At 52.0% G+C, this 61,863-nt stretch overlaps 3 protein-coding genes across 4 annotated transcripts; all 3 read right to left on the minus strand.

Moving 5' to 3' along the window:
• Window positions 1-3,173: 3,173 nt before the first annotated feature.
• IRF2BP1 (interferon regulatory factor 2 binding protein 1) lies at window positions 3,174-5,731 on the minus strand. Its single transcript, XM_034946787.3, has one exon. It carries the CDS (start codon window positions 5,339-5,341, stop codon window positions 3,587-3,589), a length of 1,755 nt encoding a protein of 584 aa, XP_034802678.1. The 5' UTR covers window positions 5,342-5,731; the 3' UTR covers window positions 3,174-3,586.
• Window positions 5,732-9,598: 3,867 nt separating this feature from the next.
• Window positions 9,599-23,319, minus strand: MYPOP (Myb related transcription factor, partner of profilin). Of its 2 annotated transcripts, none has more exons than XM_034946788.3 (3): window positions 21,993-23,319; window positions 20,518-21,068; window positions 9,599-10,900 (listed from the first exon to the last, which is right to left on the minus strand). In XM_034946788.3, exons 2-3 carry the CDS (start codon window positions 21,014-21,016, stop codon window positions 10,200-10,202), a joined length of 1,200 nt encoding a protein of 399 aa, XP_034802679.1. In that variant the 5' UTR covers window positions 21,017-21,068; window positions 21,993-23,319; the 3' UTR covers window positions 9,599-10,199. The 2 variants fall into 2 exon arrangements, with proteins under 2 accessions (XP_034802679.1, XP_008968956.1); XM_008970708.3 differs by lacking the exon at window positions 21,993-23,319 and adding an exon at window positions 21,813-21,917.
• Window positions 23,320-30,865: 7,546 nt separating this feature from the next.
• NANOS2 (nanos C2HC-type zinc finger 2) lies at window positions 30,866-40,087 on the minus strand. Its single transcript, XM_055103567.2, has one exon. It carries the CDS (start codon window positions 33,938-33,940, stop codon window positions 33,524-33,526), a length of 417 nt encoding a protein of 138 aa, XP_054959542.1. The 5' UTR covers window positions 33,941-40,087; the 3' UTR covers window positions 30,866-33,523.
• Window positions 40,088-61,863: the final 21,776 nt, after the last annotated feature.

The raw sequence follows: 61,863 nt of genomic DNA on the forward strand, positions 1-61,863 counted from the left end.
CTCTAGTCCCAGCTACCCGGGAGGCTGAGGCAGGAGAATTGCTTGAACCCGGGAGGTGGAGGCTGCAGTGAGCTGGGATCGCACCACTGCACTCCAGCCTGGGCGACAGAGCGAGACTCTGTCTCAAAATAAATAAATAATAAAATAAAATAGCAACCCCGGCTGGGTGCGGTGGCTCACACCTGTAATCCCAGCACTTTGGGAGGCTGAGGCAGGCAGATGGTTTGAGCTCAGGAGTTTGAGACCAGCCTGGCCAATATGGTGAAACCCCATCTCTATTAAGATTAAAAAAAAAGAAAGTAAAATAGAAACCCCCATCACTCTTTATCCCCTTTCCCTGGTTTATTTTTTCTTCTTAGGACTGACCATTCTAAGTGTCTTTTTTTTTTTTTTTTTGAGACAGAGTCTTGCTCTGTCACCAGGCTGGAGTGCAGTGGCATGATCTCCGCTTACTGCAACCTCTGCCTCCCAGGTTCAAGTGATTCCCCTGCCTCAGCCTCCCAAGTAGCTGGAACTACAGGCGTGTGCCACCACGCTTGGCTAATTGTTTGTATTTTGGTAGAGACGAGATTTCACCGTGTTGGCCAGGATGGTCTTGATCTCCTGACCTCGTGATCTGCCTGCCTTGGCCTCCCAAAATGCTGGGATTACAGGCGTGAGCCACTGCGCCCGGCTGGCTGTCACATTTTATGGTCCTGTTTCCATCTCTTACCTGAATGCCAGCTCCATGAGAGCAGGGGCTGGATTCTGTTTCCTGCTCCATCCACATTATCTCCCCCAGTGCTTGTCACATGGTGGATGCTGAATAAACACTTGTTGAGGAAGAGAAGCAGCCCATTAATCTATCCATCCCTTAAGCTGATCCTGTGCTGGGTGATGCTGGGGACGCAGTGGTGATCAAGACAGCCCTGGCCTTGCCCTTTTGGGGCTCACAGTCTGCTTGCCAGACAGCAACACTCCAGAATGGACAGGGCTGGGATTGGGGGAGCACAGAGGGATATGTGGGGTGCAGAAATGGCAGCTGATGCAGCCTGGGGGTCAGGCTTCTTGGAGGAGGTGCCTTGACTGGGGACTAAATGACCCAAACAGATCCAACCTTGCACTTCCTCCAGTTCCCTGCCTGTCTCACAGAACTTTCGAGTTTGATGATGTCATCACTCTAGTTCACACCTGTGCCTTTTCCTGATTTCAGTCTTTCTCATCTCTCCTTTTTTTTTCATCTCTTTATTGCCTTCTCTCTGCATCTCAGTCTCCCCTCTTTTGCATCTCTGTTGTTGGCATCTCATCCGTACATCTCAGTCTCGCTCAACCCATCAGAATATTGTCCATTTCCTTTTCTTTTCTGTCTCTCCTTCTCTGTGTCTGCCTCATCTCTGAGGCTCTCTGGAGTCTCTCCCTGTCTCACTGGGTCTCCGGCTTCTGCGTCTCCTTGTCTCTTTCAGTGAGCTGGTCTCTGCATCTCTCCCTCCCCACCTCTGTTGTCTCCCATCATTCCCTGAGTGTCTCTCTGCGTTTCCCCTATCTCCAAGTCTCTCCACCTGCTTCCTGATTCCCAAATAAATCCAGAACCCCTCCACCCTGGCCCCACCCTGGCACTGCGGGAAGGGGGGCTGATCCAGCCCCCACACCCACACAGGTCAGGCCTTCTGCTCTGTTAATGGTTAACTCAACCTCTATCTAGAATACACACCAGCCAGGCTGGGGGTGACTCCCCTGCCCCCCACCCACCTACCAGCTGTTCTTAAAGGACCAGGTGTCCTCCACAGCAATTTAGCGCCCACTGGGACATAGGAGCCAGGTGTCTGGAGGCCTCCAGCTGTAAAGATTTGGGGGTGGGGGAGATACCCAGCACTTGGGTCTGCAGAGCTGGGTCAGGGGAAGCCACAGGCTTGCCTGGGAGGGGAGCCCAGGCACAGGAGCTCCATCCAGGTCTCTCTTGCCCCAGGCTTATCACCTGGTGTATTTAATCAGGGGTGGTTTTCCCAGCCCTGCCCTGAGCCCAGGCTGGCAGTGCCAGGGGTGGCAGAACACCTGAGAGCTGACGGCTGGGGGGTGGGGAAGGATGGGACCCCTCAGTCCAAGAACAGAGGGTCCTCCAGATGCGAAGGTTGAAGCCCTAGGATCCCTAATATCTGGGAGTTAGGACATGTAGGTATGCAAGTATGGGTGGGACCCCTGGGTAACCGAGCTGATGGGTCAGGACTTTAGGGGCCTCCAGATTCAGGTGATGGGAACCCTGGGTTCCCGAGGACATCTGGGGGCAAACTTGGATCCCAGAGCTGTCTGACAGTGCTGGGTGGTGGTAGGACAATCATTCCCTATCTCTCTGTCCATCCGCGGGCCTTTGAGCCCCGCATTCCCCCTTCCCGGAATCTCCACCTTAGCTTGGCCGGGGAGGCCGCAGGGGTGGGGGCTGGGCTCTTGGGGCCGCCCCCTCCCCTTAACCCCTGCTTTGCCGCAGCCCGCTCAGGCCCCGCCCCGTGACGCCAGCGAGCAGGAAGTCCTGGTTAATGATCAGCCACCCGGACAGGTGCGGGACAAGGCCGCGCACATCAGAAGCAGCCGCGGGGCGAGTGCCTTTCACTCTGCTCTCTAGGGTGGCCGCCAAAGGGGCTTGTCTCCCAAGACGAGGGTGAGGAATCCAGCTGGGGCTTCCCAAACGTCCGCCTCTGGGGCACCGCCAGAGGCAAGAAGTAGCCAAGTTGTTTCTAGGCATCCTGTTAGTTTACCCCGTGGAGGTAAATTTCCTCTTTCCTCGGGCAGTCCCTCTAGCAGTCTCCCCTAAATTCTCCCTTCTACCCGGCAAGAACCCACTGCCCATGTCTTCTAGGAAGCCTCCCGCTGCCTCTTTCCCCTCCCCACGTAGGCGCTGAGTCCTCCACCTTCCAGGTAGAGATAGGGGATGGGTCAGCTACAGAAGGGTAATCTACTCCTAAGCCTGTCTGTGGCTCCCCTGCAGGAGCCATCCCCTCTCTGAGCCTCAGTTCTTTTATCTGGAAAACGGGCCGATGGCTGAAACGTGACCAGTGGGTCGCACTTGTTGAAGGTCGGCTGGCGGGACCGCCTGGGTGCAGGGCGCCACCTGGAGGCTACCGCGCAACGTCCTCGCCCTCGCAGGACCAGTTCAGTTCCAAAGGGGGCGCAGCATCTCACACAACTAAGGGACCAAGAAGGAAAAAAAAAAAACCCATCTTTCGGTTTATTGAAGGAGCAGAAGGGAGCGGGGGGTGGGGGGTGGGAATTAAATGCTTTTGCCTCGTTTATAAAGAGCGAGTTTTCAGGAGGTCCCTTCTCAAGGAGGAGGGGGGCACCTCTCCCCCAACTACAAGCAGCAGCAAAGCCAAGCCAAGGAGGACAGAGGGAAACTGGAGGGGCCAAGGGACCCCAAACACCCCCTCGGACAGGAGCCACAAGCTTTCTCCCCCCACCCACAATGCATCTACCCCAGGGGACCCATCTGGGTGGAAGAAGGGAGTATGTACACAGATAGAGGTGGCACTGGGCTGGGTCGGGGAGGGAATAATTTATCCGCGGCAGCGGTGGGTGGCAAAGGGGCAGAGGGCAGTAGCCTGGAGGCAGTGGTAGCCTAGGGGTCCCGTTCTTTCTTAACTTTGATGTCTCCAGCAAGGATGGTGGCGATCTCGCCCTGCATGAAGGCCCAGGGCACGGAGGAGCCGACCAGCGGGCACTTGTCTCCGCTCGGGCAGTACACCTCCCCGGCCGGGCCCTGCGCCTTGATGAACTCCCGGGAGCAGGGAAAGCAGAACTTGTGTCCGGGCACCGAGGGGCACTGGACGAAGTGGGTGTCTTCCAGCCGCTCCCTGCACAGGGTACAGCACAGGGGGGCCCCAGGGGTCGCCCCAGTGCCGCTGCCACCCCCGCTGACAGCTTCGGCCCCCGCTGTGGGACTGACTTCTGCTTCGCCGTTGCGGGCCACAAGGCGATGCTGGGTTGGCGGCTGGGCAGTGGAGGAGGCTGCAGGGCTGGCGCCCCCTGCACGCACAGGCCCCCCGCCTCCGCCAGGGTCCTTGGGTGAGTGGCCCAGGGCTTCGGCCACATTCTTCAGGGCGGCAATGGGCGAGGGCACACCAGGGGTCTCAGCGGAGTACGGGCCGCCGGGTGCCACCCAGTGCCGTTGCTGCTGCTCCTCGGTGGTCATCTTCCCAGCCGCCTCGCCCTCCGGCTCGGGGGATGCCTTGCGACGGCGCGGCGTGGGCGCCAGGTTCCGGGATGGGGCTCGCGGGGGTGGGCCACAGAGAGCCGCAGGGGCCGGCTCTGGGTACTGCTGGGGCAGGGCCTCCGCGGGAGCTGGCTCGCGGAAGCTGCGGACGCCGTCGGTAAGCAGCTCGCCCAGCTGCCGCCATTCTCCTGATCCATGCCGGCGTTCATATTCGAGGTACTTGAAGCCCGAAGAAGCCAGTGCCTTGCCCGGCTCCCGCAGAGCATCGTGGAACATCTGGCGAGCCACTGCCAGGACGCCGGCGTACACATTGCCGGAACCACAGGGGTATTCGGTGAAGAGCTTCAGCTCGAACTCGTATCCTGGAGGACGGGCAGTAGCATCGAAGGCGAACACTCGCCCCACCAGCCCGTGATCCTTCTTGAAGCGCACATTGAACGGGGCGCAGGCGGACAGCGCCAGTAGCTGTTCCCGCACTGCTTTGGGGCGCCCGTGCCATTCCTCTGCCCGGCCTCGCATGGCCTCGTTCAGTTCTGCCAGACAGTCCGCATTCCTCTGCTGCTTCTCTTTCTCGAAATCGGAGCCGAAGAGGGGACGGGCAGGACTCAAGCCGGGTGCCAGCGTCAGGCCTCGGCTTCCCAGGCCAGACACTGCAGCTGCCAGCAGCCCAGGGGGCATCAAGCCAGGCATGGAGCCAAGCAAGGCCCTTCGCGCCCCCTCAGCCACGGCCTCCTCACGGCCCAGCCCATTGGCCAGGCGGGACCCCAGAGTGTACTCCAGGGCGGGCGAGGGCAGGGGGAGGCGGCCTGATGATGTGGCCCTGTCATAGCGGTCCTGGCCCGACACGCCGCCGCCGGTCCCTGACGGCTGGGGCTGGGCCTGCGGGGGCGGCAGCTGGGGCCCCTGTGCGGCTGCCGCCGCCAGGTCCTTGGTGGCCGGGTGCTTAAGGGCCGGGGGCCCGGGCGAGCGGCCCTCGGGGAGCACGTGGCTGCGCTTGAGCTGGCGGGCGGCATCGATGAGCAGTTCGATGCGGTCCGCGCCCTCGAAGTTCACGCAGCCGCGACACACGGCCTCGCTGAAGTCCCACACCATGGCCCACGGCATCTTGGGCAGGTCGCACAGGTAGCACCACTGGCGGCGGGACGCCTGCACAGACGCCATGGCCCCAGTCCGCGCGCCGCCCAGCTCCCGCGTTCCACCGGCCGCCGACGTGCGATCCGCGCCGCCAACGTTCGATCCGCGTCCCGGGGACAGCGCGAGCCACGGTCCGGCCTCCGGCTCGGCCTCCCCGCCGGATCCAGGCCCGGCCCCCCTTCCCCGCCCCCTGGGCCCTAAGTCTTTCTGCTCACTCCCGCCTCCCTCGCGAAGGCAGGCTGAGGCACGTCGGCGCCCCCGCCCGGTCCGGGCTCCGAGCCGAGGCGCACAGCTCGGGCCCCACGATGGGCCGCGAGCGCCGCCGCCTCGGGCTCCCGCCGCTTTCGCCGCCGCCGCTGCAACGGCCGCCGCCGCCTCCACCTCCTTCTTCTGCCCCAGAGGCCGCTTCGCAGGGAAAGTTACATAACACGCCTGCAAAGCCTTCTGGGAAACGTAGTCCCGCCGGGGCCAGCTCTTAAAGGGAACGGCGGGCAGACGCGGGCTGGGGGGTTGTCGCCTCTCCCCGCGCAAACCTTACAACCCTCTCCGTGGGGCCGGAGTTCAGCGCGCCGCAAGATGCTGGGACACAAAGGTGGGAGGCGAGGATGCAATACGAATGATCAGAGCTACTCCGGATTCAGAAATTGTGGGGGTGGGTGGACAGGCTTCCGGGCTTCCAACTTCTGCTCGGATTTGCTGTGCAGCTTTAGGCAAAATGTCTTGCCCTCTCTGAACCTCAGTTTCCCCGCCCAGCAAAGGTGGGCCAATGACGGATTAGGAAAGTAGCAGCTTCTGGGGCGGGGCGGAGAAGCCCTGATTGGCTTCAGAGCAGGGACGGGAAGCTGGCAACTAGGTGGGGGTGGGGGTGGCCACTTGGCACTTCGTCCTCCCCCCGGAATCCTAGATATATGCTTCTGGGGCCCGCCACAGCCAGAGAAGGGAGAGGACTAAGGGCTTCCGAGCCAGAGCCTTGTCTCAGTTGTTTCTCTGCTAAAAGAGTGGGGCGACTGGCCGCCCTCTAACCCTGTCCCAGCTCTGCCCGCGCGCTCTGGTCTCTAAAGGGTTACACCATCGGGGGCTCGGCGTCCCCCACCCGCTTCACTACAATTCCCAAAATGCACCGCGGGTCGGACATAGTGACGCACTTCCGCCCTCTGGGAGGTTTGGGGAGGCCTTCCAGATTCACGCTACTTTCCCGGCTACCCCCCGCCCCCCCACTTTTCTGGGGGCTCTTTACGTGCATTCGGAGCGTGGCGTTTTGGGGACCCTTATCCTCTGTTGCTCCCCAGTTTGAGGGAAGAGTAAGGGGTTAAGAAGTGACGGGCAAGAGGAGGGAGTTGCTGGGGAAGGACAAACACCAGACCAACCTTTCCCCAACCTTGAGCGCTCACTACCTGGAAGGCCCAGTCAGGCTGTGAGGACCCTTCTTCTTTCCCAGGCATTGGGAACTGGACTAGGCTGTCTTTGGGGAAGGGCGGAGGCGGGTCTCCAGGTTCCAACCCACAACAGCCCCTTTCTCTAGGCCTGGGTCCGGGTTAGGTGCTCAAAAATATTTGAATGACGTACCAGTTGGCCCTGGTTTTGTCTAGTGAGGGGCTGCTTGTCCCTTCTCCTCCCGTCCCACTGGAACCGCAGCAGCTCTGATTCTGTTACCCAGACCTCACAATTTTAAAATGGTTTCACAATTTTGTCTACTACCTGTATTTGAACACTTTTCTCCCTTAAAAAAAAGATTTATCAGGCTGAAGTGGGAGGATTGCTTGAGCCTGGAGATAACAGGCTACAGTGAACCATGATTGCGTCACTGCACTCCAGCCTGGGCAACAGAGCAAGATCCTGTCTCAAAAAAATAAATAAAAATAAAAAGATTTATCTATTTTTGCCTCATCCTAGGTAATACGTTCACAATCATGGGTTTCATGTACTCTGGTTACCTTAAAAAAAATTAGTGAAAACTATCGACTCATTCAAGAGGACATTAATATGTCACTTAAAGTTGCCTTTGGGCTATTATTTACGAAACACTAATGGGAGTTAAGGCTTCTGGCCAGATTCAGCCTTCAGGTGGACTGGATTGGCCCCTGACCAGCTGTGGCCTTGGGCCAGTTTCTAAACTTCTTGGAAAAAATGGAGACCACCTCCAGTCTCCTTTTATTTGGGTACCTTCAGATTGAATGCAAACATGCATATAAATGCTTAGCTTGGTGCCTGGCACAGAAAATAAGTGCCACAAATGGAAGTTGTTTTTAAGCTGGACAGTTATTCAAATATTCAACCCCTCTTCCATGCGGGGCAATGCTGGGGACATAGCAGTGACTGAGATAGGCTTTAAGCCTTGCCCCTGAGAAGCCCCAGCCTGGTGATGGAGGCAGATAGTAAATTTACTCAAATGATGAACTAAAATTTGTGATGACAGTGGTGGGGAATGCGTCAGGAAAAGCTTTCCTGGCCATAGTGGTTCATGCCTGTAATTCCAGCACTTTGGGAGGCCGAGGAGGGCGGATCACTTGAGGTCAGAAGTTTGAGACCAGACTGGCCAACACGGTGAAACCTTGTCTCTACTAAAAATTAAAAAATTAGGGGGCCGGGCACGGTGGCTCACGCCTGTAATCCCAGCACTTTGGGAGGCCGAGGCAGGCAGATCACGAAGTCAGGAGATTGAGACCATCCTGGCTAACACGGTGAAACCCCGTCTCTACTAAAAATACAAAAAATTAGCCAGGTGTGGTGGTGGGCGCCTGTAGTCCCAGCTACTCGGGAGGCTGAGGCAGGAGAATGGCGTGAACCCGGAAGGTGGAGCTTGCAGTGAGCCAAGATCGAGCCACTGCACTCCAGCCTTGGCGACAGAGTGAGACTCCATCTCAAAAATAAATAAATAAATAAATAAATAAATAAATAAATAAATAAATAAAAAAACATTAGGCCGGGCAGTGGCAGTGGCTCACATCTATAATCCCAGTACTTTGGGAGCCCTATCACTTGAGGTCAGGGGTTCGAGATCAGCCTGGCCAACACGGTGAAACCCCCATCTCTACTAAAAAATACAAAAATTAGCCAGGTGTGGTGGCGCACACCTGTAATCCCAGCTACTCAGGAGGCTGAGGCAGGAGAATTCCATGAACCCAGGAGACGAGTTCACACCACTGCACCTCCAGCCTGGGGGACAGATGCAAGACTCCGTCTCAAAAAAAACCAAAAAACAACAACAAAAAAACAAAAAACTAAATAAGTAAAAATACAAAAATTGGCCAGGTGTAGTGGCACATGCCTGTAGTCCCGGCTACTTGGGAGGCTGAGGCAGAAGAATCACTTGAACCCGGGAGGCAGAAGTTGCAGTGAGCCAAGACCGCGCCACTGCACTCCAGCCTGGGCGACAGAGGGAGACTCTACCTCAAAAAAAGAAAAAAAAAGAAAAGTATAATCTAATTATAGGAAGAAAGACTCTGACATCTTTATGTCCATTCTACAGATGAGGACACTGGAAGCCAATGGTTACACAGTTGGCCAGGGCAGCACCAGTACTTGAGCCACGTCTGAGTCCAGAGTGGTGGTGATTAGCTACTTTGTTACCTGGCCCTGCAGCAGAGTAAAAGAACCAGTTCCTGCCTTCATGACATTATGGGCAAATGTGCCTTAAATAGATAAAGGCCTGTGTTCATTTAGAGTCACTATGAAAAAGAACCCAGCTGTGTGTGGTGGCTCATGCTTGTAATCCTAGCACTTTGGGAGGCCGAGGTGGGAGGACTGCCTGAGCCCATGAGTTCCAGATCAGCCTGGACATCATAGAAAACCCCATCTCTAGAAAAATAAAACAATTAGCTGAGCATGGTGGCACATGCCTGTGGTCCCAGCTACTTGGGAGGCTGAGGCAGAAGGATTGCTTCAGCCTGGGAGGTCGAGGCTACAGTGAGTTGTGATCATGCCACTGCACTCCAGCTGGGGCAACAGAACGAGATCCTATCTCAAAAAAACAGAAAGAAAAGAAAAGAAAGGAAAAGAAAAAGAAAAAGAACCACAGGACACTGAAAGAGACTCTAAGAGGCAAACCCATGTTAGCCTTGGGGAAGGAATCTAGGACTTTCTCCTGGAGGTGACATTTAGACTGGTATCTAAAGGATGAGTAGGAATAAGATTTCATGTAAACACAAGACTTGATGGCTTTAAGAATTAAAAAAAAAAAAAAAGCTGGAAAACCACCAGCCTCCCAATTGCCTGCCTGTGGAGGGGGCGGGGCAGGTGTAGGTGCTGGTCCCCCAGGCCTGTCTCAGACAGAGCCTCAAGTAATTGTATTAAAAATAAGTTTATTGATATCTTGTCACCACTGGGAGAAAGGAGGGGGTTGAGCTCTGGAAGTCAGAGACAGCAATGGTAGGCAGAGAACCCAACCTGTACCTCTCCCATCAGAACTCGGCGCCTCCTCTCCCTGGGGTATACACGGCTATATCCTCTTTGTCATCCGTATTTTGATTTGTCTTACAACTCCCACCCGCTCCAAAGTCTGGGTTGGGGAGGTGGTGAGTCCCCCACGGGTCAATTCTCTTCAAGTCAAGAACAGGAACTGTTAGGGAAGGGGAGATGTGCAGACCCGAGAGGTTCCCTCCCCACCCCACATAGGGCAATAATAAATAACATGAAATTGATGGCTTAGAAGTCAGGGTTAAGGGAGGCAGCCAGGCAGACAGCACTGTACCAGAGAAAGGGGTTGGGGGGGCCCATTACTGAGGTCCCCCCCCAGAGAATCAGGCACTAACTAGCACAGGGAGTGGGTGCTCACATCCCTGGAGCAGGGAGCTAGGGTGCAGCTGGGATGGGCAGAGAGCATCGCCCCCCTCGACTGCGCCAAGCTGGGGAGAGGGGTTGCAGGCAGGATCATAGATAGTAGATTTCACGGAGATTTCCATCGGCCGCGCCTTTTCCGTGTAGGGAAACCTTTTCTCCGCTTGTGTGGGGGGGAGTCGTGCGGAGGGAGCGGGGCTGGGGGGGGCCGGGGTGCCCCCTCCTCGCTCCTTGGGGCAATGATCACTCCCCTGGCTGCCACCACTGCCCCGTCCACCACAGCAGCCACCACAGACACGGGCTCTGGGGTGATCTCCACCTTGGGGGCTGGTGGGGGCAGGACAGGCCTGGGAGGTGGCGGTGGGGGTGGGGGTGGGGGCAGAGGTGGAGGCAGGGAGTCAACTGGGGTTCCTGGCAGAAGGGGCAGCAGAGCGCTGAGGGCCTCGCTCAGTTTGGCCAGTCCCTGTCGAAGGGTGCCGGCCAGCTCCCGGATGGCGTTGGCAGTCTCCTGCTGGGCCCGCAGGAAGTCCAGGGAGGGGTCTGAGGCCGAGAGCGTGGGTGGAGGCCGAGGAGGGGGTGGGGGGCTAGGGGGTGAGGGTGCCACTTGGGCCAGTGGCGGTGGGGGTGGCAGTGGAGGGGCTGGGGGTGGTGGAGACAAGGCCAGGCGAGGCAGCTGGACCGGCTGCAGGGCCGAAGGGGGTGGTGACTCACGCTCCTTGGGCCGTGGGCAGCCCCCTTCCTGGGGAGTGCAGGAGGGCCGGGCCCATGGCTCCGGGCTGCTGGAGCCCCCCTTGCTGTGGGCTGATGTATCTGTAGAGAGAGAAATACAGGTAAGGGGTGAGCGACCCTCGATGCTGCCTTGATTTCCCCTTTCCCACTCCTTCCCTCACCTCCCCCCTACCGGAACCCAGAACTATCCTTCTCACCCCCACCCCCCAGCCCCAAGACAGTCTTGGTCTGTCACCCAGGCTGTAGTGCAGTGGTGCAATCTTGGCTCACTGCACCTTCCACCTCCTGGGTTCAAGCGATTATCCTGCCTCAGCCTCCCGAGTAGCTGGGATTTCAGGTGACCGCCACCACACCTGGCTACTTTTTGTATTTTTAATAAGAGACAGGGTTTCACCATGTTGGCCAGGCTGGTCTCGGACTCCTGACCTCAGGCGATCCGCCCGCCTTGGCCTCCCAAAGTGCTGGGATTACAGGTGTGAGCCACCGCGCCTGGCCCCAGAATGATCCTTTTAAAACCTAAGTCAGATCATGCCTTGGAAGAGAAGCTCCATGGCAGGCCAGTCTTTGTACCCAGAGGAGAAAAAGTCCTGCCAGCTTTAGTGGAAACAGGTCCTGGAAGTCCCTTGCTAGGCCAGGCAGCTCCCATCTCACTCACAGTAAGAGCCAACAGTTTTTTTATTTTTTTAATTTTTTTTGAGACAAAGTCTCACTTTGTAGCCTAGGCTGGAGTGCAGTGGCGCGATCTCGGCTCACTGCAACCTCTGTCTTCCGGCTTCAAACGATTATCCTGCCTCAGCCTCCTGAGTAGCTGGGATTACAGGCAGGCGCCACCCCGCCTGGCTAAATTTTTGTATTTTTAGTAGAGATGGGTTTTTGCCATGTTGGCCAGGTTGGTCTCAAACTCCTGACCTCAAGCAATCCACCCACCTCGGCCTCCCAAAGTTCTGGGATTACAGGTGTGAGCCACTGCGCCCGGACAAGGGCCAACATTTGACGAGGTTCTGAACTATATGGATACTGCACCACACTGCTGGATCCTGAGGAAGTGAGAGAGAGGTCTGGGAGAGAGCTGGGGTGTCTGGGCACTGGTGGACACTTCCCTGAGACTCTCTCCAACCAGGACAGCAGGATTTTCCAGTTCAGCCCCCAGCCTGGTAGGTCTGTATTCACCTGGGGTCTCATTCATGCTCATGGGCTTGAACAGTTTGCATACAGGGGCTCCCAGCTTCCTGGGCTCAGCCTGAACCTCTCGCCTGGGCTCCAGACTCCTGTCTCCAGCTGTGTACTCTCAATTGTCAAAAAACGCCCCAAACTCACTTGCTCGGAGCTGGGCTTCTGATCCTCCCCCAACCTGCTCCTTCCTCAGCCACCCCCATCTCAGCTGATGCAGCTCCATCCTCCCAGCTGCTCAGGTTAAACACCTTCACTGTTTTGTTTACTAAGACACCATCGCATACAGAAGCTATCGTCTCTGCCTTCAAATTAAATACATACAACTTCTTTCTCCCTGGTCCCCCACCCTGGTCCAACCACCAGCATCTCCCACCAGGACCACTGCAGTCATCGCCTCCCTGAGGGCTCTCTGCTTCCACCCCTGTCCCTGACAGTATCTTTTTCCACCAGCAGCCTGAGGGGTCCAACCAAAATACAAGTCAGGCTACGGGAAACAAGCTAGTCACAAAGAACCACAGATCACAGGGGCCATTTATATGAAATGTCCAAAATAGGCAAATTTGGCCATGTGTGGTGGCTCATGCCTGTAATCCCAGCACTTTGGGAGGCCGAGGCGGGTGGATCACCTGAGGTCAGGACTTCAAGACCAGCCTGGTCAACATGGTGAAACCCCATCTCTACTAAACATACAAAAAATTAGCCGGGCATGGTGGCATATGCCTGTAATCCCAGCTACTGGGGAGGCTGAGGCAGGAGAATCGCTTGAACCCGGGAGGCGGAGGTTGCAGTGAGCCATGATCGTGCCATTGCACTCCAGCCTGGGCAACAGAGCGAGACTCTGTCTCAAAAATAAAAATAGGCCGGGTGTGGTGGCTCACGCCTGTAATCCCAGCACTTTGGGATCTGAGGTGGGCAAATCACCTGATGTTGGGAGTTTGAGACCAGCCTGACCAACATGGAGAAATCCTGTCTCTACGAAAAATACAAAGTTAGCTGGGCATGGTGGTGCATGCCTGTAATCCCAGCTACTCAGGAGGCTGAGGCAGGAGAATCGCTTGAACCCGGGAGGCAGAAGTTGCGGTGAGCTGAGATTGCATCATTGCACTCCAGCCTGGGCAACAAGAGCGAAACTCCGTCTCAAAAAAAAAAAAAAAAGGCAAATCTATAGAAACAGAAAGTAGATGAGTGGCTGCCGGGGGCTGGGGGAAGACGGGGAAGATGGGAGATTGGGGATGGCTAAGAGGTGCAGGGTTTCTTTCTGGAGTGATGAAAATGTTCTAAAATTGATCGTGGTGATAGTTGCATAACTCTGAATATACTAAAAGCCATTGAATTGTACGCTGTATTTTATTTTACTTTTTTTTTTTTTGAGATGGGAGTCTCACTCTGTCGCCCAGGCTGGAGTGCAGTGGCGCGATCTCGGCTCACTGCAAGCTCCGCCTCCTGGGTTCACGCCATTCTCCTGCCTCAGCCTCCTGAGTAGCTGGGACTACAGGCGCCCGCCACCACGCCCGGCTAATTTTTTGTATTTTTAGTAGAGACGGGGTTTCACTGTTAGCCAGGATGGTCTCGATCTCCTGACCTCGTGATCTGCCCACCTCAGCCTCCCAAAGTGCTGGGATTACAGGCATGAGCCACTGCGCCTAATCCTGTACACTTTATTTTTAATTTTTATTTATTTTTTATTTTTTGAGACGGAGTCTCGCTCTGTCGCCCAGGCTGGAGTGCAGTGGTGTGATCTCGGCTCACTGCAAGCTCTGTCTCCCGGGTTCACACCATTCTCCTGCCTCAGCCTCCCGAGCAGCTGGGACTACAGGTGCCCTCCACCACGCCCGGCTAATTTTTTTGTATTTTTAGTAGAGACGGGGTTTCACCGTGTTAGCCAGGATGGTCTCAATCTCCTGACCTTGTGATCCACCTGCCTTGGCCTCCCAAAGTGCTGGGATTATAGGCGTGAGCCACCGTGCCTGGCCTTAATTTTCATTTTTTTTTTTGAGACACAGTCTCGCTCTGTCGTTCAGGCTGGAGTGCAAAGGTGAGATCTCGGCTCACTGCATCCTTAATCTCCCCAGCTTAAGCGATCCTCCCATCTCAGCCTCCTGAGCTTCTGGGACCACAGAGGTGCGACCCCACACCAGGCTAATTTTATTTTTTCGTAGAGATGAGGTCTCACTATGTTCCTCAGGCTGGTCTCAAACTCCTGGTCTCAAGCAAATTGTACACTTTGAGGTGATTGTATAGTGTGGAAATTATATCGCCATATATATATATATATTTTTCTTTTTTCTTTTTTTTTTTTGAGATGGAGTCTCATTCAGCTGCCCAGGCTGGAGTGCAGTGGTGCGATCTCGGCTCACTGCAACCTCTGCCTCCAGGGTTCAAGAAATTCTCCACCCTCAGCCTCCTCAGTAGCTGGGACTATAGGTGCACACCACCATGCCCAGCTAATTTTTGTATTTTTAGTAGAGACGGGGTTTCACCATGTTGGCCAGATGGTCTCGATCTCTTGACCTCGTGATCCACCCACCTCAGCCTCCCAAAGTGCTGGGATTACAGGTGTAAGCACCGCGCCCGGCCTTATATTGCAATATAATTGTTTAAAAAAACACAAGTCAGATATTGTTTCTATGCTCAAACCGTCCTGTGGCTCCCACCTCACTCAGGGTAAAAGCAAAGTCCTTGAGGCCTCTAGGGCCCTGCACGATCTGCCCCCATTGCCTTCCTGACCTCAGCTCCCATCCCTCCCTCTTGGGTTACCTGGCTGTAGCCACGCTGGCCTCCTTGCTGATCCTCAAACACATCAGGCCTACTTCTTTTCTTTTTTTTGAGACGGACTCTCATTCTGTCGCCCAGGCTGGAGTGCAGCGGTGCAGTCTCGGCTCACTACAACCTCTGCCTCCTGGGCTCAAACGATTCTCTCACCTCAGCCTCCTGAGTAGCTATAGCTGGGACTACAGGTGTGCACCACCACGCTTGGCTAATTTTTATTTTGTTTTTGTAGAGACAGGGTTTTGCCATGTTGCTCAGGCTGGCCCCATCTCCTTCTTTTTTTCTCCCCTAACCCTACCTGATTCCTCTCCCAGCACTTATCTCCACCTGGCACGGTATGGCTCTGTGTCTGCTGTCTTGTCTCCTCCTCCTGATGTCAGCTCCATCAGGCAGGGCTTTGTATTGCTCCCTTCTGTTTACCCGGCGCCTAGAACAATGTCCAGCACAACATTTTTTCTTTAATGAGAAAAGAACTGGGGCTTCCAGAGACTCAGCGCTGATTGGGTCCCAGGCCCCAGAGTGCCCAGCACCCACAGGAGAAAGTCCAGCCTCTTCCCACGGCTATGGGGCCTCAGCGCTTGCCCCCAACTCCGCCTGTCTTCCCACATGTCGTTCCCTGGGCCAGGCTCACACTGCCTCTTGCATCAGCTTGGATGTTTTTTCGGATGTTCTTCCTCGGGGAAGCTGGCCTCCTGCTCCTTGGCCAAATCAGATCACCCTGCTCTTCTCTCAAAAACAGCCAGCCAAAGAAAGAGAGAAGATAAAGAAAAAAAAAAATAACAAAAACAAAAAACCAACCATCCAGGCCGGGTGCGGTGGCTCAGCCGGTAATCCCAGCACTTTGAGAGGCCCAGGCAGGCGGATCACCTGAGGTCAGGAGTTTGAGACCAGCCTGGCCAACATGGTGAAATCCTGTCTCTACTCAAAATACAAAAATTAGCCGGGTGTGGTGGTGCATGCCTGTGATCCCAGCTACTTGGGAGGCTGAGGCACAAGAATCGCTTGAACCCTGGAGGCCGAGGTTGCAGTGAGCCAAGATCACACCACTGTACTCCAGCTTGGGTGACAGCAAGAACCTGTCTCAAAAACAAACAAGCAAGCAAACAAATCAGCCACCTCCTACCCTGACTGCTGGGAGTCCAGCCTCCCTGGGCCAGCCACCAGCAGGAGGTAGGGAGGCTGGGAGACAGATGAGTAGAGCGGACAGTGACAGGACACCTGCTCCCGCCAGGCCCTGAGCTAAGCTCCCCTCTTAAGTGATTTCACCTAGTCTTCCCAGCCATTCTGTGGGGTAGGTGCTACCATGATCATCGCCCCATTTTGTAGATGAGGTGATTTGAGGCTCAGAGAGAGGTGTCATAGAGTGATATGCAGAAAAGGGATTTGAACCCAGGTTGACTCCAGAGTCCATTCTTTTGTTTTATAGAGATGGGAGCCTCACTATATTGCCCAGGCTGGTCTCAAACTCCTGGCCTCAAATGATCCTCCCGCCTTGGCCTTCTAAAGTGCTGGGATTACCGGTGTGAGCCACTGCTCCTCGCCAGAGTCCATGGCCTTTTTTTTTTTTTGAGATAGAGTCTCACTCCATCACCCAGGCTGGAGTGCAATGGCGTAATCTCAGTTTCCTGCAATTTCTACCTCCCAGTGCAAGCAGTTCTCCTGCCTCAGCCTCCCGAGGAGCTGGAATTATAGGCATATGCCACCATGCCTGGCTAATTTTTGTATTTTTAGTAGAGACAAGGTTTCACCACATTGGCCAGGCTGGTCTCAAACTCCTGGCCTCAAGGGATCCGTGTACCTCGGCCTCCCAGAGTGCTGGGATTACAGGTGTGAGCCACCACACCAGGCCAGAGTCCATGCTCCTAACCATTCCTTGGGCAAGGGCTGTGGGCCTGGGGTGTGGGTGACAAATCTTCCTTATAAGGAACGTGGGAATTGCAGAAATGTGACTTTTCCAGTCTACTGAGTAAAAAGGAACAGAAAGTAGCCCAGCCTTCATGCCCACAAGGCTCACAGGAGTCACAGCAGTGCCCCTGCAAGAGTTTGTTTTTGGTTGTTTTGAGGAAGGGTCTCACTGTGTTGCCCAGGTTGGAGTGTAGTGGTGCGATCATGGCTCACTGCAACCTCCGCCTCCCAGGTTCAAGGGATCCTCATGCCTCAACCTCATGTGTAGCTGGAACCAAGGCGCCGGCCACCATGCCTGGCTAATTTTTGGATTATTTTGTAGAGATGGGGTCTCACTTTGTTGCCCAGGCTGGTCGTGCCCTCCTGGGATCAAGCAATACTCCCACCTCAGCCTCCCAAAGTGCTGGGATTACAGGCATGCCTCTGTGCCTGGCTTCCACTGTTTAAAAGTTAAAATCATATTTATTTGCAAACTTTGGATCTCAATTTCCCTACTTGTTTTCTTTTTTTTTAAGATGGAGTCTCGCTCTGTCACCCAGGCTGGAGTGCAGTGGCACAATCTCGACTCACTGCAACCTCCACCTCCCAGGTTCAAGTGATTCTCCAGCCTCAGCCTCCTGAGTACCTGGGACTACAGGCGTGTGCCACCACGTCCAGCTAATTTTTGTATTTTTTAGTAGAGACGGGGTTTCGCCATGTTGGCCAGACTGGTCTTGAACTCCTAACCTCAGGTGATCCGCCCGCCTTGGCCTCCCAAAGTGCTGGGATTACAGGCATGAGCCACCGCAGCTGGCCCTCAGTTTCCCTACTTGTAAATGAGTGTGTGAGCTGGTACTACACAGAGTGCTGGGATTTCAGGCGTGAGCCACCATGCCAGGCCTGTGTATGGTTCTTTTCTTTTTTTTTTTTTTGAGACTGAGTTTCGCTCTTGTTGCCCAGGCTGAAGTGCAATGGCGCGATCATGGCTCACTGCAACCTCTGCCTCCCGGGTTCAAGCGATTCTCCTGCCTCAGCCTTCCTGAGTAGCTGGGATTACAGGCATCTGCCACCACGCCTGGCTAATTTTGTATTTTTAGTAGAGACGGGGTTTCTCCATGTTGGTCAGGCTGGTCTCGAACTCCCGACCTCAGGTAAGCCACCTGCCTCAGCCTCCCAAAGAACTAGTATTACAGGCGTGAGCCACCGTGCCTGGCCAGGCCTGTGTAAGATTCTAATCGAGGATGCTCTACGCGTGTTCCTGCCTCAGAGCTTTTGCACGTGCTGTTTCCTCTAGTCTAGCAGGAGTGCCCTTCTCCCAGATGTCTGTCAGGCTTACTCTATTCCCATCTCTACTTGAATTTCACCTCCTCAGAGAAGCCCTCCCTGATTACCCTGTCTGTATAGCCCCCTTCCATGACTCATCATCCTCTGAATATGACTTATTTATCCTCTTAGTTCTCACCACCTCCTGGTATACAGTCTGTTTTGGGACTTCTTTGTGGTCTGTTTCCTCCAACTACATAGAATGTCAGCTCCAGGTCGGGTGTGGTGGCTCACGCCTGTAATCCCAGCACTTTGGGTGGCCAAGGCGGGCAGATCACCTGAGGTCGGGAGTTCGAGACCAGCCTGACCAACATGGAGAAACCCCGTCTCTACTAAAAATACAAAATTAGCCAGGCATGGTGGCGCATGCCTGTAATCTCGGCTACTCGGGAGGATGAGGCAGGAGAATTGCTTGAACCTGGGAGGCGGAGGTTGCGGTGAGCCGAGATTGCGCCATTTCACTCTAGCCTGGGCAATAAGAGCAAAACTCAGTCTCAAACAAACAAACAAACAAACAAGCAAACAAAAAAAGAATGTCGGTTCCATAAGGGAAGGGGATTTTGTCTTTTTCTCTACATTATTCCCTGCACCTACCACAGCGTCTACCTTGGATGAGGTTCTCAATATATATTTGCTAAACGAGTGAATGAAGTGGTAACAAGTTTCTGAAAAAATAAGTTGGCCATCTCTGCTCTGGTCCTATGGGGCCATCTCACAGATGGAAACACTGAGGTTTGATTCAAGGTTTGAGAACAAGGGTCCCATGTGATTGTGTCACCTTCCTGCTTAGGAGATTTTCATGCCTCCTGAATGCCCTCAAGAGCAAGTCCAGGCCGGGCGTGGTGGCTCAGGCCTGTAATCCTAGCACTTTGGGAGGCCGAGGTGGGTGGATCACCTGAGGTCGGGAGTTCGAGACCAGCCTGGTCAACATGGTGAAATCCCGTCTCTACTAAAAATACAAAAATTACCTGGGCATGGTGGCAGGCACCTGTAATCCCAGCTACTCAGGAGGCTGAGGCAGGAGAATCACTTGAACCTGGGGAGGTGGAGGTTGCAGCAAGCCAAGATTTCGCCACTGCACTCCAGCCTGGGCAACAGAGCAAGACTCCGTCTCAAAACAAAAAACAAAACAAAACAAAAAAAATAGTAAGTCCAAATTCCTGACCTTGACTTCCAAGCCACGTGTAATCTAATTCTGGCACACTCATTAACTCCTGGTCAATATTAACTCTTGTTATTGCTGGGCAATCTTGCTCAGTGGTTAAGTGCCATGGACTGGGGGTTGGACGCACACTTATGCTTGAGTCCTGACTCTGTCACTTACTTGCTGTGTGACCTTGGGTGGGTGAATGAACCTCTCTGAATCACATAATCTTGAACTGTCTTGTTTGATCATGCCCATGTTCCTCCCCTTCTCCAAACTCTTCAGTGGCTTCTCATAGCAGTCAGGATAAAATCCAAACTCCTCACCTTGGCCTAAAGGCCCAGTATGGTCTGGCCTTTGCTGACCTCTCTGAACTCATCTCAAAATGTTACTTTTCTTCAACCTTTCCACTCTACACTCTTTTCCCCGCAACTTCTTTTAGTTTCCCAAACTGGCCAAGCTTTCTTGCCTCCAAGCCATTGTACATGCTGTTCCCTCTACCAAAAATACTTTCCCAGTTCTTCATTCTTACTCTTTGCATCTCAGCTCTGATGTCCCCTCCTCCAGGAAGCCCTCCTGGACCCCCCCCCCACCGAAATCAGAAACCCTCTCTGGGCTCCCACAGTCCCTGGGATCCCCTACCCCAGCCCTGCTCCCTCAAGTCATCACCGTCTTCCCCACCCCCCTACTAGACTGGCTCAGTCATCCATGTGTCCCCAACCTCATTGAGCATGGGGCAGGTGCTCAGGGAACGGCTGTAGAAGAAATAATCCAGAATCAAGGCTAAGCAGGAAGTTTCTGTAGTCAGCTCTCCACACCTCTATCCAAGGCATGACCTTGGGAAAATTACCAAACATGTCTGAGTCTTTTATTTATGAAATAGTGAAATAGTATGCATCTCACCGCATTGATGATTCTATCAAGAACTAACAATGAGAGTTGAGGAGGTGCTGAACTAAGCAACTTACCCATATTAGCTCATTTAATCTTCACAGCAACGCTTTGAGGTGCAGACTATTTTTATCTCCATTTTACAGATGCAGCAACTGAAGTACAGTAACTTACTCAGATGACACAGTTCAGTGGCAAAGTTGTGATCAGAGCCCAGGCAGCCTGCCTCCAGAGTCACTAGTCGACACTGCATTTAATGAAATCCTGCCTGTGCTGATGACCCCAGGTGTGGACCTGAGTCAGGCCTCCTAGGTCTGGTTCCATTCCTGGCTCTTGACAGTTACTAGCTATCGGAACTGAGGCAAGTCATTTCATTCTTCTGAGCTTCAGTTTCCCTAGCTATAAAATGGGGCGAAGGACAGCATCCACCTCACAGGGCTGCAGCAAGGCTTTGATGAGACATGTAAAAGGCTTGCAACAGCGCAGGCACACAGCCTACTCTGAAGACACTCACCTGCACGTCGGTCCTCCCGGCGGTCTTCCGACAACACGTAGCGCTGGGGGCAGGCGCCTGGGGGCGGCGGCTGTGAAGAGGGGGCCGCAGGGGGCTCCTCCGCCCCAGCACCTGCCCCCGGCGCCGCCACACCTGGCCCCAGGATGGCAAAAATGGTCTCCTCTTCCGCGGAGAAGGCGTCCTCCGCGGCGGGCCCGGCGCCCTGCGTGGAGTGCGGCACGCGAGCGAGCTTCTCCTTGGTGCGGCGCTTGAAGTCGTTCCAGCGCTTCTGCACCTCCTGGCCCGTGCGCTTCCAGCTGGTGATACCGTTGATCTTGGCGGCGATGCCGTCCCACACGCGCCGCCGCTCTGCCACGCTCACCCGACGGCTCTGCGCGCCGTAGAGCTGCGGGTAGTGGGCGCGCACCTCGCGGATCAGGATCTGGTTCTCTTCGAATGAGAAGCGCGGCTTGCGCAACCGGGTGGTTTCCTCCGCTTCGCCCGCCGCCGTCGAGGCCATGGCGCCCCCCGACGCCGCCGTCCTGCCGTCTGGCGCATGGGGGGCGCCGGCGCTGCGGGCAAAGGGCGCACGGGGCTGGCTGGGGTTCGGGGTCCCCCCGCCGCCGCCTCGCCCAGACCGCCGGGCCGAGAGCTCCTTAGTCCCCGGGGGCAGGAGTGGAGGCGGGAGGCGGGCGGGGGCGACGGGCACCCGGGTAAGTCGGAAGCGCCTAAGAATAGCTGACACCGGCTGAGCGCTCGGCTCGGACTTCGCGCGGCGCGAAGTGCCACGCTGAAGAGTTGATAGAAATTGGGGGAGGGTCTGGAGGGATGGAAGGAAAGGAGGAAAAGTGCGAGGAGAGGAGGTGTCTGCAGGAGTTAGAGAATGGGGGCACGGGAGGATAGGAAATGGAGGGAGGATGGGGGTGCCTCGGGGGGGTCTTAGATGCATGAAGATAAGGAGATGCGGAAGGGGGGATGCAGCAAGAAGGGGGGAATCTGGAGCAGAGGAGGCGCTCTAGGGGCTCTAGGGGGCAACGGGGCGTCTGTAAGACCGATATGAGAAGGGCCCTTAGAGGGATGTCCAGGAATAATGGTGAGGTGGGAGCTCCTGTATCACTGGAAGAGCTGGAACGATCAAATATTAGGGATCAGGGTCTGCGAGGATTGTGGGGGCTCTGGGGATTGCCAGAAATTAAGGGGAGCTCTGGAAATAACGGGGGTCCCGTATGACAAGGAGACAGCGGAGGCTACGGGGGACGGCAGGGAGAGCGAAGGTCGCGGAGGGTGGGGACCGAGTCGGGCCACGGGTCACTCACCGGCGCCGCCGCAGCCGCCGGTGGGTCAGGGCTCGGGCTTCTGCGGCCTGTTCCCACCCCCCGCCTCCCTCCCTCCCCTCTTTCGGCCCCGCCTCCGGCCGCCCCGCATGCCAAGGCGCAGGCGCGCCCAGGGCCAGTCGGCCCCAATGCCCTTACCGCCAGGGTTTCATTCCCACCTACCCCAGCACAGCGCAGGCGCAGAACTGCGCTCCGCCGAGCCCCACCAGCAGGCCGCAACTGCGCAGCCGCAACGTTAGCGCCGCGCGGGTACCCCAGCCTCCTGGGGCCACAACGGCGCACGCGCAAAAAACTCCGTCGCGCGCATGCGCGTGCCTCGGGTTGTACCCGGTACCGGGTCTCGGCGCAGGCGTTGCGAGCTTGGATGGGAGAGATACTGGTAGCGCGCCAGTACCCAGACTTTCCGACAGTCTTCCAGCCCACCCTGCCCTCTAACCAAAGGGGAGGGAGACAGCGCTGAAGGGAAGCGCTTTGTGTCCTTGACAACTGTGTGGGTGGGGTGGAGGCGTGAGGAAACCGCTTTGCTTCCTGGCTTGCCCGCCCCTGCGCTGGGCCGCTCCAGAGCTTCCCACCTCGCACCCCTAGAGGCTGGGCGTCCTGGGGATGTCCCGCCCCGGGCGGATGCAGTAACCATAGCGACCCACAAGCCTTCCAATCACGCCTTGGGGGCCCCTCTGTGCGCACCTTTACCTCGAGGAGCGGGGAAAATAAGAGGGAAGAGCTTCCTGGCTGGTAGGAAGGGAGATCCTGACGCCGGCACGACTTTAAGCAAGTGCATGGAGACAGGAATGAAGCCAAAACGCAGGTGGGGTGAGCCGCATGGCAGGATGATGGAGCTCAGTCCGGCTGAGAAATGTGTTCGTTAGCATCCTGCAGGAGTCCTCAAGGTCATTCGACAATTGGTGCTTCATTCATCGACTCAATAAATATACATGAGCACTTACACAGTTCCTGGTACAATGAACATAAAAGCTAAAATCCGTAGCCTGGGCCGGGCGCGGTGGAGCTCACGCCTGTAATCCCAGCACTTGGGAAGCCAAGGCGGGCGGATTACCTGAGGTCAGGGGTTCGAGACAAGCCTGGCCAACACAGTGAAACCCCATCTCTACTGAAAATACAAAAACTAGCTGGGCATGGTGGTGCATGCCTGTAATCCCAGCTACTCGGGAGGCTGAGGCACGAGAATCGCTTAAACCCGGGAGGCAGAGGTTGCAGTGAGCTGAGATTGCATCACTGCACTCCACCTGGACGACAGAGTGAGACTCCGTCTCAAAAAAAAAAAAAAAAAAACAAAAAAAAAAACATGCCTGTAGTCCCAGCTACTTGGGAGGCTGAGGCGGGAGGATCGCTTGAGCCCAGGAGTTGCAGGCTGCAGTGAGCTATGATCAGGCCACTGCTCTCCAGCTTGGGCAACAGAGTGAGACCCTGTCTCAAAAGAAGACAGAGAGAGAAAAAAGGCCCCTCTGCCTGCTGTGTGGAGGGTGGGTGGGAGGGAACAAGACTACTGGGTAGAGTCAAAAAAAGTCATGAGCAGGGGTAAGAAAAGGATTAGGAAAGCGAGGGGAGACTAAGACAGGGACAGTGTCAAGGGGGGACACGGAGAGACATTTGAGAGAATATATGGAAAGCATGGTGAGTGTCGCGCTAGCGAGGGAAAGGAAGATGTCCAGGTGAAACCCAAGTCTCTGGCCCAGGTTCCCACTTGGGGTTGTGGGGTCAGGTAAGATATGGTGAATGTAAGGCTGGGTGCAGTGGCTCACGCCTGTAATCCCAACACTTTGGGAGGCTGAGACAGGTGGATCATCTGAGGTCAGGAGTTCGGGACCAGCCTGGCCAACATGGTGAAACCCTGTCTCTGCTAAAAATACAAAAAAAAAAAAAAAAAAAAAAAGCTGGGTGTGGTGGCATGTGCCTGTAATCCTAGCTACTCGGGAGGCTGCGGCAGGAGAATCTCTTGAGCCTAGGAGGCACAGATTGCAGGGAACCGAGATCTCACCACTGCACTCCAGCCTGGGCGACAGAGTGAGACTCTGTCTCAAAAAAATTAAAAAAAAGGCCGGGCGCAGTGGCTCATTCCTGTAATCCCAGCACTTTGGGAGGCCGAGGCAGGTGGATCACGAGGTCAGGAGATTGAGACCATCCTGGCTAACATGGTGAAACCCCGTCTCTACTAAAAATACAAAAAATTAGCCGGGAGTGGTGGCAGGCGCCTGAAGTCCCAGCTACTCGGGAGGCTGAGGCAGGAGAATGGCATGAACCCGGGAGGCTGAGCTTGCAGTGAGCTGAGACCGCGCCACTGCATTCCAGCCTGGGGGACAGCGTGAGACTCTGCCTCAAAAAAAATTAAGTTAAAAAAATAAGAACAACAACAACAACAAAACAAACAAAAAAAGATACATGAGTGTAAAGTGACCAACAGGTTGAACTGTTTCCCCCCAAAAGAGAAGCTGAAGTCCTGATCCCCCAGTGCTTCAGAATGTGACCTTATTTGGAAATAGGGTCCTTGGAGAGGGAATTCGTTAAGATGAGGCCATACCAGTGTAGGGTGGACCCGTCATTCCTCATTCCCGGTGTCTTTATAAGAAGAGGAGACACACAGGGAAGACAATTCTATGGTGACAGAAGCGGAGACGGGGGTGACGCAGCCACAAGCCCAGGAAGGCCCTGTGCTATCAGAAGCTGGAAGAAGCCAGGAAAGATCACCCGCTGGAGCCTTGTCCAGAGTGAGGCCACGCCCATGCCTTGATTTCGGATTTTCAGCCTGGTGAATCTGGGAGACAATACGTTTCTCTCTCTCTCTCTCTCTTTTTTTTTTTTTTGAGATGGAGTCTTGCTCTGTTGCCCAGGCTGGAGTACAGTGGCACGATCTCGGCTCGCTGCAGCCTCTGCCTCCCGGATTCCAGTGATTCTCCTGCCTCAGTCTCCCGGGTAACTGGGATTACAGTCGCATGCCACCATGCCCAGCTAATATTTGTATTTTTAGTAGAGATGGGGTTTCACAGTGTTGGCCAGGCTGGTCTTGAACTCCTTGCCTCAGGTGATCCGCCTGTCTCGGCCTCCCAAAGTGCTAGGATTACAGGTGTGAGCCACCGTGCCTAGCCACGTTTCTCGTTTTAAACCACCCAGTTTGTGGTACCTTGTCATGGCAGCCACAGGAAACAAATGCACTGGGGACCCCGGGGAGGCATTCGGGGAGCTGCATTCAGGGAGCTGCTGCCTCCATGGCAGTCCAGGCAGGGAGTTGAGTCTAAACCTGGCTTGGGGTTCACAAGGCGGTGGGAGGTGGAGAGCCACAGGCAGTGGGGTATGGAGCTCCACAGATGTGGGTAGCTGGAAGCTGGATGCAGGAAGTCAGAGGGCAAGACTCCTGGGGTGAGGGTGGGTCAGGGAAGGCTTTCTAGGGCCACATTTTCTTTCTTATCTTGCCTCTTTTCTTTTCTTTTCTTGATGGAGTTTTGCTCTTGTCGCCCAGGCTGGAGAGCAATGGTGCGATCTCGGCTCACAGCAACCTCTGCCTCCCTGGTTCAAGCGATTCTCCTGTCTCAGCCTCCTGAGTACCTGGGACTACAGGGGCACGCCACCACACCTGGCTAATTTTTGTTTTTTTTTTTTAGTAGAGATGGGATTTCACCCGTGTTGGCCAGGCTGGTCTCAAACACCTGACCTCAGATGATCCACCTGCCTTGTCCTCCCAAAGTGCTAGGATTATAGGTATGAGCCACTGCGCCTGGCAAAGGGCCACATTTTCAAAACTGTGAGTTGTGAGTCCTTTTTTTTTTTTTTTTTTTTTTTGAGACAGAGACTTGCTCTATGACCCAGACTGGAGTACAGTGGTACAATCATGCAATCATGACTCAAACTTCCAGGCTCACCCTCCCACCTCAGCCTCTAGAGTAGCTGGAACTACAGGCACACACCACCATGCCCGGCTAAGTTTTAAAATTTTTTGTAGAGACAAGATCCCACTGTGTTGCCTAGGCTGGTCCCAAATTCCTGGGCTTGAGCAATCCTCTGTGAGGCCTCAGCCTCCAAGAGTGTTGGGATTACAGGCGTGAGCCACTGAGTCCAGCCAAAACTGTGAATCTTGACCCATTAGTGAGTCCAGGAAAATACTTAGGAAGTTGCAAGGAGAGATATTTAGGAGGAAGAATGGACAGGACTTGGAACCTGATGGGCTGTGAGGGGTGAGGGAAAAAGCCTAGATCTCTGGCCCTGGAGACAGGGTACATTACATGGTAGGGCCGGCCAAGATGAGGACTTGAGGGGTAGCAGATGTGGGGGTAAGATGCTGAAGTGGTTTGGGATGTGGTGGGTATGAAAGGCCTGGGGAGGTTTGGGGAATGAGGAAGAGCATCCAGGAACCCATCAGGTATGTGGAAGAGGGCTGGAGGCAGAGGCGGAGTGGAAGCTAAATTTTTGTTTTGTTTTGTGTTGTTTTAATGCTAAAAGAAATGGATGCAACAAGCATATTAAGTGCTGCCCTAGGGCTGGGCCTGGTTGCTCATGCCTGTAATCCCAGCACTTTGGGAGGCTGAGGTAGGAGGATTGCTTGAGGCCAGGAGTTCAGGCTGCAGCGAGCTATTATCTTGCCACTGCACTCCAGCCTGGACGACAGAGCGAGACTCTGTCTTTTCTTTTCTTTTTCTCTTCTCTTTTTTTTTTTTTAATTTAAAAGATAGAGACGAGGTCCTGCTACATCACCCAGGCTGGTTTTGAACTCCTGGGCTCAAGTGATCCTACTGCCTCAGCCTCCCAAAATGCTGGGATTACAGGTGTGAGCCACTGCACTGGCTGATACCCTGTCTTAAAAAAAAAGAAGTGGCCAGGTATGGTGGCTTATGCCTGTAATCCCAGCACTTTGGGAGGCTGAGGCGGGTGGATGATGAGGTCAGGAGTTCGAGACCAGCCTGGCCAATATGATGAACCCCCGTCTCTACTAAAAATACACAATTAGCCGGGTGTGGTGGTGCACGCCTATAATCCCAGCTACTTGGGAGGTGGAGGCAGGAGAATCGCTTGAACCAGAGTGGAGGTTGCAGTGAGCTGAGATGGTGCCACTGCACTCTAGCCGGGCAACAAGAGCGAAACTCCGTCTCAAAGAAAAAAAAAGTGCTGGCCGTAGGCACCTGGGATACAGCAGTGAATAAAATACTGAACTCCACTCTCAGAGCTTCCTTTCTAGCTGGGGATGGTGGATGGACAGGAAGTAGCTCACTTCAATCAGGGATAACACGGAGGAACAGAGCCAGTAGGGGGTATGTATGAACTGATCTGTTGCAAGGAATTGGCTTACAGGATTGTAGGGCTGGCTAAGCAACTTCAAAATCCATACACAGGGCACCATCGGAAAGTGCAGGCTGGAGCTTTGGGCGTGAACTGAAGCCACTGTCTACAGGCAGAATTTCCTCAGGGAAGCTTCGGCTCTGCTCTGAAAACCTTTTGACTGATTGCAGCAGGCCCACTTAGATTATTATTATTATTTATAGAGACGGAGTCTTGCTCTGTCGCCCAGGTTGGAGTTCAGTGGCACGATTTCGGCTCACTGCCAACCTCCGCTGCCCCAGTTCAAGCAATTCTCCTGCCTCAGCCTCCCGAGTAGCTGGGACTACAGGCGCCCACCACCACGCCCAGCTAATTTTTTTGTATTTTTAGTAGAGACGGGGTTTCACCATGTTGGTCAGGCTGGTCTCGAACTCCTGACCTCAGATGATCCGCCTGCCTCGGCCTCCCAAAGTGTTGGGATTACAGGCGTGAGCCACTGCACTGGCCTATTATTATTATTATTACTCGAGACAGAGTCTCACTCTGTCACCCAGGCTGGAGTGCAGTGGTGCGATCTCGGCTCACTGCAACCTCCACCTCCCGGGTTCAGGTGAATCTCCTGCCTCAGCCTTCCGAGTAGCTGGGACTATAGGTGCATGCTACCATGCCTGGCTGATTTTTGTATTTTTAGTAGAGACAGGGTTTCACTATGTTGGCCAGTCTGGTCTTGAACTCCTGACTTCAGGGGATCCACCTGCCTTGGCCTCCGAAAGTGCTGGGATTACAGGTATGAGCCACCGCCCCCTCAGATTATCTAGGATAAATTTCCTTCCTTAAGGTAAACTAATTATAGTCTTTAATCACATCTATGAGATATCTTCACAGCAGCAGCTGGATTCATATTTGACTGAATGACTGGGGACAGCGGTCTAGACAAGCTGACATGTGAAACTAACCATTGCAACCAGAGACATAATAAACAACTCAGCCATGTGGCATGTTAGATGGTGGTAAGTGCTAAGGAGGTAAGAAAAGTAGAGATGGGTTGGAGGGATCAGGAATATGTGGGTGGGAAGGCCTCAGGGAGGTGGCGGCCTTTGAGCAAAGGCTTGCAGGAAGTGGCAGAGTAGGCCATGTGAGTATCTGGTCCAAGAGCTGTCCAAGGAGCCGGAAGGGTGAGTGCAAAGGCCCCGAGGCCAGAACGTTCCAGAAGTGTTCGGGGAACAGCTTAGAGGCCAAAGTGGCTGGAGAAGACTGAGCAAACGGGAGAGGGTGGGAAAAGAGCCAGACTTGGGTGAGAGGCAGATTGTGTGGGACCTTGTGGGCTGAGATGAGGATTTTGGCTTTTAGTCAGAGTGAGACAGTGACCACAGGAGGGCTCTGAGCAGAGGAGGGAGATGAGCTGGCTTGTGTTTTAATGGGATCACTTTTGTTGGGTTTTGAAAATATACTCTTGGCTGGGCACAGTGGCTCACACCTGTAATCCCAACACTTTGGGAGGCCAAGGCAGGTGGATCACTTGAGGTCAGGAGTTTGAGACCAGCCTGGTCAACATGGCAAAACCCCATCTCTACTAAAAATACAAAAATTAGCCAGGCGTGATAGCGGTCACCCGGAATCCCAGCTACTCGGGAGCCTGAGGCAGGAGACTTGCTTGAACCTGGGAGATGGAGGTTGCAGTGGGCCGAGATCATGCTACTGCGTTCCAGCCTGGGAGACTGAGCGAGACTCCATCTCAAAAAAAAAAAAAAAAAGAGAAAGAAAATAAAATATACTTTTTTTTTTTTTTGAGACAGTCTCCCTCTGTTGCTCAGGATGGAGTGCAGTGGCGCCTTCTTGGCTCACTGCAACCTGCGCCTCCCAGGCTCAAAGATTCTTGTGCCTCAGCCTCCCGGGTAGCTGGGATTACAGGTGTGCACCATTATGCCTGGCTAATTTTTGATTTTTAGCAGAGACGGGGTTTCGATATGTTGACCAGGCCGGTCTTGAACTCCTGGCCTCAAGTGATCCACCTGCCTCGGCCTCCCAAAGTGCTGGGATTATAGGAATGAGATATTGTGCCCAGCCTGAAAATATACCCTTAGGGGTTGAGAGTAGAAGCAGGAAGATCATTGAGGAGGTGACTGCAGTACTCTGGGTGAGAGGTGGTGGGGCATTGGAAGGTAGTGTGCTGGAGAAGAGATGGTCAGATTTGGGATGGATGTTGAAGCTAGAGCCAAGAGGATTTCCTAATGAATGTGAGATTTCTGTTTTGGACTGGAGAAGGGAAGGAAAGAAGGGAAGGAAGGAAGGAATGTGGGGAGGGAGAAAGGAGAAAGGAAGGAGGGCAGAGGAAGAAGGCAAAAACGACAGGTTAAGAGAGAATCTGGATCGGGCACAGTGGCTCATGCGTGTAATCCCAGCACTTTGTGAGGCCTAGGAGGGAAGATTGTTTGAGGCCAGGAGTTCGAGGCTGCTGTGAGCTATGACCACTCCACTGCATTCCAGCCTGGGTGACAGAGCAAGACTTTTTGCGGGAGGGCAGAGAGAAGGAGAAACTGAATGATAAACCTAAAAGTGATCTCTCAACATTCTTAGTACAAATTAAAAATAAAGACTTTTGTTAATAGTGCGATCTTGGCTGGGTGCAGTGGCTCACTCCTGTAATCCCAGCATTTTGGGAGGCCTAGGCAGGTAGATCATTTGAGGTCAGGAGTTCGAGACCAGCCTGGGCAACATGATGAAACCCCATCTCTACTAAAAATACAAAAATTAGCTGGGCGTGGTGGCGCATGCCTGTAGTCCCAGTTACTTGGTAAGCTGGGCAGGCAGGAGAATTGCTTGAACTTGGGAGGTGGATGTTGCAGTGAGCCGAGATCGTGCCACTGCACTCCAGCCTGGGTGACAGACTGAGACTCTGTCCCAAAAAAAAAAAAAAAAAAAAAAGTGCAATCTTTTCCCTTCCTTTGTATAAAATTCTCTAGAATGGGCCAGATACTGGTTAGCATTGGAAATAGGCTCTAATCTATGGTCACCACTCACCAGAACCCCTGGAACCCCACGTGTGCACAAATCCAGTTTCAGAGACCAACACAGTGGTAGGCACTCTTAGCCACTGTGGGAGTGTGAGGTGCAGAGACAAAGCCTTGGCCTTATATACTTCAGAGCACACTGGGGACTCTGTGAGGCTCTAGGTCTATCCTTAGTGGATCTAATTTTCCTTCCCTGGTTCTTTGTGGGTGTAGAACTATTCCCCTACTCTCTCTCCTAAGCCCAAAGTGGTGCTGGAGGGAAGAGGCCGTTCTGAAGCATTTGCTTCTCTGCATGGAGTCTCCCTGCTGTCTTCTCTGATTTCCTCAGGGGTGGGCGAGATGGTGTCTGATGCACACGGGCGCCACGCACAAGTCTCCAGTGGCCCCTGCATGCCCACTCTGCCCCTTTGTATCTCCTCTGAGCCCAGGAGGCTGCCCTGTGTGCTCTCCATCTGCCTGCCTGCCTGGTCTCAGGTTCATGGGAGGTAACTGCAGGAATGGGGCAGATGCAGGAGAATGACCAGCTGTCCTGCACCTGGCCTCGACCTGTCCACAGCAGCAAAGCTCTCTGTACCTCTTCCCATAACTCTCTGCATGCAGCCTTCTCACGGGCTCCAGGCTGGACTTTGACACGCACCTCCTTCAGTCCAGACTCCCTGGATGCCTCCCCAGAGCCCCAGTGCATTCCTTTCCTGTAGCTGTCATGACAAGGTACTGCAAACTGAGTGGTTTAAAACAAGGGAAACGGGCCGGGCGCGGTGGCTCACACCTGTAATCCCAACAGGCATGGGAGGATCGCTTGAAGCCAAGTGTTCGAGACCAGCTTGGGCAACAAAGCAAGACTCCAGCATGCCTGACTATTGTTTTGTATTTTTTGTAGAAACGGGTTCTCACTATATTGACCAGGCTAGTCTCAAATTCATGGTCTCAAGTGATTCTCCCACCTCCGCCTCTCCGAGTGTTGGGATTACAGGTGTTAGCCACTGCACAGGGCAGGGACCACAATTTTCAACACCTCGCCAATGGGGTCTGGGAGCTCAAAGTTTAAGAATTACCAAAAAGCCGGTCCTGGAAGATCCCGGGGGTTCACAGGGCCAGAGAAACCCATAGACATGACATGAAAAGGGAATGGGGATCAAGGCGAAGGCACGGGAGGAATTTGAGAGCCAGTTCATAGGTGGCGGATGTATCAGGGGCCGGCTGGGAGGGGAACCCAAAGCCCCTTCCTGTCCTGCCTCCGGGTTCCCCATGTTGGATCTGGCCAATGCAGCTACCTGCTCCTTCACGCAGCCGCTGAGGACAAAGCCAGATGAGAGGATGGAAACAGAGGCCTGACGCAGTGGCTCACGTTGTAATCCCAGCACTTTGGGAAGCCGAGAAGGGCAGATCACCTGAGGTCAGGAGTTCAAGACCAGCCTGGCCAACATGGCGAAGCCCCATCTCCACTAAAAAAATATATATGTATATATATAAAATTAGCCGGGTGTGAGGCACTCTGGAGCCTGAGGCAGGAGAATCGCTTGAACCTGGGAGGCAGAGGTTACAGTGAGCCGATATCGGGCTACGGCACTCCAGCCTGGGTGACAGAGCGAGACTCCATCACAAACAAACAAACAAAAAAGTCCAGGCGCAGTGGCTCATGCCTGCAATCCTAGCACTTTGAGAGACCGAGGTGGGCGGATCACCTGAGGTCAGGAGTTCGAGTCCAGCCTGGCCAAAATGGTGAAACCCCATCTCTACTAATAATACAAAAAAAAAAAAAAAAAAATTAGCCGAGCGTGGTGGTGGGCGCCTGTAATCCCAGCTACTTGGGAAGCTGAGGCAGAAGAATCGCTTGAACCTGGGAGGTTCAATGGTGCAGTGAGCCGAGACCACACCATTGGCACTCCAGCCTGGGCAGCAGGAACGAAACTCCGTCTCAAAAAAGAAAAAACAAAAACCAAAAATAAAAATTACCTGGGTGTGGTGGCGTGCACCTGTAGTCCCGCCTACTCGGTCACCCCGTCTCTGCTAAAAATACAAAAGTGGCCAGGCGTGGTGGTGCATGTCTATAATCCCAGCTACTCGGGAGGCTGAGAGGCAGGAGAATCGCTTGAACCCGAGAGGCAGAGGTTGCAGTGAGCCGAGATGGCGTCATTGCACTCCAGCCTGGGCGACAACAGCAAAACTCCGTCTCAAAAAAAAAATTAGCCAGGCGTGGTGGGGCGCACCTGTAGTCCCAGCTATTCAAAAGGCTGAGGGAGGATAATCACTTGAATCCGGGCAGTGAGCCGAGATCGCACCACTGCACTCCAGCCTGGGCGACAGAGCAAGACCTTGTCTCACAAACAAACCAAAGACGGAAACAGATACAGCCATTTCAAAGACGACTAGAAAACCTTTTTATTCACCAGAGCTCAATACTCAGGGTCCCGGCCCTGTGCCAAAAACTGAACAACTTAAAATCTGACGGGGGCCCTTCTTCTCTTTGCCCCTAAAATAAAAGCTAGGCCATTGCCATTCCCATCCGGGTACTCAAACCCCCTTCTTATCGGCGGTTCCTCGACTTGAACGTTGGAGGTTGAAAAACACAGGAGGAAAAAAAAATGTCCTTTAGTCAACTATCACGATTTGGGGGGTCGGATGGGAGGTGGTCGAGAGATATGGTTCTCGCTGGGGGAAAGGACCCATTGGTGATTTGGGGATGGGGGCAGGTACCGGGTGCAATGGGCTGAACAAGGGGAAGAACAACCAGGGGGCATTGAAAGGTGTCAGCTCACCCCACGGCTCTCCATCCACAGGTGAGCCTGCGAAGACACGGTGCCCTCCAGTGACACGGTGCTCTCCAGAGTCCCACTCCGCTCCTGACGGATGGGTACTGAGGTCAGGGAAGGAATGAACAGGCGTGGTCCACGATGACACCGTGGTTCTGCAGGAGGCTGAAGATGGAGAAGGCTGGTCTTAAGTCGACATCCCATCTTGAAGTTCTTGAGTAGGCACTTCTCAGCCAGCCTTGTTCAGTGTCTCCTAAGGGCTGGCTTGGGACAGCACCGTGGAATCCTGGAGGTTCAAAAATCCAAGAACTCCACAAGGAACAGAGAAGTCGAAGGGGCAGGGCTCCAGTCACCAGCAGGCCCCACGAGGACAAAAGATCCATGAACCGGGGCCCAGAGGGCGCTACAGGGCCGTGCAGGAAGGGTTCCCGCGGCACCAAGGACCCTCAGGCCAACGCCCACAGGCCAGAGCTCCGAGGGCTGACAGGTCCAAGGGGGCGGGGCTGGCCTGGCTCCCAGCAGCCTCCACTGTTTCAGGATCCAGCCAGGGTGGAGTTCTGGGGGCCAGAAATTCCAAAGGGCTGGGTGACTGGAAGAGAGAGTTTAGGGACTTGGGTGGGATGGACCAGGAGGGTCAGGGGTGCGGGTGGTGAGCATCTTACGATGCTCAGCGCTTGACCCTGCGTCCGGCCGAGTTGCGCCCGCTGCGGCGGTAGAGGGACTGCTGGCCACCGTTAAGCGGGCAGTACTTGAGCGTATGGGCCTGGTCACCGGTGGCCCCGCACACGGGACACACGTAGTGCCTCAGGATGGGACACACCACCACGCCATCTGGTGTCTTCAGCTGGTGTGAGGAGTAGACGTGGCGGGACTCCCCGTTGTGCTTGCAGAAGTTGCACAGGGTGCCCAGGCCCCCGTTGGCCCCTGGCGCCCCCAGCCCCTGATCCTGCCCCAGCGGGGGCCCGGGACTTGGCTCCTCAATCTCTTGGGTCTCCAGCCTTTGACCCCGACTTGCGATCAGCGCCCACACCACCTGGCTCAGGTTGAAGTAGTCCTTCCACATGTCAAAGGGTGGCAGCTGCATGGCACCAAAGCAGGGGTGGTGGGCCACTGGAGAGGGGCTGGGGCTGGGGGCCCGTGGGCAAGGGCAAGAACAGCAGGCGTTTCCCAGAGCAGAAGGGAGCTGCACCCCCTTTTATAATGCCCAGAGACTCTTCTAAGCAAAGGTGGAGCTTAGGATTTAAAGGGCCCGCTCCCTGCCCATAACCCCCATCTGACTTTAGTTCTTCACAGAGATGTGGAAGGAGGTCATTCCCCTGATCTCTGGTCCCAGCTCTGCTGCCAAGGTGCTCTGTGGCCTCTGGGAAGACACTTCCATTCTCTGTGCCTCAGTTTCCCTATCTGTTCAAAGAAAGTCCATGTCTGCAAATATCCCCCACCCCTAGGCTGGAGGGGCTGCACCCTTCATAGACTTCAGAGTTATTCCTAATCATCATAGCAGCCAGGCTGGGCGCAGTGCCTCACACCTGTAATCCTGGCACTTTGGGAGGCCGAGGAAAGAGGATCGCTTGAGCCCAGGACCTCTAGGCCAGCGTGCGCAAAATAGCGAGACCTTGTCTCTACAAAAAATAAAAAGACAAAAATAATAGTAACAACATGACCTGATTTATTTTATTTATTTATTTACTTGAGACGGAGTCTTGCTATGTCGCCCAGGCTGGAGTGCAATGGCATGATCTCAGCTCACTGCAACCTCTGCCTCCTGGGTTCAAGCGATTCTCCTGCCTCAGCCTCCTGAGTAGCTGGGATTACAGGTGCCCACCACTAAGCCTGGCTATTTTTTTTTTTTTTTTTTGTATTTTTAGCAGAGACAGGGTTTCACCATATTGGCCAGGCTGGTCTCGAACTCCTGACCTCAGGTGATCCACCTGTCTCTGCCTCCCAAAGCGCTGGGATTACAGGCGTGAGCCACCGCACCCGGCCTAGTATTTTCATTTTACAGAGAAAGATATGAAGCTTGGAGAGGTTAAGGAATGTATCCAAGGTCACACAACAAGGAAATGGCAGAGTCGGGTTTCATAATCACTCTGGGAACTGGGAATTGATGTTAAAAGTGGCAGAGGAACTTGGCACAGAACAATCTCACTTAGAATGCCCCCTCTTGGGCTGGGCATGCTGGCTCACACCTGTAATCCTAATATTTTGGGAGGCTGAGGCTAGAGAGTCACTTGAAGCCAGGAGTTTGAGACCAGCCTGGGTAACATAGTGAGACCCTGTTTCTACATATAATACAAAATCAGCTGGGCATGGTGGCATGTGCCTGTAATCCTAGCTAGTGAGGAGGCTGAGGCAGGAAGATCACTTGAGCCCAGGAGGTTTAGGCTTCAGTGAGCCATGATTGTGCCACTGCAGTCCAGCCTGGGCTACAGAGTGGACCCTGTCTTTTTTTTTTTATGAGATGGAGTCTTGCTCTGTCACCCAAGCTGTAGTGCAGTGGCACAATCTTGGCTTACTGCAATCTCCGCCTCCCAGGTTCAAGTGATTCTCCTGCCTCGGCCTCACAAGTAGTTGGGATTACAGGTGCACACCACCACACCTGGCTAATTTTTTGTATTAGTAGAGATGGGATTTTGACATGTTGGGCAAGCTGGTCTGGAACTCCTGACCTCAGGTGTGATTCACCTGCCTCGGTCTCCCAAAGTGCTGGGATTACAGGCATAAGCCACTGTGTCTGGCCAACCCTGTCAAAAAAAAAAAAAAAAAAAAAAAAAAAATAGCCCTTTCTTGGCCCCATCCATTGTCTTAAATCCTTCCTGGCCTTTGGAACGAGCAAAAGCCTCATCTCCCGCCCACCGCACCTGCAGGGGTTCTTCTTCCACCCACAGTCTCCATGGGCCACCTTGATATTCAACACATAGTTATTGAGGCTCCATATTGGGTGCCAGAAATTCAGCAGTGACCAAGGCTACCTTATGCCTGCTTCATGAACGAGTTCAGGAGAGAGACCAGTAAATGAGAAAACACTAGACTGTAAAGACCTGCTGGCCTGTGAACCGGGTGTTCTAAGAGTGGCTGGCTCAGGAATGGGACTTGGAAGCTGAGACCACTAAGAAGAACCTTCCAGGAAGAGGAACACAGGATATGGAAACTGTGGCTGGGTGTGGTGGCTCATGCCTGTAATCCCAGCACTTTGAGAGGCCAAGGTGGGTGGGTCACCTGAGGTCAGGAGTTCGAGACCAACCTGGCCAAGATGGTGAAACCCCCCCCATCTCTACCAAAAATACAAAAATTAGCAGGATGGGCACAGTGGCTCACGCCTCTAATCCCAGCACTTTGGGAGGCTGAGGTGGGCGGATCATGAGGTCAGGAGGTTGAGACCAGCCTTGGCAACATGGTGAAACCCCGTCTTTACTAAAAATACAAAAATTAGCTGTCGTGGTGGCGGGTGCCTGTGATCCCAGCTACTCAGGAGGCTGAGACAGGAGAATTGCTTGAACCTGGGAGGCGGAGGTTGCAGTGAGCTGAGATCGTGCCATTGCACTCCAGTCTGGGTGACAGAGCGAGGCTCCATCTCAAAAAAAAAAAGTAATAAAAAATAAAAAATAAAATAAAATAAAATTAGCTGGGCGCAGTGGTGGGTGCCTGTAGTCCCAGCTACTTGGGAGGCTGAGGCAGGAGAATTGCTTGAATCCAGAAGGTGGATGTTGCAGTGAGTCGAGTTAGGGCCACTGCACTCCAGCCAGGGTGACAGAGTGAGACTCCATCTCAAAAAAAAAAAAAAAAAAAAAAAGACATCCTGAAATTTGGGAACAGCAAGGGGGCTGGAGTGGCTAGAATGGAGTGAAGGTCCCAGGATGAAGCCAGCATGGTTTGCAGAGGCTGGACACCCTCAGATTCTGCAAATCTCCCTTAGGGCATGTTTTGGAATCGGTGAGGGCATTTTGAGTTTGTCACCGTGATTGGGGATGTGGCTGGATTTAGTAGGTGGGGACCAGGGATGGCAGATATCTCAGCAGTTCGCACCACCAAGACCTGTTCTGAGCCGCACTTAACTTTCCAGTGTCCCACTGAACATCCATCTAGGTAGAAAAACCCATTTATAATTATCCAAATTCAGAGCATAGCTATGTTTTATATATAAGCACTAGGTGCTTTTTGCATTATTTTAAGATAACACTCATTTTTCCTGGAATGCAACCACTGTCTTCATTCTGGTCTTCAAGCTCTTGGTTTTTCTGAGAACTTTATTCAGTTATTCACCAATTCTAGAAGCCACAACACTCAAGGCAATGCTGCTTGTGGTATCTGTCTCCAAACAACATACCATTTGTTTGTATCTCATTCATGGTGAATCTACACAGAGAGGCTAGTGTCTGCCCCGCTCAGATGATTTTTAGAGTGTCCATGCCTGAGCATTTATACACTTACATAGACATTATTTTATTATAAATTACTGTCTTTTTATTTTCCCTTTATATTTTGGTTAGGACACGACACGATATCTATTTTTGAAAATAAAATTTGTGACTGGGCACAGTGGCTCACGCTTGTAATTCCAGCACTCTGGGAGACCGAGGCAGGCGGGTCACTTGAGGTCAGGAGTTCCACACCAGCCTGGCCAACATGGTGAAACCCCGTTTCTACCAAACATACAAAAATTAGCCGGGCGTGGTGGCACGCACCTGTAATCCCAGTTACTCCAGAGGCTGAGGCAGGAGAATTGCTTGAACTCAGGAGGTGGAGGTTGCAGTGAGCTGAGATAGCGCCACTGCACTCCAGCCTGGGCGACAGAGCAAGACTCCATCTCAGGAAAAAAATAAAATAAAATAAAATAAAATTTGTATGTTGGTGGGCTATATTACCTATGAGTTTAATTTTCAAGGTCCTAAAGGGGCATTGCAAAATGTTATCTGTAATGTTGGGGGTCCTCTCTTGGCCCCATCCATTGTCCCAAATTCCCATTCCTGTAATCCCAGCACTTTGGGAGGTTGAGGCAGGAGGATCACTTGAGTCCAGGAGGTTGAGACCAGCCTGGGCAGCATAGTAAGACCTAGTCTCTATAAAAAGTACAAAGAAGTTAACTGGTGATGCATGCCTATAGTCCCAGCTACTTGGAAGCCTGAGGCAGGAGGATTGCTTGAACCCAGGGGGCTGAGACTTCAGTGAGCTGTGTTTGTGCCACTGCACTCCAGCCTGGGTGACGGAGTGAGACCTCATCTCGAAAAAAAAAAAAAAAAGATCATCTATGAAATGAAGACACAATTGAGACAATAATCATAGGCACACTCATTACTGAGCATCTGTGGGCTGGCACCATGCTCAGGGCCTGACCTGTGTCATCTCTAAATCCTCCCAGATCCTGTCAAATAGTCTGTTAATGGTCCTGTTTTACAGATGAGCAAAGGGAGACTTAGAGGGGCTCAGGAGCTTGTCCAAAGTCATATGGACAGTAAGTGTTAGTCTGGGCTGGGCACGGTGGCTCACACCTGTAATCCCAGCACTTTGGGAGGCTCAGGCGGGCAGATCACTTGTGGTCAAGAGTTAGAGACCAGCCTGGCCAACATGGTGAAATCCGGTCTCTACTGAAAATACAAAAATTAGCCGGGTGTGGTGGCGGGTGCCTGTAATCCAAGCTACTTGGGAGGGTGAGGCAGGAGAATCGCTTGAATCTGGGAGGTGGAGGTTGCAGTGAGCCCAGATCGCACCACTGGACTCCAGCCTGGGTGACAGAGCAAGACTCTGCCTCAAAAAAAAAAACAAAAAAAAACCATTAAAAATAAAAATAATGTTAAAAAAAAAAAAAAAAGGTGTTTCTCCGGAGCTGAAACCCAAGACTGTTTGACCCCGACCTTGGACATCCTCCCACCCCCTGTAGAAGGAGCACGCAAAGCCCGCTGTGAGCGAAGAACCTGCCTAAGACCCCAAGGGAAAGCAGCAGACCCTGGGGGTCTTGCAGTGTGTAGCGACAGATTGAGGTGGGAAGCCAGGAAGGATGGGGGTATTTCAGCCAGGTAGCTTTTCAGACACAGAGCAGATGAGACCTGTCAGTCACCGAGGGACATACTCAAGAGCAGAAGAGACTGTGGTCGGCAGAATGGAAGAACAATACTCCTGGGGAGGCACCATGACGGGCATGGGGTCCCTGTGCTGAGTGCTTTCTGCAAAGTCACAGCCTTGACTTTCCTCGTGGGAGGTGTGAGTTCCCTGTGTGTGCAGGGCCTGGACCCAGTAACCCAGTGACAGTGGTTACAGCTGTGGCATCTGCGGGATGTCTGAGAATGATGTAAGGAGAGGCCGTTCCCAGGCTCCATGACTCCCCTTAACAATTGCACCTATTGTTCGGAGAACCCCAGATACTGCTGGCTTGGGAGTTTTTTTGTTTTTTTTTTTTTTCTCATTATTTTCTCCCTAATTGTTTTCTTCTAGGATTCTGTTATTTGGGCCATGGCTGCTTTCCACCCTCCAACTCCAGTTTTATTGGATGAGTTGATTGAAAGATACCCCTTATGCTTCTTCAGACAAGCTCTCTTTCCCTGGTGTGGTTGCTGCTCTGAGTTAAGGGAACGGGAGATGATACTGACTAGAAATTCATCAGCCCCGGTGTTTACTACGTCCTAACCTCCGCCCCCACCCCAAGGCCACGACCACTGTCTGCTAACCTGACGCCAAGGTGCCCTGTTTATTTGTGAGTTTCCGTCTCCGCCTGATGCCTGGCAGAAAATAGCTCTTGCTGGGGGTCCAGAGACGAGTGGGGAGGGGAAAGAGTTAGAAACCCCGAGAAAGTGTGGGGAGAAACACGTAAATGGGCAGCAGTGACTCCCAGAAAGACCGAGGGACCCGCTGCGAGACCGAGAGACCTGCTCATGCGGGGACCAAGACAGGGGAGATGAAGACCTGGGGGAGAGAGACCCCGAGGGCCAGCGAGGTCACCATCATCATCATTGTTCTCATGGTCTCTGCTGCGTGCTTGCCTATGCCATGTCATTAAATCCCCAGACAGCCTTGTCAAGTATCTTGTAATATCCTCATTTCACAGAACAGGAAACAGGCTTGGAGGTGACATCTGTCATGGAGTGATTCAGTGAGGCTGGACTGAAATCCAGATCTGGGGCTGGGTGCGGTGGCTCACCCCTGTAATCCCAGTACGGGAGGACGAAGCAGGAGGGTAGCTTGAGCCCAGGAGTTTAAGGCCAGCCTGGGCAATATAGTGAGACCCCCATCTCTAAAAAAAATTAAAAATTAGCTGGACTTGGAGTCATGCCTGTAGTCTGAGCTACCCAGAAGGCTGAGGTGGGAAGATTGCTTGAGCCCAGGATGTCAAGCAGTGACTGTGCCACTACATTCCAGTCTGGGCAGACAGAGCAAGATCCTGTCTCTAAAAAAAAATATATATATATATATATTTATGTTAAAATTATATGTTGTATATATTTATATAGTTATATATAAGTAAATATATGCTATTTTTATAGAATTATATGTGATTTATATATATTTATATTTTTATATTACACATAATATATAACATTAATATAGTAATATATATTCATAAATATATTTGCATTTACAAAATACTATATATCAACACTGATGATTAATAATATATTAATAATTATATATTTATAATATATAAATATTATCAATATAATATAAAAGGTATATGGGTACTTATATAAAATATAAGATATATTTTATATCTTATATATAAGATATGATATATTAATATCATATATATTTATATCTTAATATATGTTTTATATTTATATAATATATTTATATATTCATAAATTTAAATATATATTTATAATTTTTATTTATATATTTATTACATATAAATATATATTAATATTAAGACACATTTATTAAAATATAATATGTATTTATTAATATTTATATTATATATTATATGTGTATATTTTATATATTTATGTTATATTTATACTTTTTATATATTTATATTTCATATATAATGTACAACTGTAATATTTATATATTATAAATTTTTATATATAAATCTATATATAATATAATATATATTTATATATAAAATATAAATATATAAAATATATAGTTATATACATAACATAAAAATATAAAATACATTTATATTTGTTTATATTTTATTGAATATGAATATGATAATGTATATCAAAATTATATATATAATTGGCCAGGCATAGTGGCTCACGCCTGTAGTCCCAGCACTTTGGGAGGCTGAGGCGGGCAGATCACCTGAAGTCGGGAGTTTGAGACCAACCTGGGTAACATGGTGAAACCCTGTCTCTACTAAAAATACAAAAATTAGCTGGGCGTGGTGGTGGGCGCCTGTAGTCCCAGCTACTCAGGAGGCTGAGGCACGAGAATCTCTTGAACCTGGGAGGTGGAGGTTACAGTGAGCAGAGATCGCACCACTGCACTCCAGCCTGGGTGACAGAGCGAGACTCCCTCTCAAAAAAAAAAGATAATTAAAAAAATTATATATGTAATTATATATAAGTTAATAATTATATACATATACAATAATAAGTGTTATGTATATTTTTCAGGTTGGGCTATGTGCTATACAGAAGAAATAAAGGGGGCAGTGGTTAGGAGCGGCCTTTTGGAAGAGGTACCATTTGAGAAGAGTCTTCAAGGATGTAGAGGAGGGAGCCTTGTTGATACGTGGAGACGTGCGACCCAGACAGAGGGAGCAGCCAGTGCAAAGGCCCTGAGGTTGGACCATGACTGGGTGTTCAGGGAGGCGAGTGTGGCTCCGGTGGATTGAGAGGGAGAATGGGAGGGAGTGAGCGAGAATGCAGGACCTGGTGGGCCACAGTAAGGACATTGGGTTGTGCTTTGAGTGAGGTGGGAGTGATGGGCGGGTCTGAGCAGCAGCGGGGAATGCTTTGACTGAAGATCTAGCAAGATTTCTCTAACTGCCCTGTAGGGGGACAGACAATGGGAGTTGAGGGCAGAAGCTGAGAGCCCAGTGAGGTCAAGGCAAGAGGTGATGGTGGCTGGACTAGAGGGAAGGCAGAGAGAAAGTGTCGAGGAGTGGCTGGGTGTTGATTACCGCATAGCAGCAGAATGAGATTTCTAAAATATAAATCAGATCGTGTCACTCCTCTTGCTTAAAACTTACTCTGATTCTCTATTATCCTCAGAATAAAGTCCCAAAACATTACTGTGACCTACAGGCCCCTAGGTGATATGTGTCCCCTCTTCTCACCTTCCCTGGGATCTCTATGATCTCATTTTCTATTGCATTTGGCTCCAGTTGCTCACTCCTCTGTAGCCACCCAGGTGTCATTTCTCTCTCTCTTTCTCTCTCTTTTTTTTTTTTTTGAGACAGAGTCTCTTTCTGTCTCCCAGGCTGGAGTGCAGTGGCGTGATCTCTGCTCACTGCAACCTCCGCCTCCCAGGTTCAAGTGATTCTCCTGCCTCAGCCTCCGGAGTAGCTAGGATTACAGATGCCTGCCACCATGCCCAGCTAATTTTTGTATTTTTAGTAGAGACGGGGTTTCACCATGTTGGCCAGGCTCGTCTTGAACTCGTGGCCTCAAGTGATCCACCTGCCTCAGCCTCCCAAAGCTGAGGCTAAAGGGTGAGCCGCCATGTTTTTAAAAATATTTGCCTAAAAATGTTTTTAAAAACATTTGCTATATCATGGACTGAATTGTGTCTCCCCAAATTCATATGTTGAAGCCCTAACACCTAGGACCTTAGAATGTGACTATATTTGGATATAGGACCATTATTTTGTATTTATTTATTTATTAAAAAAAATTTTTTTTGTAGAGATGCGGTCTCACTGTATTGCCCAGGCTGGTCTTGAACTCCTAGACTCAAGCGATTCACTGGCCTTGGCCTCCTAAAGTTCTGGGATTACAGGTGTCAGCCACCGCATCTGGAGACAGGGCCTTTAAGGAGGTAATTTAAAAGGTGGCTGAGTGGGGCTCGGTGGCTCACGCCTGTAATCCTAGCACTTTGGGAGGCCGAGGCGGGCAGATCACGAGGTCAGGAGTTCGACACCAGCTTAGCCAATATGGTGAAACCCGTCTCTACTAAAAACACAAAATTGGCTGGGCGTGGTGGCACACGCCTGTAGTCTCAGCTACTTGGGAGGCTGAGGTAGGAGAATCGCTTGAACCTGGGAGGCAGAGATTGCAGTGAGCTAAGATCGCCATGCTGCACTCCAGCCTGAGTGACAGAGCGAGACTCCTTCTCAAAAAAATACAAATAAAAAATAAATAAAAGGAGTCTGTTAGGGTGGACTCTAATCCAATCTGACTAGTGTCCTTATAAGAAGAGGGGATTGATGGTGGCTCATGCCTGTAATCCCAGCACTTTGGGAGGCCAAGGCGGGTGGTCAGGAGATCCAGACCATCCTGGCTAACATGGTGAAACCCTGTATCTACTAAAAATACAAAAAATTACCTGGGCGTGGTGGCGGGCACCTGTAGTCCCCGCTACTTGGGAGGCTGAGGCAGGAGAATGGCGTGAACCCGGGAGGCGGAGCTTGCAGTGAGCCGAGATCGCGCCACTACACTCCAGCCTGGGCGACAGAGCGAGACTCTGTCTCAAAACAAACAAACAAACAAACAAACAGAGGGGATTGAAACATACAAAGAGACACTAGACACTCTGTGCACAGAGGAAAGGCCATGTGAGGACCCAGAGAGAAGGCAGCGATTTGCCAAGGAGAGAGGCCTCCAAAGAAACCAAATCTGTTGACACCTTGTTCTTGAACTCCAAGCCTCCAAAATCGTGAAAAAATAAATCTCTCTTGTTTAAGTCACCCAGTTTGTGGTATTTTATGGCAGCCTTAGCAAACTAATACAATATACATTTCTGAAAGTTATTTTTGCAAGGTATAAAATTCTACATTATTCCTTCTTTCCCTGTGTACATAAGATATTTAAAAATATATAAAATTCTATATTAGACGTTCTGTTCTTTCAGCACATTGAAGATTTCATTTTACACTCCTGTGATTTCTACTGGTGCTGTTGAGAAGTCACCATTTAGCCTAACAACCTTCCATTTCCTCCTGTGGTCGCTTTAAATTTTTTTTTTTTTTTTGGAATGGAGTGTTGCTCTGTTGCCCAGGCTGGAGTGCAGTGGCCCGATCTCGGCTCACTGCAACCTCCACCTTGCAGGTTCAAGCAATTCTCCTGCCTCAGCCTCCCGAGTAGCTGAGATTACAGGAGCCCACCACCACGCCTGGCTAAATTTTCTATTTTTAGTAGAGACGAGCTTTCACATATTGGCCAGGCTGGTCTCGAATTCCTGACCTCAGGTGATCTGCCTGCCTTGGCCTCCCAAAGTCCTGGGATTACAGGCATGTTTGGAATCTGCTGGCCTCCTCAAGTTGTGATCTGGTGTCTTTCATCAGTTCTGGAAAAATTTCAACTACTCTCTCTTCAGATCTGATCTCTGTCCCCTTCTCTCTCTCTTTTCCTTATAGGATTGCTAATTTTTGTTTATTTTCAGTGGAGATGAGGTTTTGCCATGTTGCCCAAGCTGGTCTCAAACTCCTAGACTCAAGCTTCTCAACGTGCTGTGATTACAGGTGTGAGCCACCATGACTCATGACTTTTAATACTGGTGTCTGATCTCCCAGCATCTAAAGTCTGAGCCACACCTTTTCTGTTCTTTTGATTCTTATTGGTGTCATATTTCCCTGTGACCTGATTATGTTGGCCTGATGATTATTGACCTTTGCATTTTTTTTTTTTTTTTTTTTTTTAGCGGAGTCTCCCTCTTTTGCCCAGGCTGGAGTGCAGGGGCGTGATCTTGGCTCACCACAACCTCCACCTCCTGGGTTCAAGCGATTCTCCTGCCTCAGTCTCCGGAGTAGCTGGGATTACAGGTGTGTGCTACTACGCCTGGCTAATTTTTGTATTTTTAGTAGAGACGGAGTTTCACCATGTTGGCCAGGCTGGTCTCGAACTCCCAACCTCAAGTCATCCGCCTGTCTCGGCCTCCCAGAGTGCTGGGATTACAGGTGTGAGCCACCGCGCCCGGCCGACCTTTGCATTTAACTGGGGAATTTCCCCTGGGCCTGAGTTGAATGCATGGACTCCAGGGTCTGTGTTTGCTTTGGTTAGGCACCCCTCAGACACTTCCAGTTACAGCCTCTCCAAACAGGGTTCTGGTTTCTTGTTGCTTGACTCATCCAGTTATCTACCCTGGGGGTGTCAACTCTGTTCTTGGGCCATTCTGAAGCCACAACTTCTCAGGGACTTTTTTTTCTTCCTTATCTCGTTCTGCTCAGTGTTGATGCTGCTACCTTTGGAGTTGGGACTTGGAATTGGGACAGGGACAGGTTTAGGTCTGGCTCGCACTCACTCAGCAGAAAGCACTTTGGGGTCCCAGCTTAGTGAAAGGAGGGTCTGTCTTTGCACTTCCTATCTAAGCCAGGCCCTGGAGGCTACAGTACTGAAATCCAATCATATGCTCCCAGCAAACCCGTTGAAGAAACAACCGCCTTTTGTGTGTTCTTCTAGCCACCCTGTTTACACTGCACATTTTACAGGTGTTATGTCCTGTCTTTGCATTTCATCAGTGCTTTCTTTTAACTTTTTATTTGGAGAGAATTGTAAAGTCACAAGTTGTCATAATAAATAATGGAGATCTTCGTGTCCTTTCCTCAGTTTTCCCTGATGGTAACATTTTCCACAACTGTAGTACAATACCACAACCAAGATATAGACATCGATACAATCCACTGATGTTGTTCAGATTTTACACTTATTTGTACTCATTTGTGTGTGTGTACTTGTTTTTTGTTTGTTTGTTTGTTTTTTGAGACAGAGTCTCGCTCTGTCTCCAGGCTGGAGTGCAGTGGCATGATCTCGGCTCACTGCAACCTCTGCCTCCCAGGTTCAAGTGATTCTCCTGCCTCAGCCTCCCGAGTAGCTGGGATTCCAGGTGCATGCCACCATGCCCAGCTAATTTTTGTATTTTTAGTAGAGATGAGGTTTCACCATGTTGTCCAGGATAGTCTCGATTTTTTGACCTTGTGATCTTCCCGCCTTGGCCTCCCAAAGTGCTATGAGCCACCGTGCCCAGCCTTAGTTCTATGCGATGTAATTTATTTCCCAACAAAAGATATTGAAACTTTTTTTTTTTTTTTGAGGCAGAGTCTTGCTCTGTCACCCAGGCTGGAGTGCAGTGGGGCGATCCCAGCTCACTGCAATCTCCACCTCCCGGGTTCAAGCGATTCTCATGCCTCAGCCTCCTGAGTGGCTGGGATTACAGGCACACGCCACCACACCCAGCTAATTTTTGTATTTTTAGTAGAGATGGGGTTTCACCATGTTGGCCAGGCTGGTCTCAAACTCCTGACCTCAGGTGATCCACCTGTCTCGGCCTCCCAAAGAGCTGGGATTACAGGGGTGAACTACTGTGTCCTGCCGATACTGAACATCTTCATTACCCCAAATGTATTAGGCCACCGTTCTTGCATTGCTACAAAGAAATACCCGAGGCCGGGTGCAGTGGCTCACACCTGTAATCCCAGCACTTTGGGAGGCCAAGGCAGGTGGATCACGAGGTCAGGAGTTCGAGACCAGCCTGGCCAATATGGTGAAACCCCGTCTGTACTAAAAATACAAAAATTAGCCAGGTGTGGTGACGGGTGCCTGTAATCCTAGCTACTCGGGAGGCTGAGGCGGGAGAATCACTTAAACCCAGCAGGTGGAGCCTGCAGTGAGCCAAGATCATGCCACTGCACTCCCGCCTTGGTGACAGAGTGAGACTCCATCTCAAAAAAAAAAAAAAAAAAAGAAAGAAATACCTGAGCCAAATGTGACTGTAATCCTAGAACTTTGGGAGGCCAAGGCGGACCGATTGCTTAAACCCAGGAGTTCAAGACCAGCCTGGGTAACAGGGAGAGACCCTGTCTCTACAAAAGGTACAAAAAATTAGCTAGATGTGGTGGCACACTCCTGTGATCCCATCTACTCAGGAAGCTGAGGCAGGAGGATCGTTTGAATCCGGGAGGTAGAGGTTGCAGTGAGCCGTGATTGTGCCACTGCACTCCAGCCTGGGCGACAGGGCAAGACACTGTCTCAAAAAAAAAAAAAAAAAGGAAAAAGAAAAAAGAAAAGAAATACCTGAGACTGGGTAGTATATAAGAAAAGAACTGCTCACAGTTCTCCAGGCTTGGAGGGGAGGTGCCACTCAACCTCATATCAGGAGAATTCACTGTCATGACAGCACCAAGCCATGAGAGAGCCACCCTCATGGTTCAGGCCCCTCCCATCAGGCCCCACCTCCATTGAGGACCACATTTCAACGTAAGATTTGGCAGGGACATAGATTCAAACGATATCACCAAGGATCACCCATGTGATCCTTCTATTACCACATCCTCTTCTCTCCTGGCCCCTACTTCAACCCCAGCACTACTCTATTAACCATTTCGATAATTCTGTCATTTTCAAGAATGTTACATGGTATGGTTTGGCTGTGTCCCCACCCAATCTCATCTTTTTTTTTTTTTTTTTTTTTTTTTTTGTACGACAGACTGTTACCCTGTGATGCCCAGGCTGGAGTGCAGTGGTGCGATCTCGGCTCACTGCAACCTCCGCCTCCCAGGTTCAAGAGATTCTCTCACCTCAGCCTCCCAAGAAGCTGGAATTACAGGTGCATGTGCCACCATGCTTGGCTAATTTTTTTTTTTTTTTTTGAGACAGCGTTTCACTATTGTTGCCCAGATCGAAGTGCAATGGTGAGATCTTGGCTCACCTCAACCTCCGCCTCCCGGGTTCAAGCGATTCTCCTGCCTCAGCCTCCCGAATAGCTGGGATTACAGGCTCACGCCACCACTCCTGGCTGATTTTGTATTTTTAGTAGAGATGGGGTTTTGCCACGTTGGCCAGGCTGGTCTTGAACTCCCGAACTCAGGTGATCCACCTGCCTCGGCCTCCCAAAGTGCTGGGATTACAGGCATGAGCCACCGCGCCTGGCCCATGCTTGGCTAGGTTTTTTGTATCTTTTGGTAGAGATGGGCTTTCACCAAGTTGGCCACCAAGTTGAACTCCTGACCTCAAGTGATCGGCCCACCTTGGCCTCCCAAAGTACTGGGATTACAGGCATGAGCCCCAGACCTCATCTTGAATTGTAATCCCCATAATCCCCACGTGTGGAGGATGGGAGGTAATTGAATCACAGGGGCAGTTTCCCCCATGCTGTTCTCTTGATAGTGAGTTCCCAAAAGATCTGATGGTTTTGTAAGAGTCTGGCATTTCCCCTGCTCCCTCCCTCCTGAGGCCTTGTGAAGAAGGTGGTTGCTTCCCCTTCACCTTCTGCTATGATTGTAAGTTTCCTGAGGCGCTTAGCCATGTTTCCTGTTAAGCCTAAGGAACTGTGAGTTAACTAAACCTCTTTCCTTTGTAATTACCCAGTCTCAGGTAGTATTCTTTTTGGCAGTGTGAGCACAGACTAATAAACTACAGAAGTAAAATAATACAGTATGCAACCTTTTGGGATTGGCTTTTTTCAACACCATAGTTCTCTGGAAATTCATCCAAGCTGTTGTAGGTACCAACCCTTCTTTCCTTTTTATGGCTAAGTAGTATTGCATAGCGTGAATGTACCACAGGCTCTTTGTTTGAAATGGAGTCTCCTTCTGTCACCCAGGCTGGAGTGCAGTGGCGTGATAATGGCTTACTGCAGCTTCAACCTCCTGGGCTCCAGCAATCCTCCCACCTCGGCCTCCTGAGTTGTTGGGACCACAGGTGTGTGCCACTATGCTCAGCTAATTTTTGTATTTTTCATAGCGACGGGGTCTCTATAGGGTCTTGCTATGCTGCCCAGGCTGGTCTCGAATGCCTAGGCTTCAGTGATTCTCCTGTGTCCTCAGGCTCCCAAAGTGTTGGGATGACAGGTGTGAACCACCCACCATGATGGCCCCTCATCTTTCTTTACAATTACACACATAAATTTGACACCCTGATAGCATCCTGCCCCTCAGCTTCGCGCTGGGTAGCTTCCATTCGCCCCTGCAGACTTATTTTTCTCTTCCCAGTGCTCTCTGTCCTCAGTGCTGACCTACGCAGATCGCATCAGCAGGATCCAGGCTTTCTAGGGTTTCAGCCAATGCTCACCACCCCACGAGATGGGAGGGAGAGGGGGGAGAGAGAGAAGCCGACAGGGAGGGCCTCCAGGAACTATAGGAATCTAATCAACTTGAGCAATCACATTTTTTTTTCCCTCAGACGGAATCTTGCTCTGTCACCCAGACTGGAGTGCAGTGGCACAATCTCGGCTCACTGCAACCTCCGCCTCCCGGGTTCACGCCATTCTCCTGCCTCAGCCTCCTGTGTAGCTGGGACTACAGGCGCCCGCCACCATGCCCGGCTAATTTTTTGTATTTTTAGTAGAGACGGGGTTTCACCGTGTTAGTCAGGATGGTCTCGATCTCCTGACATGATCTGCTCGTCTCGGCCTCCCAAAGTGTTGGGATTACAGGCGTGAGCCACTGCGCCCGGCCACGCCTGGCTAATTTTAAAAAAATATTTATTTATTTATTTTTGAGACGAAGTCTCACTCTTGTCGCTCAGGCTGGCGTGCAAAGATGAGATCTCAGTTCATTGCAACCTCTGCCTCCTGGGTTCAAGCGATTCTGCTGCCTTAGCCTCCCTCAAGGGTAGCTGGGATTACAGGCGCCTGCCACCACGCCTGGCTAATTTTTTTGTATTTTTAGTAGAGATGGGTTTTCGCCATGTTGGCCAGGCTGGTCTCAAACTGCTGACCTCAGGTGATCCACCCGCCTTGGCCTCCCAAAGTGCTGGGATTACAAGCGTGAGCCACTGCGCCCAGCCACGTCTTCCTCTAGGTCTTTATTCATATGTCACATTTTCAGTGCCGCCTTTCCTGTGTACTTTATTGAAAGCTGCAGTGTCCCCTCTTCCAGTACTTTCAATTTCCCTTCTCTGCCTTATTTTTCTTCATAACATGTATTAATCATCCAGTGTACTCTATAAGTTATTCATTTATTTTGGTTATTGCTTCTTTTCCCCGGTACTGTATAAGCTCCCTGGGATAGGGAAATCTGTTTTCTTTTGTTTTCTGGTGAACCCTCAGTGTTTATAATAGTCCCTGGCACATGGTGGGTGCTTAATAAATTTTTTTTTTTTTGAGACGAGTCTCACTCTGTCACCCAGGCTGGAGTGCAGTGGAGCAATCTCGGCTCACTGCAACCTCCACCTCCTGGGTTCAAGCGATTCTCCTGCCTCAGCTTCCTGAGTAGCTGGGATTACAGGCGCCTGCCACCGCGCTCTGCTAATTTCTGTATTGTCAGTAGAGACAGGGTTTCACCATCTTGGCCAGGCTAGTCTTGAACTCCTGACCTCGTGATCCACCCGCCTTGGCCTCCCAAAGTGCTGGGATTACAGGCGTGAGCCACTGCGCCCGGCCAATAAATGTATTTTTTTAAATGACTAGGTACCTCCTGAGAAGGATGCAGCTCCATTTCCCTACAGTTGGAAGCTCATTGGTTTAAGAGAAAGAACAGTGAAGAGAAAATGGGGTTGAGATGGCCACAGCTTTCTGGAGAGTAAAGCTGAGTGGTCAGTTACTTCTGGCCAACTGAGGGCCCTACTCTGCTCCAAACCAAAACCATAATCCCCCACTGTGGCCACTCCAACTCTAGCCAGTAACTCACCGGTCTCTTTCGGTTCACGTTGCCTACCTGGAGGTGCTTGATCTTTCCACCTGCAGGGAGAGCAGCTGAGAAATGCCAAAGCATGGGTCCTGTTCCTGGCTTGTCTGTGGAACTAGGGGACACCCATGTCTTCCCTCTCCCTCCTCTTCTTCCTTAGGGATCTGAGCTTCTGGTTCAGCTGAGAGTGGGGTGAAGGTCAAGAGGGAGATCCCCGATAGTAAGGTTGGAACTGAGGATGAGGATAATGGTGAGGCAGGGGGCTATGAGAATTGGCACTGGTCATACAGGTGGTGACCAAGAAAAAGGACAGAGAAGGCCATAGAGATGGAAGAATTGAAATAAAACGAGCGTGGGGGCCAGGCACGGTGGCTCGCCTGTAATGCCAGCACTTTGGGAGGCCGAGGCAGGTGGATCACCTGAGGTCGGGAGTTCCAGACCAGCCTGGCCAACGTGGCAAAACCCCATCTCTACTAAAAATACAAAAATTAGCCGGGCGTGGTAGTGGGTGCCTGTAGTCCCAGCTACTCGGGAGGCTGAGGCAGGAGAATCGCGGAGGTTGCACTGAGCCGAGATCGCGCCATTGCACCCCAGTCTGGGCGACAGAGCGAGACTCTGTCTCAAACTAAACAAAAACAAAAACAAATTCTGGAGAGTGAAAAAGATGGGGGGGAAAAACAAACCAAGGAGACAGAACACACACGAAGACAGCAAGTGAGATATACATGCACGTAAAAACAGAGATGGACAGAGAGAGAGGACGTGCAACCACGGGGAGAAGGTGTGGCGCCTCTCAACATCTATTCCACTGTCCTAGCGCACCTTCCTGCGACTGCAGCGGCTGGAGGGCTCAAAACTACGTTTCCCAGAATGCCTTGTGGCTGCGCATGTGGCCGGAGGTTAGGTTCTACCAATCAGGTGCCTCCGCGGGAAGCTTGAATTTCTTACCGAAGTAAGCTGGGCGAGAGGCAGCCCGAAGGCCAGTGCAGATCCCGGCGAGACGCTGCGGCGGTGGAGCCGGCTGGCGGCTTCCTGATCGCGCAGGAGGAGCAGCGGTTCCTGGACGGCCCTTTCTGAGCGCTGGATTTGAGAATGCCCTGGAGGCTCAGCCTAGATTCTGTTTCTTCTGAGAGGCTCTGTGTCCCTTAATAAGTCCTTTTTGCTTACACTGTCCCAAGTGAATTCTGTTCGCTGCCTCTGAGCCACGATGGGTACACAGACAGGGAGAAATAGATGCAGACACGGACAGACAGGGAAAGTGATTCAGGGAGACGCACAGAGACCCCATCCCTGCGAAGAGACAAGGAGAAAGACAATTCTGCAGAAGTGGGGTGGAGATGCAGGAAAAAAAAATCAATGGGAGAAGGAAGACCTGGTTAGACAGACACTCAGAGAAATACAGAAGATAACAGGCAGAGAGGAGTGAGAGGCAAGAGCAGGCGGGCCAGAAACAGGGACACGGAGACCTCACCAGAATGCTGGCGTGAAGGTGTTGGTTGAGAGGCCTCATTTAAAATATTTATTTATTTATTTATTTAGGGATGGACTCTCGGTCTGTCGCCCAGGCTGGAGTGTAGTGGCGCAATCTCCCCTCACTGCAACCTCCACCTCCGGGTTCAGCAATTCTCCTGTCTCAGCCTCCCGAGTAGCTGGGATTACAAGCATCCGCCATCTCGCCTGGCTAATTTTTGTATTATTAGTAGAGACGGGGTTTCACCATGTTGGCCAGGCTGGTCTCGAACTCCTGACCTCAGGTGATCCGCCCACCTCGGCCTCCCAAAGTGCCGGGATTACAGGTGTGAGCCACCGCGCCCGGCCGGAGAGGCCTCTTTAGAGAACAGACTTCTCTGAAGGCATGGCAGTTGAAGGCAGGAGAATGGAGGGGACTTTGGAGAAATCTCTGACTTGCTAGACTCTCTGATTTTGGTGGCAGCGAGCATTTGCCTGGCAGAACGTCTCTTTGTCCCAGCACCTATTCCCAGCCCAAAGCTTCATCAGCTCTGACTGCGGAGGGGGTAGTGCCCCTGAAAGTGTTTCCCATTCTCCATCACTTGCCCCTGAGGCCTTGTCCCCCAAAACCAGCCCCCACTTGACAGCTTGGTAGGAGTGAGAACAGTGACTCAACTGGTTTTAATGTGTGAGGCAGATTCCAGGAGTAGTGACTGACTGAGGAACTAAGAGGAGTTGGGGATGGTGGGAGGGACAGAAGGACTGCAAAACAGGGACACCAACGAAAAAAGAGAGGGAAACGTAGGGACAGAAAGCAGGGAGAGTGTGAGGCAGGGAAAGTGAGACTGAGAAACTAGGGGCAGAGAGAGGGAGGGATCCAGGGGCTGAGAGAGGGGACAGAGGGGAGACAGAGGTGGGGGGCAGAGGAGAGGGACAGAAGGACAGAGAGGGGGAGGATGAACAGAGAGAGGGAGACAGAAGGACAGAGAGAGGGAGACAGAGGGACAGAGGGACAGGGTAGGGGCAGAGGGACAGAAGGAGGGAGGATGGAGGAACATAGAGAGGGGACAGAGAGATGGGGGGCACAGAGGGACAGAGAAGGGTGACAGAAGGGCAGAGAGGAAAGGAATACAGGAGTTATGGGCAGTAAGCTGGGCATGCCCCAGTTGGGATTCCAGATGATGGACGCCTCGGCTCCTTTAACCAATTCTCCTGGCTTTTTTTGTTGCCCCTCAGATTTCTTTTTGTTTTCCTCCACCTAAGGTTGCCAGGTAAAATACAGGATGCCCAGTTTCATTTGAATTTTAGATAAGCAGCAATTCATATTGTAGCATACGTATTGCCCACATATTGCATGGGACATTTTTACACTTTTTTTTTTTTTTTTTTTTTGAGATGGAGTTTCACTCTGTCACCCAGGCTGGAGTGCCATGGTTTGATCTCAGCTCATTGCAACCTCTGCTTCTTGGGTTCAAACGATTCTCCTGCCTCAGTATCCCGAGTAGCTGGAAGTACAGGCGTGTGCCACCACGCCCGGCTAATTTTTGTATTTTTAGTAGAGATGGGGGTTTCACCATGTTGGCCAGTCTGGTCTCAAACTCCTGACTTCAGGTGATCTGCCCGCCTCCACCTCCCAAATTGCTGGGATTATAGGTGTGAGCCACCACGCCCGGCCTAAAAAGTTCTTCTTTTAATCTGAAATTCAAATGCCACTGGACACACAGTATTTTTCTTTGCTAAACCTTGGCAACTTTATCTCCGTCACTTTCCAGTTTCTGCCTCTTTTTCATTTTCTATTTGTGTGTGCCTGCCTCTCCCTCTCTTCTAGTTCATCTCCACCATCTGTATTCTCCTTCCTCTGTTTTTTATTTTTGTTTGAGACAGGGTCTTCCTCTGTTACCCAGGCTGGAGTGCAGTGGTGTGATCTCACTGCAAACTCTACCTCCAGGGATCAAGCGATCCTTCCACCTCAGCCTCCCAAGGAGCTGGAACTACAGGCACGCACCACCACACCTAGCTAACTTTTGTGTTTTTTGTAGAAACAGGGTTTCGTCCTGTTGTCCAGGATGGCCTCAAACTCCTGAGCTCACGAGATTCTCCCACCTCTGCCTCCCAAAGTGCTGGGATTACAGGCATGAGCCACTGCGCCTGGCCTCCCCGTTCCCTCTTAATGACCTGGCTCCTCTCATGTGTAGAGACCTCTCTTGAGACAACCCCACCAGGTCCCTGCCTAGGCCCCTTCCTCCCTCCTCCCCCCTTCCCAGCCCTCTTTCTAGGGCTGTCTCTGTGCTCCAGGCAACTTCTCTGTCTTCTTTCTCCATCTCTCTTCCCATTCAGATCCCCCACCTTTGCAATTCTCTCTATACTCCACTCACCCCCTGCCCAGAGGAGAAGGTTTGGGGGCTTTGAGGGAGCTAGGAATCTCCCATTACTCACCTTCATCCTGACCTCATCTCCTTTCCTTTCCATTTCCTGGGCCAGAGAGGTCATGAGGGTTTTCCAAAGCCACACAGCAGAACAGAAACACCTGCCCTCTCCCTCCAAATCCCTTCCAATTTCCCAGCTTCTTGGTGGAAAATTCCTTTACTCTTCCTGAAAATGGCCTGGCTTGGCAATGTTTCTGAATACCAGGCAATGCTTGAGGGTCACAGGCCAGGACCAGAGGCGCCTGTGGCTCATGGGATGGTAGACTTTTGGGCACCTACTATGTGCTGAGAGTGAGGGATATGGCCTGTGGGCTGTAAATACAAGAACAGTGATGTGTTCGGGGCATCACCATATCCCTAGGCCCAGAACACAGTAGGTGTTCAATAAATACCTGTTGAATGAACGAATGAATGAGTGGATGGACACATCCCCAGCAGGTGGAGCCTCATCTCCATGTCTGCCCTCCTCTTCATCCCTATCGCTCTTGCTTGCTTTATCCTAGCCTGAGTCCCCCTTCTCCTTCCATCCCCCTCTGTTGGGCTTGTCCTTTTCTGGAGTCCTGTTATTGTTATTTTTATCACCTGGAGGGGGTCTCTGGTGACTACCATGCGCTGAGCGTTTTCTCTATGTCAGGTACTGAAGGGGTGAGTCACATGTAGAATCCTTCTGGAATATTCCAGAAGGCAAGTACAGCTTTCTAGGGCGTTTTCCAGATGTGGAAATTGGGAGCCAGGGAGAGGAAGAGAAAGTGCCTTGGGTCACATCAGAATCCAAGCGTCTGGCCTCACCCCACCCAGCCTCCTTGGCCTTGGTCTCTTGTTTCTCTGTCATTATCTGCCAAGCTGCATCTCTGACACCTCCAAAATGTAAGGCAATTACTTATCTTTTTTTGTTTGTTTGTTTTATGAGACAGGGTCTTGCTCTGTTGCCCAGGCTGGAGTGCAGTGGTGCAATCACAGCTCACTGCAGCCTCGACCTCTCAGGCTCAAGCGATCCTCCTGCCTCAGCCTCCCGAGTAGCTGGGACTATAGGCATGTACCAACACACCTGGCTAATTTTGAAGTTTTTTGTGAGACAGAGTCTCAAACTCCTGGGCTCAAGCGATTCTCCTGCCATGGCTTCCCAAAGTGCTGGGATTACAGGTGTGAGCCACCACATCCAGTCAGGCTAATTTTTTTTTTTTTTTTGAGACGGAGTCTCGCTCTGTTGCCCAAGCTGGAGTGCAGTGGTGCAATCTTGGCTCACTGCAGCCTCCGCTTCCTGGGTTCCAGTGATTCTCCTGCCTCAGTGTTCTGAGTAGCTGGGATTACAGCCACCTGCCACCATGTCCAGCTAATTTTTGTATTTTTAGTAAAGAAATGGTTTCACCATGTTGGCTGGTCTCGAACTCCTGACCTCAAGTGATCCGCCTGCCTCAGCCTCCCAAAGTGCTGGGATTACAGGTGTGAGCCACCACACCCAGCCAGGCTAGTAATTTTTAAATATTTGCTCAGGGGTTGCAAACGTCCAGAGCCTAGGCAGGTGAGATAAATGAGCAGTGCAGGTCAGGAGGGGGCTAAGCCTCTCTGCCCTGGGTGAGTGGCAGTGGCTGCCCCAGGCCAGCCCATTATGGGCAGGTGGCAATTGCAATCAAAGCTATCACATGGCATTTCTCAAGAGGGTCTTGAAACCCATGTTTCCAAAAGTCTCCCAATGTTTAAATGCTGGCAACAATTCCACAAAACACTGTTTGGGTCAAATGAAATTATGGGTACCGCACCTGCCTGTTGGCCGATGGTTTGCAACCTCTGAATTCATTTTAGTCCCACGTGTCAGGTTTTGTGTTAAGAAGAATTTCCCAATTCCAGTAGACTGTATGCTCCAAAAAGCCAGAGATACCTGGGTCTGTTTTGTTCATTGCTTTATCTTCAGCACCTAGAACAGTGCCGTATGCATCATAGGTCTTCAGTAATCATTTTTTAAAAAGTGAATAGTGTATCGATCCAAGCATAAGCCATATGATGTAGAAATAACAATTAAAAAAATCCCCATGTTACAGATGGGGACCTGAAGGCTCAGAGGAGCAAAGGACTGAGGGTAACACAGCAGCACGGGGATCTAAACCCATAGCTCACCTGACTCGAAAACCTCCACCTTGGCCTATCCTGATTCTACCTGGCGTTGTGTATTTGCAGGGCTGTGTGTGGGGATGTGCGTCCAAGACAAGAGCCTGTTTGTGGGACTGTGGCTCTGCATATGTGTGTGGTGGTGGTGGTGTCGGTTCTCCTGACTGGACACTGAGGCCCTGGAAGCTACATTTTTTTTTTTTTTTGAGACAGTCTTGCTTTGTTGCCCAAGCTGGAGTGCAATGGTGCGATCTTGGCTCACTGCAACTTCCGTCTCCCAGGTTTAAGCAATTCTCCTGCCTCAGCCTCCCAAGTAGCTGGGACTATAGGCGTGTGCCACCATGCCTAGCTAATTTTTTGTATTTTAGTAGAGACTGGGTTTCACCATGTTGGCCAGGCTGGTATCGAACTCCTGAGCTCAGGTGATCTGCCCGCCTCGGCCTCCCAAAGTGCTGGGATTACAGGCGTGAGCCACTGCGCCCGGCCTCTGGAAGCTAAACTTGAGCACCTGCTTCTCTTCAATCACAGTTACTCCGGATGCTCACCCCGTCCAGAGAGAACAGTCCTCCCTCCCCAGCTCCCCCATCTGGGACCATCCTCAGGGGTCCCCCCACCCTCTTCCCCTAAATGCCCAGAGCCCTGGGGGAAAGGGGGAAAGAATTTAGGATGAGGGTGGAGGTGCAGGGAGGAGGGAGAGGGAAGGGGATGGGTTAAGAAGGAGTGTGTGATGTCAAGCAAAAAAGACAACATTAGACACAGATGCTGAGATGGCGTTTATCGCGGCAAAAAAAGGTGAAGTCGCCGAGGGGAAAGGGGTGGGGAAAGGGGGTGTGGTGGGGGCTGGGGTGGGGGCCATGGAAGCTAATACATGGTGCACTAGGTCACACAACGGACACTGGGGGTGGGTGAGTGGGTGGGGTGGGCGTGGCCCAGGCATGGCAATGTGGGGAGTGGGAGGAGACGGCAGTGCACCCCAGCCAGGAGCTTCTGGAGGTGGTGGGGAGGAGGCGGGCGGCGTCTCTGGTCGCAGAGGATGGAAGGAATCAGTTAGAGGGGGTTGAATGGAGGCACTGGAGGCATGGCCACATTCCAAGAAATGGAATGAAGGAGTGGGACAGCAGGCAGGGGGCCAGCCTGGGGCCTGGGCCTTTTAATCTAAGGACTGGGGAGAACCAAGGGACCTTAGAGGTCCTCCAGTCCTCCCCATATTCCAAGAGGGAGAACAAGCCTGGAGAGGAGGCTACCTTAAGGTCCTAAGAAGGATTTAGCAATCGGTTCTCCAAAGATGGCCCTGCAGCCTCCCCTGCCCCCCATTCTTCTGCTACCCTGTCTCCAACAGAGAAAGGGGGAAGAGAGGTTCTAGCTCCTCTGACTCCACCATTATCTCACTGAGGCTCCTCAGGGAAATCGGAGGATGAATCCATTTCACAGAAGGGGAAAACGGAGGCATCCTCCCAGACTACACCTTTCCACACCTCTCCCACCTCCCTGCCGGGGAATCTATGCACCCCATCCCTCTAGAGTAATACTGATAGCTTGAAATCCTTAGCGATGGGGGCAGGTGAGGGGACATAGCTTAAAATTCTCCCAAATCGACCCGGGATGTGGGCCATGCCTCCAGTGGCCTGAGATGCCAACATAAAGAAAAGAAAAATGACTCCCCACGTCCCCTGGCTCAAACCCAGTACAAAAGTGACTATTTACAATGAAGGCGTGGGGAGTGTGTGGGGGGCACACGAAGGAGGGGGTCAGAGTGAGCGCTCCATTTGAGGGAGGCCACGTCCCTGGACCCGCCTTTTAAAGGGACAAAGCCAAATAGCATAGATATTTATAGAGGATGTCAATCCCCAGGGTGGGGCAGACCCTAGGGGTGAGGGATGGGGGTGGGGCATGGGATGGGGTGCGGGTGGGGAGGCATGGGTGGTGGGAGGAGATGGAGGAAAGGTAGCAACTGCCCCTAGCCTCCCCCCTCCCCCCTGCCGGACACACAGTTTTCCGTGGGATGAACACAGAAAGGGTTAATCAAAAAGAGTTCGATGAGCGAGTCTGACGGTCGAGTGGGGCGGGCTGGAGCAATGAGGCCGCAGGTCCCGGTGGCCGGTGGTGATGGAGTCACTTAGAAGATGAGAGGTTGGTGGTTTTGGGGGGAGAGGTGGGGTAGGGAAAGGGGTGGGGTGGGGGGGTTAGGCAGTCCCCCCCAGTTATCTCTGGGAGACAAGTGTCCTGGACTGGTTGAGAAGGGATTAAAAACCAGCAGCCTTCACCACCATGACCCCACAGATTCTCTTCCCATTTCCCTCCCTGCCACCCAGCAATCTCCAATGCAACTTGCAGGGGACACTAAGACGGACCATACACACCAGCAGCGGCGCCCGGAGACAAGCCCTCTCCAACCACGGCGTGGAGACAGCTGACCACAGTGCAAATGGATCGCGATAGCAGGGCTGGGTGTTGTCACCCCAGTAAACCAGTGTCCCTGGCTCGTCTGTGCCCCAGCTTGGGAATCGCGATCCCGTTCTCCCCATCGTGACATCCAGTCCAGGCTTTCAGGACAGCGAGCCCGGTTTCCAGGCAGGTGCTTGTCGAAGGCCTGGCTGGCTGTACCGACAGGCGGGCACTCAGTCAGCAGCCTGGACGCCCCAACTGCCATCCTCAACGCCACTCTTGTTAATACTTTTGCCACTGCACAGTCTATCACAGCCTCTAATCCCGGTCCTGAAACAGCAATCATCCATTCAGGGGGACTCCTCTCATTTTCCAAACAATTGGCCACCAATCAAAACAAAGTAAGAAGGAGGATGTGGGATGGAGGAACAGGGAGGAGAAACAGAACGACGGGATATTGAAGGATTTGGTGGTCCAGAGGGGAGAGGAAATACACCTCGGAGATAAGCGGCACCCTGGTGTTCCAAGTAGAGGTCCCCAACCATCTATAGGTCGGCTTTTATCAACATCCACTTGGGATACCCATAATTCCCACCTACAAGTCCAGGGTAGGCGTTAGGGCAGATAGAAACGGCAAAATCATTCTCTTCTGATCACCACCCCTACTAATTATTGCAGTGAAGCCTCCTTGCCCATGTAGAGATGGCTGGGAGAGGGCAGAAGAAGGTGGCTGGGCAGGTTGGCTCAGAGCCCCCTGAGATGGGGGATGAAGGAGGTTAATTTGGCACATCGAACCCCCTCTTCTCATAGGAGCTTTGAGGTCCTTCTCTTGAATCCAGTTGGTACCGCCCCTTGGGCTAGCAGAGGAGGAGTTGAGCTTGTCTCCTCCTCCCCAGTTTCCATAGATTTGCCAGGAAGTTGGCAAGTGGGATTCTCCTTGGCTGGTGGAATTTGGGGGTACCCAAAAGGATAGGGGTAAGTTGAAAAGGAGAGCTTTTTTCTGTCTTTTTTTTTTTCTTACAAAGATTCTAAGAAAAACTCAGGGTGGGAGGGCTGTGGAAGGGGGACCCAATTTAGCTCCCTGTCCACACTTTTTCAATGCCTCTTAGGGACCTCCTCAAAGAGAAATGGTCCCATTTCCTCCCCTCTATCCAAGGTCCTCTCCCCCCAGAGCGGCTCAGTTCCAAGGAAGTTTGGCACTTTTTTTTTTTTAAAATGGGGAAATTGGGGAGAGAGAGTTGAGACATTTGAGGAGAGGAGGAAGACAGACAAAGACTAAGATAGAGACAGGACAGAAAACAATGGGAACCACACGGAGGAAAAAAAAAAAAAGAAAGTCATAGGGAGCCAGACAAAGAAAGGGAGGAAGACACTTGGAGAAGGTATGGGAAGCTAGAGGGCAAATGAGAAGGAATGGGGAGATAATTCAATGCAGCAAACACTTATTAAGCACCTACTGGGTGCTGAAGAGAAGGGTGCAAGGAGGCCACTCAGAGACTCTGAGATCGGATTGGCTAATAGGGAGACGGGGAAAAAAAAAAGAGGTGATGGGTTTTTCAATAATCCTCATCCCTGACCCCACATCTGTGTCCCCTCTGGACAAACTGCAGCACAAAAGATTGAGGTCAGATTGCAGAAGGGACTTTCAAGAGATGGCAAAGATGGTGGAGTGAGTTTCCCAGGGTAAAATGGGGAAAGGTGTGTGGCTCTCTGCTCACCAACATGGTGAGTGAACTAGCTCACTGAGCTAGCAAAGTATACCTTTCGGATCACCCTGGCTGGCTGGGTAGGGGGTCCCCAAGAAATATGAATAGGGAGGGGTTGTTACACAGACACCCCAAGCAAACACTTTTCAGGAGGCCCAGCCTCCGGAGATGTGTCTGTGTGAGAGGAGTCCTGGACCCGGCTGATTGGGACCCAGACTCCAGTGAATGGGTCTGTAGAAAGCGGCTGCCAAGCAGAGGATGCAAATGATATGCAAATGAGCTCATTCAGATCCCACCTCCCCAGTCCCAGACCTTACTTCACCTCTCCCTGGCTCCTTCCCTTCCTCATAGGGTCCTGGGGGGTTGTAGGGGATATTCCAGCTAGATACTGTAATACTCGCGTGCGGGTAGAGATACTGTGAAATACTGTAAGGTCTTTTGAGAGGTGGAAGGGAGCAATGGCCCACAGAGCCGCCCCCACCTCTAACCCCAAGAGCCCCCAACGGTAGTAGAAGATATGTACAAAGTTACATCAAGAATTGTTTTGGCACTCAGATCTCCATCTGGGTTCAGTCTGGAGATTAGGGGTGGGGCAACAACAATGGGAAGTGGGGGAGAGGGGAGGGGAAGTGGGGCCTGCCTCCCACCCTGGAGATGACAAGGGCATGGAAAAAGTCACCCCAGTGCCCAAGTTACAGCCTCCCATCGGGTGGAAGGGCTGGGGTGGGAAATTCAGTGCAAGGTACCTCGAAGGCTATTGCTTTCTAGGGATTTTCACATTTTGATTTGGGGGTGGCTCTCTAGCAAGGGAGAGGGATCTCCTAGGCTTTAGGGGCAGGAATTGTCTCTGTGGCTTTTTTTCCCTCCTTTTTTAGGAGAGAGACAAGGAGGCTGGATTTCCCCCAAAGTCATAGAGAAGAAAAGGGTCTGGAAGACCTAGGAGGCGGACAAATGGGGGAGAGGGTGGGCATGGGGCGCCCCTCCCCCCGAGATGCTGATGATGGAACCAGGGCACTGGGCGCCCTGCTTTGGGTTGGAGAAAGTGGAGGTGGTCTCCAAGGAAGAGAGGGAGATGGGTGGGGGTAGAGGGAGGTCTCAGCTATCCTAGTCTACATGGTTGTCAGGCCCTGAAATCTCAGTCTGCCAACAGGTCCTTAGAGCTGACCACAGCCACAGCACTCAGGGAGCCACTCCTAAACCAACTCTCAAGGCCGCCTGGCTTGTCAGACTCCATCAGAACATTCTAGTTCTCCAGAGCCCCTGGTGAGCACACCAAAACATT

This window comes from Pan paniscus, chromosome 20 (genome assembly GCF_029289425.2).
Source record: "Pan paniscus chromosome 20, NHGRI_mPanPan1-v2.0_pri, whole genome shotgun sequence".
NCBI lineage: Eukaryota > Metazoa > Chordata > Mammalia > Primates > Hominidae > Pan > Pan paniscus.

Coding starts and splice junctions, on each gene's coding strand:
- IRF2BP1 (XM_034946787.3), bottom strand. CDS start 5,341: ATGGCGTCTGTGCAGGCGTCCCGCCGCCAGTGGTGCTACCTGTGCGAC.
- NANOS2 (XM_055103567.2), bottom strand. CDS start 33,940: ATGCAGCTGCCACCCTTTGACATGTGGAAGGACTACTTCAACCTGAGC.
- MYPOP (XM_034946788.3), bottom strand. CDS start 21,016: ATGGCCTCGACGGCGGCGGGCGAAGCGGAGGAAACCACCCGGTTGCGC. Junction 10,901..20,517: donor CCGGGAGGACCGACGTGCAG/GTGAGTGTCTTC, acceptor CTCTCTCTACAG/ATACATCAGCCCACAGCAAG.